The 72089-nt window shown below is 41.4% G+C and overlaps 1 protein-coding gene across 1 annotated transcript; it reads right to left on the bottom strand.

Moving 5' to 3' along the window:
• Positions 1-20532: 20532 nt before the first annotated feature.
• On the bottom strand, positions 20533-68746 carry PLCXD2 (phosphatidylinositol specific phospholipase C X domain containing 2). The gene is made up of 4 exons (XM_033133544.1): positions 68021-68746; positions 38036-38496; positions 32500-32741; positions 20533-25748 (listed from the first exon to the last, which is right to left on the bottom strand). The coding sequence occupies exons 1-4, from the start codon at positions 68181-68183 to the stop codon at positions 25589-25591; spliced, it is 1026 nt and encodes a 341-aa protein (XP_032989435.1). The 5' UTR covers positions 68184-68746; the 3' UTR covers positions 20533-25588.
• Between the last annotated feature and the right edge of the window lie 3343 nt (positions 68747-72089).

Here is a 72089-nt window from a genome sequence, read left to right as displayed (position 1 = left end):
ACTCTGGTTTTCCTCTGGGCAGATCTGTGAGCCACTCATCTCTGTATCTGTAGCACTTAGCACGGTGTCAAGCATATATTAGGCACTCCATAAATGTCTTTTTTATTGGATCTATGTTAGAACAATGGAAAAAATTGCATTCCAACATGCTGTTATGACCTTGGCTTGGGGCAAGTTAGAATTAATAGCGTCTAATACAAATGCAAGTGAAAATCAGTAGTACTCCTGTTGGAGGCTGTCATGCGGGAGACCCTGCTTGGTGCGCCATGTGTCGTGCGGGGCGGCCTGCAGGGTCTCTGGTCCCGTTCCCCACATAAGAACGCAGGACATGGTGAGGTCAAAAAGGAACACCCACAGAGCCATAGATACGGGAGTCATGCCACTATATTCTCGCTGGCAGTGGGGTTGGAGTCACAGGAAGCAGAAGCCACACTATCTGCAACCTGCTGTCCACTTCTCTGCAATCTGCAACCCGCACTCCGCCGTGCTAACTGTAGTCCACTCTGTCAGCCACCATCTCCTTGCTAGCCCCCATTTTTTTTGTTAGCGTAGCCACAGAAGTTATATTAGTGGCCAATGGCTCACTGGTTACAGCTGACGGCCAACTAACCACAGCTGATGGCCATCCAATCACAGTTGATGGCCATTTACTACCTGAGCCAGCACCTTTCTATGTGAGGATGAGAGCCTGGAAACTGCACTCCTGGCTCTGTCCCCACAGAGGCATATGACGTAGTGGTTCAAAGAGGAAAATGGTGACTCTCAGATAATCCCCTTAGTAGGACAGCCAAAGATTAAGCACAACCATACATGATCAGAGAGTGTGTCTGTAGAATAGGACAGAAAGGTGTGTTTGGAAAGTGGGCTAAACTTGCAATATAACCAAATAATACTCATGCCACTGTATCCATTGATCAGTTTACTGGAATTTCATTGGTTAATCTTACATATAAATCATGTAAAATAAGATGATAATCGGATATAAAATTTAGCATCCCAAGAGTTACCTGAAAACATCTGAAGTTTAATATAATTAACTGACCCTGAGATTTATTTTAGACATGTCAAAATAATTTTTACATGCCAAAGGTTCTTGTAGCTTGCCTTCTCTAAAAATGATAAAAATGTCTTGTAGCAAATTTAGAGAACGGGGTATGCTATCAACAGAAGTCTTTAAGGTCCATGATTTGGACAGACATCTGCTAAATTAATTCCAAGTATTAAACAAGTGTCCTGATTTTGTGTAACCCACACTCAGAAATAATCCAGACAAAAGATTTCTTTTTACAAAATTGATCTACTGCCTTACTCATGTTAAAATTCTTTCCATGTGTGGCACACACACACACACACACACACACACACACACCCCTTATAAATTATTTTAGTTCCACCGTAATTACAGCAAAACACTTGGTGCCTGAAGATTTAGGGCATGAAAGCTCCTCTGTTCAAAATGCTGTCTATCTCCCTTTTGGCTTGGTGGGCAGTGAAAAATGGGATCATCAGGAACAGTCCTACATCTTCTAGAATGCTCCTTCTGGATAGGCCTCTCCTTACCTTCACCGTCTGGCAGACTCTTGGACACAGATGGGATATCTATGGGCTCCAACGCCCTCGACTATCAAGGGGCAGAGGGAAGACTATGGTTAGGTGTATATATGGCCAGGTCGCTTTTTGAAAGTAGAAAAATAGAGCCCGTATTGCCTATGGTCTGAAATGTTGTTTTTCCTGCTAGAAAAAATGGTAGGCTAGAGAATCCAGCCCAATATTTGAAATTCAGTTTAATTCAAGAAGTGATGGTATGCTCTTTGGCCCTGTAGAAAAAGTTGTGAAGGTGCCAACTGGTGTTTAGTCATTTGGTCATTAGCATTAGAGTATGTTTGAGGTTGTCCCATATTTCAGCACCTTACCTATTCTTGTTTTTTTGGACTTGATGAGAGTACATTGAGGTCTGTATTTGAATTAAATTTGACATTGATAATGATTGTTGGAATTATTGTTGGAACGGGCGATTTTGGTTCTCTGGCCTCATTAAAAGGTACTACGTGGTGGAATCATAAGCCTTTTCCTGTCCTGCCTTAATTGAATACATATGGTAGGCAACCCAAGGATTTTTGGTGGTTGTTTGTTTTGTGGCTTCTGTAAAGTGAGTGTACCCAACATGGCTGTGGACAGTATCAACAAAATATTATTTACTGGGTTGCCCATCCCTCTCTGAAGAGACTACCTAAGAAGAAATTGAGCAGATATTAAGAATAGAGTCAACAGTGAGGAGTGCAAAAACTCAGTAACATTTTTAAATGTTGAGGACAACAGAAAGTTACTTGAGGAGCTTGCCAGGAAACCAGCCTGTTCTTACTGAATTTATGGCATTCCTGTGACTTGGAAAATTACCAGGTATCCCTTGGTGATAATAATCAATATTGTCTTTTCCTCTCTCATTTTTAAAAAGGGACAAAAATGGGCAGTAAGGTGATGTAGCCTCTGAATGCTACTGAGAACATAAGACCATTGATGCCCAATTTTCTTTCAGTGCTTTTCTTGTTGGACCAGAGGTTCTTTGCGGTTACTGTGGGAGTGATTCTTCAGGGCCTTAGAGATCCTTGGGCATGGGTATGGAGTGATAAAGTAAACTAGTGTGGGCTATGATATTATACATTCTTTACGTGAACTTCCAGTCATGCCTTGGTGCTTGGTGCAATTCCCGTGTTTCCCTGAAAATGAGACCTAACTGGAAAATAAACCCTTGCATGATTTTTCAGGATGCTCGTAATATAAAATAAGCCCTACTGTATTTCCCTGAAAATAAGACTGGGTCTTATATTAACTTTTGCTCCAAAAGACGTACTAGGGCTTATTTTATATTACGAGCATCCTGAAAAATCATGTTTATGGCATATTTTCCAGTTAGGTCTTATTTTTTAGGGTAACATGTTAGTAGTTGCCTTTGAACAGTATTGCTCTGAGCTGCTTTCTCTCATACCACAGTGAACAGGCATTATTCTTTCCTTTGTTTGGGAGAAGTAGAGCAGAGAGGAGTAAAATAACCCAGAGGTGAAAAATAAAAAATTTCAGTGCTTGAAATGGAACGTCACAATTCTGTCAGTCATCCTGATGACCATTCATTTCTGCAGAATGTAAGAGGGAAGTCAGGGGAATCAAAGACAATTGCCCTTTCAGTTTAGGGCCTCAGGGAAGATCCTTGGTGCATTCTTGTTCCTTGTTGTGCCTCCTCTTCATTACAAATAGCCTTTTATGAAGCTTACAAGACAGGACAGGAGAGGCACTCAATTAGCAACAACATGGGTGAGTAACCCTGGGCAGGGCACCTGAGGGGGCTTAGGGAGGAGCAGAAAGACAGAGATCCTCTCGGGATAGAAAGGAAACCTAACGCTCCTGCAGTCTTTGACCACTGTTTTGTGAACTTCAGAGGAAGTGTGGTTCTGTCTCTCACTCTTGCGCCTTTTGCTTATGTCACTGCCCCCACCCCCAACACCATCAAACACACACAGTTCCATCTGACTCACTGCCCTGTTTCTGTAACCTTGGGCAAGTTACCTCACCTCTAAGGGCCTCTGTTTATTTATAAGGGAGGATAATATTCATGACTGCCTGCTGGCTGGAACTCGCATTAGTGACAGGTGGGGCAAAGCTGAGTGTCCTGCCAGACTTGCAGCTGGACAAGATAACTCTGATGTGGTTCCCAGCATGTTCCCAGCTGAGTGGGATCCTTCTCTAGAAGGTTGGTCCCAGAAACTCCAGTTTATAACAACTTCAAAGTTAGTCCTGAGGTCTTTAGCTGTTTTTTATTCCCCCTAGTTCATTTACCTAGGAGACAGAGATACCCAGAGAGATAAAAACCATTTCTGTGTTTAATTTTTAAAAGAGCTTTCTGATCTTAACTTTTCAAAGTTTTTCATAGAAAACAGAATATTAAAACTAGAGGGTACCTTAAAAAACAACAAAACTGCCCCTTGTCTCCATTTCGAAAAAGAGAAAATTGAGACCAAAAGACCTGAAGTGACTTGTTCAGTGGTATGTGGTTAGCATGTAACAGTAGCAGACTCAACAAAACCATGACTTCCTATCTGCTGTGCCATTCTGTTACCGATGGCAGAAGAACAAATAATCCTCAATGCACCATTCCCTCTGAACCACAGGTTAAGACTTCTTTCTTTAGTCATCTCTGGCAATTTTTAAAATCACTTTTTATACAAATTTACAGTCAATTACCAATTTGTTACCACCCACGAATATTTACTGAGAACCCGTAATCTTCGGGATATTTTATAATGAAAAGTACACTCATACACTTGGGGACTCTAAGGACAGTGTGGTTTAGTTCACTTGGTAACCTTCATATCTTCAAGATTACTTAGTTCTATTTCAAAAACAGTATGTAATATGTTTCTGGGAAAGGGCAGGTGGCTATTGCAGAACTGAGGATGACCCATCAATAGATGTTTATGGTTATTCACAGTGAGGATGCATTCTTCCTTGAAACTGAGTCACCACCAATAATTTTAAAAATTGGCATCAATCACAAAGAAAATGATGAAATCATGACTAAGATGCCTGTTTTGTGTTACATTTTATATTCTATTTGTTGGACTGCAAGTTGCCAACACAACTATGTTCTATAACAATACCTCTTATCAGAGCCATTTCCATTTTGCAAAGAGAAACAAAATGAGATGAATTTTGGTAGAGAACAGTCAGGTTTTAAGAAGTGTAGCCATTGGTTCTTGTCTCTATTCAGGATTCCTATCTAAGCAGAGCTAAATTTTGCGAATTACATATATTTGAATTTGAAGGTACAACTCCTCAGAATTGGTAGAATCAGATTGAGGTACTGGTTTTCCTGGGGTCATAAAGAAGCCTGCTACCTGCTCATTCATTGCAACATCTCTGATTGGCCTCTGTTTTTTTTTTTTTTTTTCTCTTGCAACCTGCTCAAGTGCTAATCACAAGTTTTCAGCTGCTTACTTACCTTGTGAAATCTAACGAGATCACCAACATGCAGGCCTGCAGATGAAAGCCATCACTAAACAGAAATACCCAAGAGCTCCAGCTAAATGCACCATAAAAGGCTTATCATAAGAAATGAATCCTTGAAAACATCAGCCCAGTGATGACAAAAAAAGAATTCTGCCTAGTTAGAGTTCTCTTCAGGAAGTATTTTTTATATTATTTTGGCTTTAGGAAAAAAAAAATGACTGGGCTTTGTGGGGGTTACCTAAGTGCAGAGTGAAACTGCAAATTCAAACTGTTTGAATCTTGTCCTCCAGATACAGAGGTCTAATGTGGAACAATCTCATTTTCATTTTGCTTTCTGGGAACCCCTCCAAGGCAAGGTGAATTGCCAGCTTTTTGTGACCTTCAGTTCCTTAACTACTCCCAAGAGAAACTTGACCTTGGAACTATAGAGAGGAGGGGAACAATTTTCAAGTTGGGGTGGGGAAGGGGCAGAAGTTTCTTTCTCTGTTTGCTCATTGCCCAAACCTTATGAGTTCTCTTGTACCAAGATCCTTGGAGACTCTGAGATTACAGAAATGGGAAGAAAACGTGCGATAAAAGTGCATATTAACCCCAAAGCAAGGACGCAGACAAGAATATCACATGGGATAGAGATTCAGGCAGCCAGCCAGGAGCAGTTCCCTGTGAAGTATTAGGAATAGAAAAACACTTAGTCCCCTCCAGATACACAGCTGATGCAGAGCTCTCTGACTTCTCAGAGCATTCTAGGACTGAAATGGAATTCATTCATAGGGCTAGTTGGTTTCTACATGGATTAGGTTTATACTCATGATGGATTCCCAACCTGTAGGAGGATTTCCTACCACTTGGCAACTGCTTGACCCATGAGACATCCGTCTGGTTATAGAGTTAACCAAGAGAGGATTTGTGTCTATCAAGAGACACCATGGGGCTCTGTAACCCCAATCTATGTATCCTGTCCCATAGGTATGCAACAGATTATAGGACAGTGATTTCTTACCTCTCCCAGCAAGCATTCCTTTGATATGTTACTTAGCTCATGGACTTCAAAGACTTGAAACATGGTTTGAAAGAGTTTTGCCTTTAAGACAGATTTTATTAAGTAACAACTTATGTCTTCATTTTCATTCCTCAGTGAAAATCTAGTTAGAGTAACATTACCACACTGACCTAATAGAATCCTAGTCAAAAGCAAAACAATCAATATTTGAGTGGGTCTCTGTAGCCAGAGAACAGGCTGTGTAGTCATTTGGCATTTTTAATTCCTAAAAATAGCTAGTGTGTCCCATTCCTACCATGTGCAAGCCTTAGGGATCCAAAGAACTGCTTGTGTGTTAGAAAAAAAGAGCAAAGAATTTGGAGTCCTAAGACCTATGGGACTTATTAGCTGACTGATGTTGAGAAGAGCATTCCACCTTTATTGAGTCTCAGGTTTCTTACCTGAAAAGATACCATCTGAAAATGACACTCCCCTTACAGGGCTGTTATGAAGATTAAATAAAACTGTGTGGGGAAGTTTTGGCATATTTAGGTTTCTTAAAGACAGAAATTTGATGGCAGAACTTTAAAAAAAATCTTTGTATATTTCCAGTCAAAATGGCAGAGTAGATAAACATTGTGCTTACCTCCTCTCAGGACCATATCAATTACAACTAAACCACAGAACAATCATTACTGAGAATCACCTGAGGTCAAGCAGAACCAAACCCCTACAACTATGAACATACAAATGCCACCTCCACACTGGTAGGACGGGTAGACACATGGTACAGGCTGGCCACACACACTTGTGTGACCATTAAAAATTAGGAGGGATATCTTGGCAACAAATGACCCCCCCTGAGGAACAAGGAGTCCCAGCCTCTCTCCAACCAAGGGTTTCAGTGCTAGGGAGAGAAGTCCCTATAATTTCTGGTTGTAGAGAACCAGTAGAGAGACAGAGGGTGGCTGCACTCTCAGATGCTCCTCTAAAGAGAAGGTGTATGGACTTACTTGCTTTTGGACTCACTCGCTCTGAGCTCCAGCATTGGGGCAACAGCTCGACAGGCGACAGGGAGGAACTGAGTTTTGTCTAGCTTCAGAGTGAAAGCTGGAAGAGCAGCAGTTTTCTAGACGGAGCAGCTGAGGAAGCCATTGTTTTTTTGTTGAGCCCTCTCCCTCGCTGCGCACGCAGATGGCATATCTAAGTCTCCATCAAATTGGCTATCACCTATTGTCGTGCGGGGTGTCAGGCGGGGTCTCTGCTCCCGCTCCCCACATAAGAATGCAGGATATGGTGAGGCCAAAAAGGAACAGCCACGGAGCCATAAGTAGGGGAGTCATATCTCTATACTCTCGCTGGCGGCTGGGTTGGAGACACAGGAACCAGGAGCAACACAATTCTCAACCCTCATTGTGCTGCTTGCAGGCTCAGCCACCATCTTCTTGCTAGCCCCCATTTTCTGCTAGCGTAGCCACGGCAGTTATATTAGTGCCCAATGGCTCACTGGTTACAGCTGACGGCCAATTAGCCACAGCTGATGGCCATGCAATCACAGTTGATGGCCATTTATTACCTGAGCCAGCACCTTTCTATGTGAGGCTGAGAGCCTGGAAACTGCTTTTTGGGGCTCTGTCCCCACACCTTTCATCTGTCCTGCCCTACAGATTCCCTGAGACCCAGCCCCACCCAAATTTCGGGCAAACCCAAGCCGCTTCCAGTGACTTTTCTGCATAAATGGCCTGCCTTGGCTCGTGCTGTGAACTTTTCTAAACTCTCTCAAAGTTTCACAAAACCCAAAGAAGCAGCATCTGGCTTCGGCATGTTCCCTACCTCAGCTGGGCAGCCCAAAGCCTGGCACTAACAACGGCTGGCCTTGGTTCTCAGGTTGGCCTCTCAAGGCACCTCTAAGCACAGCATGGGTGGCAGCCATCTCTGGATTGCTTTGTAGCTCATGCCAGGTGGCCCCAGGAAGGGAACAGATTGCAGCCGAACTTGGCCTATAGTGAGTCCCCTCCCAGGAGGCCTCGGGGCTGGCAGGCCCAGTAGTCAGCTTCAGACTAGGCTGGAGCATCACCCAACCACCTTCAAGGATGACACACCCAAAGGGCACACTGGATAAGCACCAGAGCCCTGCTAAAGCAAATCGTACTCTATTGGGTCAGCCCCTTTACAACAGCTCCTCCACTGCAGTCACAGCCAGTCCTCACAACCAATCATTCTAAGGGTCAATCTCTCCCATTGATGTGCAAATAGCAATCAAGTCTCAACTACAACAGGAGGGCACAGACAACCCACACAAGGGACACACCTGGAGCACATGGCTGTGGTAACCAGGGAGACTGCACCCCTGGGTTCCATAGGACACCTACTACACAAGGCCACTCTACTAAGATTGGGAGACATAGCAGCCATATATAGAAACAAATAGGGAGGCAGCCAAAATGGGGAGACAAAGAAACATTTCCCAAATAAAAGAACAGAACAAAGCTCCAGATAAAGAACTAAACAAAATGGAACAAGCAATCTACCAGACACAGAGTTTCAAACACTGGTTATACGGATGCTCTGTGATGTATTGGAGAACTTCAACAAAGAGCTAGGAAACATAAAAATGAGACAGAAAACATAAAAAAAGAACCAGTGAGAAATAAAGAATATAATAACTTAAATGAAGAATACATTAGCGAGAATCAACAGATTAGCTGAAGCAGAGGACTGAATCAGCAATTTAAAAGATAAGATAGTAGAAAACACCCGATCAGAACAGCAGAAAGAATCCAAAAAAAAAAAAAACCCAAAAAACTGACGGTTTAAGTGGCTCTGGAACAACATCAAGCATACCAACATTCACATTATTGGGGTACCAGAAGGAGAAGAGAGTGTGCAAGGAATTGAAAACCCATTTGAAGAAATAATGACTGAAAACTTCCCTAATCTGGTAAAGGAAAATTTCAAATACAAGCCCAGGAAGCACAGAGTCCCAAACAAGATGAACCAAAAGAGGCCCACACCAAGACACATCATAATTAAAATGCCAAAGGTTAAAGACAAAGAGAGAATCTTTAAAAAGCAGCAAGAGAAAAGCAGTTAGTTTCCCACAGGGAAGCTCCCATAAAACTGTCAGCTGATTTCTCAACAGAAACTTTGCAGGCCAGAAGGGATTGGCACAAAATATTCAAAGTGATGAAAAGCCAGGACCTACTACCAAGATTACTCTACCCAGCAAAGCTATCAGTTAGAATCCAAGGACAGATAAAGAGCTTCCCAGACAAGAAAAAGCTAAAGGAGTTCATTGCCACCAAACCAGTATTACAAGGAATGTTAGAGGAACTTCTTTAAAACAAAAAACAAATAAAAAATATGAAAAATAAAATGGCAATAACTGCATATATATCAGCAATTACTTTCAATGTAAATGGATTAAATGCTCCATTCAAAAGAAGGGTGGCTAAATAGATAAGGAAACAAGATCCTTACATATGCTGCCTACAAGAGACACAGTTGAGATCAAAAGACACACACAGACTGAAAGTAAAGGAATGGGAAAAAGATATTTCATGAAAATGGAAACAAAAAAGCTGGGGTAGCAATATTTATACCCGACAAAATAGACTTTAAAACAAAGGTTATAACAGGGACAAAGAAAGACCCAGTAACCCCACTTCTGGGTCATTATCTGAAGAAACCCAAAATGCTACTTCGAGGGGATGTGTGTATCCATATGTTCATTGCAGCATTGTTTACAATGGCCAAGATGTGGAGGCAGACTGGGTGTCTGTTGATGGATGCATGGATAAAGAGGAGGTGGTACATATATATACAATGGACTATTGTTCAGACATGGAAGGGAATGGGTTCTTGCCATCTGTGGTGGCATGACTGGACCTGGGGGGTATTGTGCTGAGTGGAGTATGTCAGACAGAGAAAGATAGATGCAATGTGATTTCGCTTATATGTGTAACCTAAAGAACAAAACAAACAAACAAACAAAACTGAAACAACTCATAGATACAGAGAACATTTTGATGGTTGCCAGATGGGAAGGGGGGTTGGGAATGGGTGAAAAAAGGGAAGTGATTAAGAAGTACAGATTTGTTGTTACAAAGTAGTCAGGGGGATGTAGGGTATAGCATAAGGAATATACTCAATAATATTGTAATAACTATGTATGGTGTCAGACAGGTATTACATTTATTGGGGTTATAGATGGGATGGGGTGAAAAAAGTGAAAGCATTAAGAAGTGCAAATTGGTGGTTACAAAATAGTCATGGGGATGTAAAGCAGAGGGAATATAGTCAATAATATGGTAATAACTATGTATAGTGCCAGGTAGGTACTAGACTAGTTAGGGGGATCACTGCTTAAATTATACAAATGTCTAACCACTGTGCCGTGCACCTGAAATTAACATAAAATAATATTGAATGTCAACAGTAATGAAAAATTAAAAAGGGGGCAAAGGTGAAGGGGAATAAGAGGTTCAAATTTCTAGGTACAGAACAAATAAGTCATGGGGATGTAACGTATAGCATGAGGAATACAGTCAATAATATGTGATAGTATAGTATGGTGCCAGATAGTTTCTGGACTTATGGTGATCAGTTCTTTAGGTATAAATGTTGAATAACTATTGTGTACACCTGAAACTAATAAAACATCGTATGTTAGCTATATTTTATTAAAAATCTTTAAAAAATGTTCTGGTATAATATATAAAAAATTTGTTTCTATGTTACATTAAAATCAAATAAACAAACACAACGATGTTTGTGAACCAGGAGATAAGAACAATTTTCTCTCACAGCTTCAGAAAGGCATCAAAATGCTGACCTGAGGGTAACTGTTAGTGTGCGTGTGTGTGCACACTTGCATGTGTGCACATGTGTGTGTGTGCATATGTGAATATGTGTTTTGTGACTACTTTCCTGGAGGAGAGGAAAAACACAGTGATATTGAGTTTTATGCCTGTGCAGGATAAAGAATACCAGGGAGGAGGTAATAAATATATACTCTGAGGATCCAAGTAAATAATTTAGAAAGGACTTCTTCCTTTTTCACACTTAGAATGCAACCAGTATAGATACTGTTGGCTGGTAATTTTTCCCAGAAGAAAGTGTTAAAGAACATGGGCTTTGGAGTCCGACACATCCCAACTCAAATTTCATCTCATTTTGCTAGCTCTGTAATTTGGTCAAGTTGCATAAATGTGTTCTAAGAATTAAAGGGAAAAAATGTAGATAAAACATCAGTAGCTCATTTCCTGGTCATAGCAAAAACTGGATAAAGGTGAAATATTGTTATGAGTCCTTGTATTTCAGTGTCATTTTTTTCTTTTTAGCCTAATGTTTCAGGCAACAAAAAGGATAGCATGATTTAGGTAGGGTCAGTTGTATTAGAAAACGGGACTCAGTGGACTTGGTGATGTAACCCCTATTTGTGATACCTTTGCTACATACTCCTAGGTTATGGTATCAGGTGGGTCGGTGAAAAAGAGAAACTCTTTGTTCAAAGATGTTAGCCAACCACATTTCATGATGGCATTTCTTTATCTTGATTATAAATGCTCAGGAATTGTGGCTGCTTTGAAATTTCTGCCAGACAGCTAATGGAATTTTTAGGTTTCATCCAACAAAAATGAAACTGGGGGTCGGGGGACAGAAGAAGGCTTGCTTCTGTACATTATTATTCATCTCTTAAATAACACTATCCAGCCGTTTGAACTCTAAGCTAACATGTGTCTGTTTGGTACTAGAAACCTTGATATGATAGGATGTTGATGGTTCCTCTTCTGCCCAAATCCCTTGGATTTAGATGAGTAGATATTAGCTGAGGTGAAATGAAATAGTAATTAAACTCTTGAATTCCCAGATAAGGGTTGGGATGGTGTCATGTTTTTCCCCCTGGAAATAATTCTGATGCTGTACTGTAGTTGGAGCTCAAGGATTTGAGTCTCTGGAATATAAAGAGGCAGAGATCTAGCCTGAGAATTGCCTGGGTTTACTTAGGAAATACTCCAATTACTTAGGAAGACTCCAGTGACTGCCACCACTAGGAATGCTTCTCTTTGTTCCCTACCTGTTCCTCCCTTCCCGTCCTCTCATAGAAGATCAAGCCCAGTCCAATGCTGGCCTTTTGGTTATATGGCACACAATTAGCCTGGGTATGGCACAACCAAGGACCAGTGGAGAACTTGTCTTCTTAGTCAGCTTTGCTTTCTCCTGTGATACTCCCCTCACCCCCATTTTATGCTCCTGCTTGTGCTTACTCCACGACTGCATGGGAAAAGCATTGGGTTAGGAATGAGGCAGAGCCGAGTAGGATCTTGGTTCAGTTTCAGCCAAGTCTGTGTGAACTTGGGCAAATTAATTTACTTCTGGGTTCTAACTTCCTCACATGTAAAAGAAGTAATAATGTCTATTTAATCTAGTCAATGTCAAGAATAATCTCTTCCCCTGCCTCCTATTTAATATCCAATTTGCCTGCAATGGGAAGAAAAACTGGATATACTCTCAGGGGCCACCAGTGGTTTGGCCTTGAGCCAGATGCTGTACAGAAAGAACAGGTCAGACTTGAGTGTCTGCCCCTAAGGCAGCCTACAGTATTGTGGGAAAATCTGGCCAATGCATTTGAATGCCCTGACACACTTCTCCCTCTTCCAAATCACCTCCATCACTTGTATTATCTACAAACATTCTCTGGAAACTGGTCAGACAGGGCTTACTATCTTCACAGAAATCTATCAGTTTTCCATAATTCTCCACCGCATTCCTGGGAGTTAGCCACAGACATGCCACAGATTTCACAAGGGGTTTGTGCCTGAGCCACATGCTGCAATGGCCGCAACTCCCGCATCCAGTTAACTGCCTGAGCCACCTAAAAATTCCGGCCATAAACCTTACCAAAGGAGATTCACTTCAGTTCCATAAATGATTGACAAAAATGGTGTCAAACATTACCTAGTTTAATACACGGCCAACCCTTCCCTAAAGGGAGTTCAGAAAAACACGGCCTCCTTATCACCAGGCTTCTAATGATTACAAGAGCCAGGAACCATTGCATACACCTGACAAATGTATGTGGTGACAATATGACAACATTTCTAAAGGAGTTATATTCACACCTAAAGAAGAATCGACTGTGTTCATTAAAAATAACGTATTTACAGAATGTGTAGACTTTAAGGGGAAAGATCATGGCTTTCAATGAATCCTTAATAATCTTATTCCTTCTCAAAAATCACTTAAGAACTTGTTCTATAGTTAGTCTAGTTCTTCCCTATAAACCTCCAGCAGTAGAGGAAGCTTCTCCAAAGCCACAAGCTGTATGCCTGAAGTGATATCAGGTGTCCAGTTTGTGCATGAATCTTGTTCATGTGTGTTTATTATGGCAGTGGCAAGGACCCTGTGGCATTTACTACTCCAGGTAAAATAAAAACTACTCTGGTCAGAAGAGTGTATGGACTATAGCTTCATAGATGGGTATCTTCTATGTTGCCTTGTATCTATTCTATAGAGACCCAGGCAAGGGCTTTAGTGGTCTTCCATCAAAGGTAGGAAACAGCCCTGTCAGTAAATGATTGACCTGTCTACCCGGGGTGATAAGCTTAGGTAAACAGGCTTGATTCTGCTCCAGCAATTTCAGGAATTTTAACTCCCTAGGTCCCAAAGCCGAAAAATGCACATGGCTTCCTGGGAGATCCTGTCATTTGAGGTTGACAGCCATCTGTAGGGACAGCATGTTCCTCAGAATTATATGTAAACTGTCCTTTCTGCTTTATCTTGAAAGTGGAAAGAATTCACAGAAGCAAAATTCTGGAACAAAGCCATTTTTGCAGAACCACGACTGATGCAAGAATGTTAATAAATCACAAACAGGATTTTTTATAATAAGCGATGAAAAACTCCAAACTTTTGAAATATGTAGAGAAACAACAACATTTTTTCAAAGGAGAGAGAAAATGGAGGAAAACTACAGCCTGCTTTCAGAACATGTTGGTGGACAAATGATTGAATTCTCCCAACATACACACACCCACATCTACCATGTCTCCTTCAGTAGACCATCATCAGATGCTCTAGTTACAAGGCGAGGTGACATGCTTGTCCTGTGATCTCGAGAGAACGGCCTGTGAGCAGACAGATCACTTACCTTGATGGCTGAATTCAATTTAGAGTCTTCCTCAGCTTCCTTCCTGACTCAGCAATGATAGCCCACGACTGTTCCAATCCTTAATGAAGAGTTTCAGATGGTGGGAAGAAGCATCCAACACAGGCTTTTACATTTTTCCAAGCAGGCAGTTGAGGTGTTCCCCTCTGTTTCCTTTCCTGCTCTCTCTCTGGCCCTTGCAGATAGTGGTCACGAGCAGTAACTTGCTTGCAGCCAGGTATGTTGACAGATGTGAAGGAGGGAGCCTGTGCTGGTCTCAGCTGCCTGGTCTGGCCAATCATTACACACCGGGCCAGGCTCCTAGTCCTGCTCAAACCTGACCAGAGATCGTGGTGACAAAAATAGACAGCAAAAAAAAAAAAAAAAACAAAACAGGAAAAAAAAAGTTACTGTAGGGGGAAAAAGCAGGGTCTGTTAGCTACCGACAATCCAGGAAAGCAATTGCCTTGCAATTGGATCTGTGAAGTAGACAAGTATATACAAGAGGAAAATCCCTTTTATTTCACTCCTTTTTATTTTAGCAATCTCCGGAGGGAATTTGGAGGTCACTTTATCCGATAACCCTTTTAATAATGGATTTTTTTCTGTTGAATTCTTGTCTAGTGAGAATCATCTAGAAATTCCCTAAACAAATACGATTGCCATTTATTGAGAGCACAGTATATGTTAGGCATTTTATATATATTACCACAAATCTTCATAATAACCTGGAGATTTTATGTCCACTGCGTGGATGAGGGAAGAGACGCTCAAAGGGATAATGTTCATGTCACGAGTAAGTGCAGAAGTCAGGACTGAACTCAGATCTGCTCTAAAACCAGTACCAGTGTCAATGCACTTTCCATGATTCATGCTGTGGTAGGCTGAATAAAAGCCCCCAAAGATGTCCATGTCCTAATCCCCAGAATCTGTGAATATGTCACCTTATATGTTAAAAGGGACTTGTAGCTGTGATCAAGTTAAGGATTTTGAGATGGAAGATTATCCTGGATTATCCAGGTGGGCCCAGTGTATCCTAAGAGTCCTCTAAAGAGGTCAGAATTGAAGTAGGAGATGTGATGACAGAAGCAGAGCCAGAGGTGACATATTGTTGGTTTTGAAGATGAAGGAAGGGGCCATGAGCCAAGGAAGGTGGCTTCTAGAAGCTGTGAAGGCAAGGAAATGGATTTTCCTCTAGAGACTCCAGAAGGAACACAGCCCTGCTGGCCCAGAGTTGATTTCTGACTCCAGACTTGAAAGGTAATTCCACATAGAAATGTGCTTTACTAAGCCACGCTCTCCCTTCCTGAAATGGCAACTCGTGGGTCCTCGCTCTTCCCTGCACTGCAGGCAATCATGGAGGCATTTGGAAATTATGGGAAAGGACATGGAGAAAAGACTCAGAGTCCAGATTCTAGTCCCAGATCTACCTTAGGCTGTCAGTCTGGCTTTCAGTTTTCTCTCCTATAATGTTAGTGCCTGGACAAATGCTCTTTGGTCCCTTCCATATCCAAAATCATAAGATTCTAAAATCTCAGACACGTAACAATTTGAAAATATTTGAAGATATTCCTGTCACTTTTCTCTCAATCTTTTCCAAGCTCAACATTCCTTGTTTCTCATGTGACATAACTCGTGGACCCTTCACTCTCCTGGATGCCCTTCTCTGGGGAGGCTCTAATGTAAGGCTCTGAAATGTGTGCTTACACCTGTGTAGACGGCTCAGCCATCCTTCCGTGTCTATCAGTGTGCCTGGTTTCTCTGGCTTTCCCACCACCCTCTCTCGAAATAGAGCCCATCTATCTATCTCTAAGTCTTTGGACTTGCTTATTTGGTTTCCTTTTATCTTGTTCTACCCAACCTTGACTCGTAAAAGAGAGCACCTATAGTCAATAAATTCATATGAGTCTTAATTTACTATTTTTTTTTTAATAGGAAAGAACAAGGCTTTCTAGCGCTAGCCTAAATCCACCACTTTTGCTCACTTACCATCATTTCATTGATCATTAATTCTCACAGTCCCTTGGAAGGCAGTGGTTTACAACTTTTTAGGATCATAGATTCCTTTAGGATTCTGATGAAAGCTATAGATTCTCTACCAGAAAAAAGGGCGTATATGTCTAAAATTTTGTGTGTCATTTCAGGGTGTCTGGCTCCACTGAAGTTATCCGCCGACTCCTCTGATGTGTGACAAATTAGTTCTATGGCCAAAACGTTGTTGGTGGGAGAAGCCTTTACAAAAGGCAATCCAACAACTTCCAGATGCCCTTCTGCTTCACTGAGGCCTACACATGAGGCCCTGAGCCTGGATTGGGCAAACACCCAGTGAGGATCAGGGCAGGAAAGTCTTTAGGCCAAAAAGCAGAGAAATACTCAGGTTAAACAAAGAACAGCTTTCAGTGGCCTCCTTTTGCAACAAGAGCTCTGTTCCTTAGAGCATTTCTCCACAGAATAAATCCTATTCTTTAGACACCAGGCCCCTTAGATTAAAGCCATCTGCTTGCCTAAGGCTTCTTTCAATCGCATGATGCTACTGGACAGAGGCTGACACTTCTGTCCCCGTTCCCCACCCATGCTATCCAAAACACTACCCAGCTGTGCAAACACCCTGGTCTAACTAGCACTTTTGTTTTACTGGCCCTTGTCCAGGCCATCCTGGGGGAGGTTTGAAGCACATGGGCTTTGGCCACTGTCCCATCCTTGTAACCTCTGACCCTCTCTGAGGAGGAAAGGTTTCAAGTCTTAAAAATAATAACACTCCTCAGGTCACAGTGAGCAGATTTGCAGAGGGGTAAAGGAAGAAACATACATTTGAGCAAGAATTCCTTTGGAAAACACACACACACACACACACACCCTAAAAATCCAGGACATTCAGGCATCGTAGTCTCAGGGATTCACAGAAAAGGAATCATTTTCCAAGCTGAAGAAATGGGGTTTGCCGTGTGCGTTCCGTACGAACCCTGCCCAGTGTCTATGGGATTGAGTGACTCCAGCACTTTCCTCCCCTTGTTTAAACTGCAGCACAGGACAACACGGAGAGAGCATGATCTGAGTGTGGACTTCTACGGGAAATACGAAGAAAGTTCCCTTCTGAAGAAAGAGGTGATTTTCTAGCTCAAAGAGTGGTTTATTTATATATTTATTTAGTTAGTTAAGGATGTTCAAAGAGCACAGCCAAACCCAATTCTTGGCAAGAGTGTGCAACGGACCCAACTGTATTTTTTTTTTTTTTCCAACCTGGAGAGGATCATACACAGGCCACTCCCATAGCTTCTTCACGGTGGACTCTTTAAAAACCTTAAATATTTTGACAGGAAATTTTATATCACTGTTGACAAACCCAGGATCACTTCAATAAAGAGAAGGTTACCACAAAATAAATACAATACAAACGAAATGATAAATGTTAGCTGGATACTATTGCTTTTTTGTCTTTGCTAGATAAACAAGGGTTAGACAGGTTTCATCACTAAGCTAAGACTTTCCTCTCAGCTAATCAGAATGATTAAGTGATTAATGATATCAATGCTGTCCAAGGATGTGGCTATCTTCCACCCACAGCAACTTGCATACCACCAGAGGCATGAACCCCACTCTCTGAGCAATGCATATTTGGTCCAGTGATTGTGCAACTTTCTCTCTCACTGTCTGAATTTCTCTGCTTTCTCTCTCATTTCTGTAATTAGCTCCTGCTAAATCATCCATTAATAAACACAATGATTAGCAGTCAATCATGTTGAGGGGATTATGTTGGGTGTTATTTGGAGGGTGTAGGTGCAAAGTTTTCACCCCTACTTCTAAGATCAATACTCTTGAGTATTAATATGTGCCAGGCTCTGTGCTAAATGCTTCCCATATGTTATCTTATTTGGACTTCTCAATAACCCCTCAGAGTGGGCACTATTAGTCCTATATCCTATATTTAGAGATGTTAGTTTGCCTAAGGTCACACAGCCAGGGGATGAGAGAGTTAGGATACAAATCCAGGTCAGTGCATCTCTGAAATGCCTGTTCTTAGCTTCTGTGCTAAATAGAACTTTTATAACCCAGTTGTGATATGTAAATTAATTTGTGATTAGATATTAAAGAGCTCATACCTAATGTAACAGCTCCATTGTCATAGAGGCAATGTCTCAACCCAAGTGTGTGTTCAGAAATTGAGGCAGGCCAGTAGTATCTTTGCAATTACACCATGCAGGTTATACCTGCTTTGCTTATGTTTGGACCTAGTGCTATCTACATCATGCTATTTTTTAAAACCAAATGGGAATGACTGAAAGTGGTGCTTATCAAAGCCAAGCAGAGGACAGCATGGTGGATTTACTAAACAATAACTAAAAGTATAGGCAGAAAATTCTGACTATGACTGTTCTTCAATTGCCATGGTAACTTGAACAGAAATATAATTATTTCCAATTACCTGTTCTATATGAAATGAATGATGACTTAGAATTAATTCAATCTGTGCTAAATTCATACATAGGACTTTCACCTTAGCCCATTACCTTTGTTGGGGATAGGACGAAAAAGAGAAATTCACTGAAATTAAGTGACCTCAGATATTCTATTACAAAGAATTAGGAATGCGGAAAATATTGGACATTTCTTTGCCAACAAAAACGGTAGACCCACTCTTATTTGTTCTTTATACACACAAACATATAATCTCTGCAGTGTTCTATTTCTGGGCATTTGGCAACCACTCAGAGTAATGTGGGATGGAGACAGCAGTCAGGTGAGAACATGGATGTCAATAGAACCTGACCTAAGCTAGTAGAAACAGATGAAGTGCTGAAGATGACGTTTGTAACAGCCTGGGTGACAAGGCTGTGTGTACATTTCATGCACAGCTCATTTTCGGGATCACAGGCATGTTCAGCTAATTCTACATGTGCTTGACGTGGCCGAAAGCGTCTTCATCCAATAAGATATAATAAGGCGCTTTGTTGATGCTGAGTCTATAACTTTTAAAACAAAATTAGAAGCAGTCCAATAATCAAATATCCTTACAAACAAAGGAGAAGTGCCTGCTAAAGTGTTATATTTATTACTAGGTTTCAGCTTATGTAGGTAGTTCAAACCAAATACAAGAAGAGACATCATATCTATTGAACTTTTTTCACAGTCAAAATGAGGTAATCTGGCTTTACAATGTTTTAGTTTGGATTAAGCAGTATAATCCAGGTTACAAGACGGAGAGAGATATATTTGAACAATTATTTCCTAGGGGGAAAAAAGCCAAGTGAAATGTGTATGAATAAGATAACTATGCCACAAAATATATTTCTGAGTATCAAGTAGCATCTATGCAAAATTTAAATTCTAACCTTAAAATTGGTATAATTTGTTATTATTTACTTAATTTAGCAAACAGCATGCACTGTAATATAAAACAAGCATAGAGGATAAAATATAATATCTAATAAAGCATTTTCAGATTCACATATCAACTGAATTGACCGAGACTTATTTTCACTATGACAGTATCTGTTGAGCAGTCCTCCCTTTTCCGAGGTTTCGCTTTTTGCGATTTTAGTTACCCACAGTCAACCACAGTCCAAAAATATTAAATGTAAAACCCAGAAATAAGAAATTCATAAGTTTTAAATTGCACACCATTCTGAGAAGAGTGATGAAATCTCTGCTGTCCTGCCCTTTGTCCAGCGTCTCCACACTGCATCTGCTCCCAGACCACCGTCACTTAGTAGCCATCTAGGTTATCAGATAGACTGCTGTGGCATCACAGTGCTTGTGTTTGAGTGACCCCTATTTTCCTTAATAATGGCCCCAAAGCGCAAGAGTAGTGATGCTTGCAATTCAGATATGCCAAAGCGAAGCCGTAAAGTACTTCTTTTAGTTGAAAATGTGTTCGTGTATAAGACAAAACGCAGTATACATAAGGTTCAGTACTATCCATGGTTTCAAACATCCAATGAGGGTCTTAGAATATATCCCCCATGGATCGGGGGGAACTACTGTTTTTTCTAATTGCTGATCAGTGAGCTTAAATATTATAGTTGGCTTACCCACAATACATATCTGCATATACAATACAATAATGCATACAATCTGTATGTAATACTTATTAATTGGGGTGCAAATTAGTAAGTATAATAGCAGCAAGGTACCACTGTCTCTAGAATATGTACTAAGATTTATTATATTGATATTATAGATTCATGACTGAAGTGTTATTAGTGGTATAAACTAATAACAACTGTAAAACTGCAAATGTACAAAGCTACCAAAGGCCTATTTGACTTTTCAAAGTACTGTGCTTCTCATTGGGCTCCAAGCTTGTGAGTAAGGCCCTGCTATCTGAATAAAGTACTGGCCCCAAATTCGGGGTTCCAATCAGGTATAGTTCTAGTGACTAGGTGGGAGTGGGGCGGGGGCAAAGGGCAAAAAAACACTGTGATAAGAGGGTGTTTGTACATTATCCAATGTATGTGCCTTTTATTGTATGTTCTGCCAGCATCCTGTGATTAACAGTAATCAGCAGATGCAAAAGCATGACCAGGAGACTAGAGAGAAACTGGTATCCTAGGAAGGAGAAGACAAAGAATGAGATGGAAAATGTCTCTCCACTATTGGTGGGGCCTCAGCAGACTATGGGATTGAATTCCCAGTGAAGAGAAGAAAAATATTTCATCCAAACTACGTGCTTTAGAAATGGATTTCAAAAGTGGTAAGAACAAGTTTTGCTGGAGAAAAGACTAGAATACTATATCCACTGCAGAATAGAGAGAGTTGCCTTATTTTCACCATGTCTAAGACTGCTGTTTCAACAATATCAAGAGCATTGTGCACTGTGTTCTGTGGGTTAGGACCAACTCATTGATATACTTAACGTGAGTGTCACTATTTCTAGTAGGAAGTTGGAGAAGCCAAAGGATAAGGAGATAGTGGATCCCTTGGGGCAGTAAAGAGCTGTTCAGTATCATTTAGAATTAAGGGTAAAGTTTCCAGCCAAATCACTTATCACCCAAGTAGTTCACTCCGGTGTGACCCAAGACAACATTTGTGGGTGACAAAGGCGTGGTGGCAAATACTAGGAAGCAGTCTGAGGCCAAGGGCCATGGTGTACTGGAAAGCTGGTGGAATGCAGAGGGACAATCATGTTGTATGCCATACAAAACAAACTTCCTGTCAGTTTGGAGTTTCATGTTATTCATTTCTATTCGTTTCTTCTGGTCATAACATGACTATTTGGCTTGTGTTTGGGAAAGCCCAGCTCTCAGGGGCTCTCAGACATGTCAGCAGGTTTCTTTCAGCCCTGCTCATCTCACTATATGTATCACTGACAGCTCCAGTGTTGGACAAGTTCTGGGATCCTACACCACACCTTTGAGACATGAACCCAAATAGCATTTCTCCACCAATGCCACATAGGGAAGAATGACCACAACTGTACGTTCCCTTAACATAAGGCATTTAACCTCAGCCTCAGGGACCTGATATTTTGGGGAGCTGGTTGACCATGGTTTGCAACACAGCAGTAAAGTGGCAGATTGCATCTTTATTCCAGACAAAAGAACCAAGGCAGAGTTAGCACACGGTCACTTCCTTGCTCAGCCAGGGAGGGGTGTTCTTGCGGCTGTGCCCCATTCACTAACATTTTCTGTTTCCCAGTAAAAATCTGCAATTAGCCCATAAAGAACATTACAAAACTTCAACTGTGGCACAGACTAATTCTGTCAGATGGTCTGAATTTGTATAGCCCTTTTGCTTCCCAGGAAATCAGGTGGTTTCATCTCAGTCTTCATCTCTTCTGTTTCTCCACCGTTAGCTTTGCGCTAAGCCTTCTGGCTGGGTTGTAATGTCTCTGTGGGGAGCACTTTCTTACGGTCAGATTCAGAAAAACAGAAATAGAAAATCCTGTCACACCACAAAACTGCATTTAATTCCAGAATGCTCCACCACATTACCTTCTTGAACAGAAACATGAACTTTGTAATGTGACTATGAGGTCACGAAAGAAGAACTAGGGTTGATCCTTACCTGGGCTCAGATCTTGTGCTTTTCTTTGAATTTATATACAATTCTTGTTTCGGACTGTGACTTAACTGCTCTCAAGAATTCAGGGGACTGGGCTGAGCACTAAGGAACATAACTGAATTTATGTTACAGGCTAACACAACAAATATATTTTTTGGCATGATCTTTTAGATCTGACATTAATCTAAAATTTAATCCTCAAGAATTTCTCATTCCATCAATTCTACCATGATCTCTCTCTCCAATCCTAAGTGTATCTTCTGTATCCATGAAACCACCGTGGTAACTCTAATAAGCTCCAAGTTTAAGCTTTTAAACACTGCTCTAATCTTTAACTGAAACCTGTGATGGTCCCCTTTGCCACAACACCATGGAAATGTGGCCAGGGAGCTCATGAAAAACTCAAGTCTACTTTTCAGAATAACTATGGCCCCAAATCCTAAAGCCTTTTATGGCTCAATCAAGTAGTGTTTTAGCTGATCTTGAAGTTAACTCTGAGCGAATATGATAGCCTTGTTTAATCTGAAAGGTCCCCAGAGCTGTGAGAATAAGCAACGTGGTTGGCTCACCGTTTTTATTGTTGGCAGTTGTGAATTGAGTCACAGAACTAAAGTCTGTTTTGCCTCTGTCCCATCACTGCGTCTCTTATTTGGCTTTAGGTCAAGGAGCAGACTGCACACATCTCTTACAATATGTTGAGCAACTCTTTCTTGAGGCAAAGGTTCTGCCAGTTCGAGGGTGTTTATAAAGGGTGAATTATAAATAGTCCTCCTTCTAACTCCCAGAACTCCAGCACAGAATTTCAAAACGTTAGCCAGACTGGCAACCCAAAGCAGCATGAAGGAGTGAGCACCGGTACTCGCCACGCAGAGCAGGACTCCATGCATCTGACCTTGGTAACGGTTTCCTGTGCTTTTTGTGTTATGCTCTATGACTTTTCTCTTATCATGCAAACACTGAGGTGCACTGAAATGGTACAGCCCAAGCGCAATTACATATTTTAAAACTAAAGGAGAAAATCAAGTAAACATTTCACTGAACAGTCAGCAGCCCTTGGGTGTCACTGGCATCCTGTGCAGGTACCTGTCACACCCCTGGCCTCATAGCACCAAGCACCTGGTCAAAGCTGAGGCTCCAATAAAACAGAGAAGAATTCTCCTCTTGCCTCCTTATCTCTTTGCCAAGTAACAACAGGTTAAAGAAGGGAACCAATCTAGTCCCCAGCAATTAACCAAGAGTTAAAAGTAAGACCAAACTGAAACAATAACAACAAATAAAACCCTGAGGGTAGGCCAGGGATTTCAGAGCTTGTCACTGGAGTTTAATATTAGAATTGAAGGAAAATCGAGAAAGTGAGGGCACTCACTTTCTTACTCTTTTCCAGAGAAGACCCTAAAGACTTGAGAATAAAATCCCAGAAACCTCTTTGGAGAGGGGTTCAAATGCAAGAGAATGAAGTTAAACCAGATTTCCCACAGGTGTTTGTGTTGTGACCTCCTCGAGCGGTGGAAGGTAAAGATCAGGCTTAAGTCACTTTACGGAGAGTAAGGGTTGGAAGACCAAGAGTTGGGGGTGTGCATGTGCTTTGACTAGCTCCCCTAGGATAACCCCCACTGCAGGCAACATGGAAATCCAGCTATGAACATTGAAGAATAGACATGGGAAGCTATTGGGAGGTCGTCCAACGAGCGTTATCCATGTTATATCCATCCAGGATTCCATGTTTATCTTTCCTCCTTAAGCTGACACTTCCTTAGGGATTTTCGGACAGTTCTGAGGAGCATCGAGACGCACACGTTCCCGTGCCCAGTTTTCTTTCTAGTTCCTTCATTTCAACCATCTTATGGAGGGTCTTCCTCAAAAACTGAGAGTTCCTTATGGCCCATTTCATCTGCCCCAGTGCGTGGCTTGGGAGTGGCTTCTCAGACCTGGACCACACCACACACGAACACTGCTCCCTACGTGAATGGAGAACCAGGACATGTATAGCAGAGTCAGAGGTCACTCACAGTCCTGAGATGCATGGTCCTGCTGAGGGAGAAGACCATGGCAGCATCCGGCCTGGTGAGAAAAGTTCAGGAAGCTCCTTTGTGAGTGCTCTTGAGGTAAGAAGCACTGAAGATACTTAATCTACAAATAAATAAATGAATAAATAAATAAAAACACAAGAGGGCTCTTTATAGATAGGCACCTCTTATCAAGAAAGAAAAAAAAATCCCCTCTTGAGTTTCAAAGCCTTCATGCAGTGGTGATTAGTGGGCTCTAAAGAGCCTGCAGAACGTAGAACGATCAAGACATAAGCTGGAAATGTTCCAACACTGCGTATTTCTCACTTGATGACACACAAGTCATCTTAAATGTCCCCGAGGTAGTCTTGTTTACAAGGAGTTACAGAATGGCTCCAAACCCACTGGGAGCCTCCTCCTTAAATCCATTGCACTTTCCCATGCATCCTGTGTCTGCCTCCACACTGTCGCGGACGAGGTACCTTCCATTAGCGATGTGTGTCACAGCAGAGACCCGAGTTCTGGGTAGACAACAGTGAAATGCAATTCTAAGATCTGGCGTGAGGATCCCACTCCAAAGAGGACTTTGCCAAAATGATGCAGGTGCTTACCTGACAGCCATTTTGGGAAAAACTGCAGAATAAAATAAAAAATAAAAAAAAAATCCAGCATGCAACAAACATGCATGTCTATGTCTTGTTGGGCCCCACATTGAAAAGATCTCCCATCATTGTTCCTTTCACTTTTAAGAAAGGAACCAAATACATAGAAAGGAATCAGGGTTTTAAAACAGGGAAACACATTTCTGACATCAAGGAGAGTACGCGCTCTTTATCTAAAGAATGAAGTTGACCAGTGTACCAAGCACAAGCTATGTAAGAGCAGCTTGTGGCTGAAATACCTTGGTGATAAATGTCTCACTCTCTCAGGGAAGAAGTGGTGGCATTCAACATATCTAGAGAGAACTGGTGTTTGACCCTTTCTCCCCTCAAGCCTCTAGGTTGATGTAGACCACAGGGTAGTCTACACCTGCGATGAGCCATTCTCTTGATCAGGAATACCTTTCAGGTTCAGTCTTCTCACTGAGCCAAACACAGCATCCTGGAAGACAACAGGGAACTACGCCACTTAGGGGACACTCAGTACCCTAATGGAACTTGGAGACCCCATTTCCATATTACATTCAACATCATAAGCCATCGGGGAGCTCCTGACCTTGATCACATGAAACACACTTTCTTCCCTCGGACTTAAGTTTTTCAAAAGTCTCATTTGGGTAAAAGGCAATTAAAAGCTCTGTAATTTTATCCAAATGGCTCTGTGAGTAGGGAAAAAAAGATGCCCTCCTCTTCTTACTTCACCATCACTTCCCAAAGGCCATCCTAACAGAAAACCCTTCAGAACTCTAGCCTGGATCAACAAATTCAACATTAAGTTAAATAAAAAATTAAATCAGCATTTAGCCAAAGCTCTATCCTCCTGTAGGAGGTCATTCAATTCAATGACAGTCGTGGCAAAGTCCACCAGGTCCACGAAGTCAGATGTGATGATGTTGACACCCATGGCTCCAGGCTTCTGTGTTTTTACCCAGTCTAGGATGGCAGGAAGATTCCTATACAGAGGAAAATTTGAGAAGAAGAGAAAACAGACAGTAGAGTTTAGAAAGACTCCTCCAGAAATGGAAATAAAACATTTCTGTCAATGTAACAAAAGTATCTCAATAAAAGCAAGAGCTCTCAGAAGTTTGTCCATTTGAGCTCCATATCTCTTTCAGGGATGAAGTGGTAGCTAGCCTATCAGAGAAGTGTACTTTCACGGTTTCTGTGCTGGAAGAGATTATTGGACCCAAGGGCCAAAGAGATCCATGTCAACAGGACCTTGAAAAACCAAGGTGAAGAGCCTACTTATTAACAGGTTCATTAATTTTTTATCATAAATGTTTTTATCATGAAAATTTTCAAACATATTGCAACACAAAAGAAATTTACAGTAAGTATCTCCACCATCTAGATTCTGCCACTAACATTTTACTATACTTGCTTATCAACATATCTATCTATCAATCCATCACTCTATCCTTCCATCAATACATCTTATATTTTTCACAAATTCCAACTGCAAATATCTACACAAATCCCCTAAATACCTCAGAATGCAAACCATTAACAAGGGTTCCATATTTGTTTTCAGTTTTTCTTTTGACATAAAGTTTATATCATTAAAGTGCACAAATCTTAAGTGTACACTAGCTGAGTTTTGACAAAGGTATACACATAAGTCATACCCTTATCAAGGTATAGAAAATTAGCAGCACCCCACAAATTCCTGCGTGCTCCTTTGCCTTTAATCCCTGACCCATCCTCCCATAGGCAACTATCTATCTATCTATCTATATCTATATCTATATCTCTCCACAGATTAAATTTGCATGCTCTAAAACATCATATAAGCCATACAATATATATTCTTGTGTGTTAGGTTCTTTCATTCAGCATTACAGTTTTGAAATTCACCCATGTTGTTGCATGCATCAGTACTTTGCTCTTTTTTTTAATCACTGAATAATATTCCATTGTATGAATATACTGGAATTTGTTTGTCTCTTTTCCTATTGATGGATAAGATAAACAGGATATTTTCAGTTTGGGGATATTATGAATAAAACTGTTATGGACGTTCTTAAAAAGTTTTTTAGTGGACATTTATTTTCATTTCTCTTGGATAAATACCAAGCAGTGAAATTGCTTTATTATGTGGTTGGTTTACATTTAGTTTCATAAGAAATTTCTAGATCTTTTCCCAAAGAAGTCATTCCATCGCACTTTCCCATCAACAGAGTATGAGAGTTCCGGCTGCTTCACATCCTCTCTAAAATTTGGTGCTATCAATCTTTTTAATTTTAGACATTCTAGTGGGTGTGTAAAAAGATCTCATAGTGTTTTAATTTGCATTTTTCTGGTGACTAATGACAATGAGCAATTTGTCAGGTACTTATTGGGCATTTGTGTACCTTATTTGGGATGTATTTCTTCGATTTTTTTTACCCATTCTTTCTTTTTTTTCTTTTCCTTTTAATTGTTGAGTTGTAGAAGTTGTTTATGTATTCTGGATACTAGTCTTTTGTCAGATATAGTTTTTGATATTATATCCCAGCCTGAACTTGCATATTAATTTTTTCACTGGTATATTTTAGTGAGTTGAATTTCTTCATTTTGATGGAGTCTAATGTATCAATATTTTCTTTCATAGTTTCTGTGACTGATCTAAGAAACTTTTCCCTGCTCCCAAGTCACAAGGTCTTTTCTTCTAAATGCTTTATGGTTTTAGCTTTTAGGTTTAGTTCTCAGATCCATCTCAAGTTAATTTTTATATATGGTGTGAAGTAGGGGTCAAGGTGCACATTTTCCATGTAGATTCCAGCAGCGTATGTGGCTTCTTAATAGACCAGTGCTTACTCCGTTGTCCCACAAACACAGTCTGCCAGTACCTTTTTATAATTTGAGGGCTTTTCTATGTGATGGCTAGAATGTTTTGTGCATAGAAGCTCACAACTTAGTAACATAAACAATGATGATGATTCTATGACCCTTTCTACATTAGTAGTAAGAGAAAAATACCAAAGGATGGGGTGGGGGGGTGTAGAGAGGAGGGAGGTATGAAGTGTCCTCACAGGTTTGCATCATGGTAAAAATAGCTCACTAAATACTCGATAAGTTGAAACTCTGTTAAGGAAGTCACAAAATAGGGCTTATGTTTTGGTCAAAGGTATTGGAGATTTTTTAGGAAAAAATTTGCTCTGGGCCAAAATTTAAAATAAGCAAAGTTTATTATCTCAATAGGCTCCTTACTCTCACGTTGGTAACTCTTTTGGGTTGTCATCGTCTTTCCTTTTCTTCTTCGAAGCTGCCCTCCTTTCTTTGAATACACATCCTGACTTCTCAGTCTTCTCCTAGACAACCCATCACGGCCTTGGTACAATTTTTCCCTCTCTTCTTTCTTCCCCTCTTATCATGACAATTATAATCAGTCCTGGGTCTCCTACCTCACTCTATAATCGGCCATGGGCTAAAATGCATCTCATAAATCAATTTGCATTTTTATATCGATAGCTGATTATGACTTAATAGACTACCATCACAGGGTACTTCCATTTTTAACTGGGACTCCTGAAGACATGATAACCTCAATTTGACCTTATTCAACTCATTCAATTTCTCTGTGCCTCAGTCTCTCCCCCTGTAAAATGGGAATAATAATATCTACTTCATAGAGATTTTTTTGGGAATTAAATAAATTCATGTAAAGTGCTTAGAACCATGCTGGGGATCCAGTAAGCACTATATAAGTGTTTGGCAGAAGAGAAGGACTCATAAATGGTAGAGTGTGAGGTAGACATTTGGGGGATGAGGGTAAAAAACTTTCCTAAAGTGGTTAGCCACACTCTGCAGCCTAGGTGACAAAATGTGGTGGTCTGAGAACGAAGGGCTGCAAAGACAGTCTCGTCTTGGAGAGAGAGACCTGGAATGCACAATGGTTCACATGAAGGCCACAGCAGTTCTGATCCACTCAAGACTAAAAAAATTGCTAGTCAGTATTTAAGTATGAAATGCAGGCGCCATCTTCTGGTCACCATGGGAAAATGAAAACTAAAGGCTTGGTGGCAACTCCAGCTGACTCCAGAAAGAGCAAACCTCTGGGGATCCCTGGAGCCTGAGCAGAGAAATGTGGGAAAGGCGTGCACCTGCGGTCTCCGGTCACAAAGAGCTCTGTGTCGGCTTCGGGTTGCATATGTCAACTTTCTCCAAGGCAAGGATCAAATAACCAGGATTACGTACAAAGAAAGGGAAATGTAGAACCCACTGTGAGGAGGAGCCACTTATTTTCTTTACTCCTGGCATTCACCAAACTGAGAGATCAGTGCAGAAGGCTGAGCCAGATACTGCTGACAGGCCAGGAAGCACCAAATCCTAAGGGCTGCAGAGCAGGTTAGGAACTTCCTTTTGCCTTGGAGGCTCACTCCTCCGTTTCTGGGTTTCCTTACAAGTAGGGATGACATGCCTATTTTGTGCCAGGTACTGTGGTAGGCTTTTTCATGTTAAGAGTCTATATTTTATGTGGTATTAGTTACCCCATTTCACTGGTGAGAAAACTTTAGCACACTTGTCAAAGGCCACTCTGTTGAGAAGAGACTGCACTGGTTTGCTATGGCTGCCATAAGAAAATGCCAGACTGGTGGCTTACACAACAGAATTTTATTTTCTCACAGTTCTGGAGTTTAGAAGTCCAAGATCAAGGTGTCGGCAGGTTTGGTTTCTTGTGAGGTCTCTTTCCTTGGCTTGCTGATGGCACCTTCTCACTGTGTCCTCACATGGTCTTTCCTCTGTGCACACGCATCCCTGTCGTCTTTCTGTGTGTCCAAATTTCCTCTTCTCATAAGGACACTGATCGGATTGGATTAGGGTCCATCCTAGCAGCCTTATTTTAACTTAATTACCTCTTTTTTGGCCCTATGCCCAAATATAGTTGCATTCTAGGTACTGGGGGTTTAGGCTTCAACACGTGAATTTTCAGGGAACACAGTTCGGTCCAAACAAGGACCGAGTTAGGCTTCAATTTCAGGCCTCTGATTTCAGTCTGGGTCCCCTTCTACAGTCCCATGGCTGCTCTGTCCTCAAGCTGAAGCGAAACTTACTTTCATTTGATTTTGGTGGGCGTGCAAGGTTTCTAAGAATCTGGGGAAAAGTCATAGAAATTCAGTCAGAACGTCTATTCATCACTACCTTTTAGGGTGATGAACCAAGGCGAATAAGATCTCAGGTATGAAATTCACTTGAGTTAGGGGGGTTAACTCTCTACTGAGAAAACCAGCTCTACATTTGTCGGAAAATATACCTTTGTTTTCTCTTGGTTAAGCTGATAAGGAGTGCCCAGGAGCAGTTTGACAGCACCCCTGTATGCCTGAGTTAGGACAGACCTTCTGGGTGTTGGCATTCAGGGGAAGGCCCTGTGACAACTGCTTCTTTCTTATGCTTGTTCAATAGCTCAGAGGAAATGACAGCCACACATTGTGCTAGTGTTCGGGAACAAACTCTTAAACAAATTTCTCTCTTCTGTTGATGTGGAAACCCGGAAATGCAGGCGGCATCCTTGTAATATTCTTGTGACCAGGAGGAGTCGAGATGCCTGTGTATCTTTCCAATCTTGGAGGCATCTGCTTGCTACCAGTGGCACAGAAAGGAAGAGGTCTCTGAACTGTGCTATATCAAGTCAGTGTTGAACACTGAAAAGCGTAATAGTCTGGCAATCAGAAGCCCAGAGTTGAGACATATTATTGAATTTTACCAGCTATGTGGGTCTCGGTCACTGAACCTTATCTGAATTGGGGACGATAATGTACTCTAGACAGTGTGCCCTCCTAGAGGCTGGCTTAATTTAAGAATCAAATGAAATCATCTGCAGGAGGGGACTGCATATTCAGAATGCAGTATACAGATATAACTTATCCTTATTTTTAAATAATACCATCTTCCTTATTAGTGCAGTTCTCTGCACAGACTTTTATAAGTGTCATGCAGGGTGACATGCGGGGTCTCTGGTCCCGCTAACCGCACAAGAATGCAGGATATGGTGAGGCCAAAAAGGAACACCCACAGAGCCACAGATAGGGGAGTCATACTACTATATTTTCGCTGGAGGCTGGGCCGGAGACACAGGAAACAGGATCTACATGATCTGCAATCTGCGGTCCACTTCTCTGCCAACCAACCAACCCCACTTGCTAGCTGCAATCCGCCATGCTAACTGCAATTCGCACTTGCTAGCTCAGCCACCATCCGCTGCCAGCATAGCCACTGCAATTATATTAGTGGCCAATGGCTCACTGGTTACAGCTGACAGGCAACTAGCCACAGCTGATGGCCATCTGATCACAGTTGATGGCCATTTACTACCTGAGCCAGCACCTTTCCACGTGAGGCCGAGAGCCTGGAAACTGCACTCCTGGCTCTGTCCCCACAAATAGTGATTTTTCACTTTTTTTTTCTTTCTAGAAATTTATGTTTATTTTTTCTGATAGACTGTAAGTTCCATGAGGGCAGAGACTACATTAGTTACCTGGTATCTTTGGACTTAGCTCGTCCTAGGTATTCAATATTTGTTAAATAAATACATAAATACATAAATAAATAATGTTAAGCTACGAATTTACCAAAGGCATGAGGAAAATAGCATGGATACAGGAACATGTATTATAAAACAAGAAAGTTTATAATTCTGGATGATCTTTCAGAGATCTATGACTGGTTTATGAAATGCTCCTTTCCAAGGTCAGTACAAGTAATTCAGTGAAGACTTAGTGGAGCCACACAAAAAGGGGTTTCTGGTTTTGTTCATGGCAACATCACCAGGAGCTCTCCCTGAGAAAGAGAAGTTCAGGTTTGTTATCTAAACTCCTGCCAGCTGAACTCCTGCTATCTGAAGTCATGCTATCCAAATTTAGAGCCAAACAGACAGGGACATGCTTTTGAATGAAACTTTCACTCTCTGAACTCTGGTGCTCACCACCTGGAACTCAGGAACCAAAGTGATTCTTGTAAATACTCCGTCTTACCCAAGCATATTATCTTCCTCAGTGTGGATTGCAAGGAAGGCCCTATCATCCAACTGTATTTATAACAGTCCCTTTACACATAGACAGACATAAACATGTACGTGTGCATGTACACAGACACAGGCATGCACATATATACAAGGCATTTTTTTTCTTGACAACACCTATCGTCTACTGGTGTCCAGGATAAAGGATATCACCTAATCCAAAATCCCGATGCTTCTCCTACATGACTGTGCAGTCAGGTTTGAGTCGACTCTGAGAAAGTATTTGAAGCTATGGCATGGTGGATGGCATCCTAAGCTGTTTCTTAGGACTCGTTGCTACTATGGGAGGGAGAAGAACACCCCAAATCCTTGCAGGCCATCTCTGAATCCCTAGTACCTTGCACAACAGTCTCACTTAACGCTTCTTAGGGGAGTACTTGGGCCAGCGGCAAGGGCAAGAACACAGTGGGAACACGCGCTGGAATTGGCTTAAAATGCTTTGCTTTAGTATCAAAATTTAGAGTGCACTTAGGGTATAATATGTACATTTTAATAAAGTATTTAGAGATCCTCTGGCCACAGTTAATGCAAGCCACCTCAAACGAATGTTTTTAAAATATAAGGTATTTTGTTTTGCTGTTATTTTAAATCTCCAAACTATATGGTTTTACCGCTGTTTGTTCAGAAGAGAACTCAGGTAAATTTTTTTTCTAATTTTTTTTATTTTTTAAAAACACCTTACTTGTGAGATGGAAGCAAATTCTTACCTGTGAACCAGAGTGTTCTTGAGGCCTCCAACCAGGCCTCGGGCAATGGTCTTCACTCTGGGGGTGAGAATCGCCTGGGAGACGTGGAAGGTGCCACTCGGGTCTCGCTCACTCAGAGTGGTCTCCAGGAAGAGGATTAGTTTGTGCACACTTGTGGTATTGGCCCAGGGCGCTGGGATCTTCTTTCCCGGCCACAGGAAGGGGTATTGCTTGTAGAAGGGACAGTGATAGAAAATAAGGACCTGAAACATTCAAAACAGAAAAGGGAGAGCAATTCAGGAAGGAGCTGCATATTAATTCCTTGGCTTTATGCTGATTGAGAGGACAAAAGGCAAACAAATATAAACATGTGGAAATTCAAGAATAGTTATATATACTTTTAGAAACATCAATAAGCAAAGATTTAAGTACTTGTATATGTCTAGCTTGAAGATTCTTTATTTTTGTCATGAACACCTTTGGAAGGATGGCAAAATCCTAAATCCCTTCTCGGACTATGATTTAAATAAATGCATAAAATAAAATAGACAGGATTACACAGGAAATCAATGAGATGGAAATAGACCTATCAATATGTTCATTGAATTTGCAATAAATTAATGTTTGTGCTCGTAAGTACATTAAATAAAAATATTTTGTGGCAAGTCGAACAAGTTCCATAATTTTGAATTAATGATGCGTGTACAAATGATATTTCAAGTTATCTGCAGTCACTGAAATGTGCTATGGAAATATCTGTGATTTCTATAGGGACCAAGTTACAGGTAGGGCCAATACTGCTAAGTGTGCCTGCCTGCACTTGTCATCTATGAGTATATTAATTTTCAGTTAAAGTCTAGTGAGAATAAATATGCAGTTTTTCCCATCCAAATTCACAGACTTCTGAAATTCTTTGGACCCCAAGTGGAGAACCCCTGCAGCTACAAGTTATGACTCAGATGCTCACAAAATTGACACTTAGCTCTTGGAGTTGAGATCAACACATTGAACTAATTTGGGAGTACATAGATTTTCAATTGAGCGTGCTGACTCTGAATGAAATAACCTTTCCCAGAAGAGAGCAGGAGCAAGCTACTTAAGGAAGGGGAGATTTCCAGGAGGTGATGGGTCTCCACAGGGATCTCTCAGGATGGTGATGATTTTGAAAATAATTAGCGAGCTACATCTCCAGCATTAATTAGTTTCTGAGAGGCAGCTGAGGGATGGGGAATTGCTATTTTGATTGTCCCAATTCAGAACTCTGCTGCTTAGGTTTCCAGAAGTAATATATTTTTCCCCCCTCCAGGCACCAGTGATCTCTATCTGAATGTCCAACGGGTGTGTTTACACTCCCTGGACTGCAATCCTCAAATAGCTGGCCCAGAGCATAATCCTCCAGACACCCAAGAAGGAAGGCTCTAAATGTGTCTTGTTTCCAGTGTGCTTTTAGCTCTTAACTAAAGTGCCTGACCAACTGCTCCAGGAGGCCTAGAGGTAGGGAGTTCCAGGCTTGAAGCACTGAACAAGCTACTAATAGTTGTTCTTGTTTTTAATGGTTTTGCGTAACGTCTGACCTACTGCTAATGATGTGTGTGGTAAACACGTGTGTTAATGAGGTTAATGACAGGCTCACTCTAAGCAGATTGTCTGGGAGATTGGGGAGGATTTCCTGCTGGCGGTGTAATTGGCTGGTTTGGAAGGCTGGGGTTTCTAGCATACATAAGTGAGGAAAGCTGGCCTGTGAAATGGAGCTTGGGGGTGGGGGGGGGATGTGTGATCCCCCGACAGGGCCTGTCTGACCATCTCCCGTGCTGCCTGGCCCCTGGGCAGAGTGTCAGGGGATGAGAGGATGGTGCCGTTCTTTCCTCTGCCTTGGAAAAGATGCAAAAAGTACAAATTATACAAAAGGAGTTTGTTTTATGCCTTTCCTCAAGAGCCTTCTTGAGCAATCTGATCCTATAGGTTACATGGAGAATTTCTGTTTACAGTAGGCTAGCAAACCAACTCTTATTCTACTCAATTCCAGGGGCAGAAACTCTTGTCCAGGGCCTGTGTTCTGTATCTGCTGCCCCATCTCACTCTGCTGTATTTTTCTCTGAAATACTCTCCCCTCCTGGCTCAGCAATTTACATCCATTCAGTTCTTTTCCTTGAGACTCAGATTTAAAATCTCATTTCCTTTGAGAATTATTGACCTCTTATTTTGATCGTTCCTTTCCTGGAGGCCCCTGGGATATAGATTTATACTATGTACTATTTTTTTAATTAATTGATTACAAAATGCCTTTCATTGTATAGTACAGTTGAGGCAGTTTTATCTTGCAATTGTGTATCAATTGTTCTGTATTTTATCAGTATTATGTATTTTTACCTTCTCAGTAAGATTCTAAATACTGCCAATCTGTAGATTAAGTTTTCTAACTCATTGTGCCTTGAAAATCCATAATTACCAATGTACAAATATGTACCTGTCACCTATGATGTGATTGCATGCTGAGCAAATGAAATGTGGCTGAATGGTGGTATACTTCTTGCTCTTAAATTGTAGTCATAAAACACTCAGGGTTACATGTAACTGAACAAGGCAGCTCATTACATAATGAATATTTAAAGTTTAACCACCAGTATGGTACTGCCCCAGCAGGGGGGAGATGACTGTTGGCTCTGTTTGAGATCCCTCTGTTCCACTTTTAAGAAGAGATTTGGCACGAAAAACTTTGGGAAAAGAAGGAGAATGAGGAGATACTAGAATTCAAGTTGATGACATGCTCTCTTTTTCTGATATGTCATCACATTCTCTTTCCTTATCACTTTAAGAATACTTGAGTCGCATGACACAGATTAGCGCGTACTTAAAAGCTATGATAGATGGGCCCTGTGCTACTAGAAAGTCACTGCCGACACCATTCATTATTCTTGAAGATACCTGTTATTCCTGCAGATTTCTAAACAATTTAGTACGCAATCGGGCAACCCATCCACAATACTATCTGTGTACAAAATTATAAAACTGTACAACACATATCTGTTTATAAACGTTGCTATACTCAAATTTAACCTTACCTGAATACCAGGACTCCAAAGCCCTACTACATACCTCCTTCCCTTTCTCCCATTCTGCTAACCCTCTAGACCAGGGGTGTCCAAACTGCGGCCCGCGGGCCAACTGCAGCCCGCAATCCACTTTTTATTGTCCCACAGCAAATTCCAAAAATATATTTAGTTTACTTAAATAAACCAGGTGAGGCAATACGTACTTCACCTTGCGTGAGTGGCCCGGCTGTTTGTGTATTTTACCGAATATGGCCCTTGGTGAAACACGTTGAAAAAAGTTTGGACACCCCTGCTCTAGACCCTCTGATAATAGGGGCTCAGGAATGAAGAGACATTGCTTTTATTAACATAATCTATGAGGCTAGTTGTGAAAACCACCAAGATGTGTGAACAGCCCTGCGAACATCACAAGCTGTGGGAATTCTGGAGAGCCAAATGGCCTGGGATGGAATCCTGGCTCTTGTCACCCCCTAACCTAGTCTCCTGGGCAACTTGCCTAATCACTGTATGCCTCAGTTTTCTCCTCTGTAAAAGAAGGAAAAAAACAGAATACCTAACTCACGGTGTAGTTGAGAGGATTAAGTAAATTAATCCACGTACTTAGCACATTGTAAAGACTCAATAAATGTTAGCTATTATTGTTGTTGTTATTACTATTTAACATTGTGAGAGAGACTCCACTGGGGAAAGAAAAAAAAAATCTCCAAATGAGACCTGTGAGTTTGAATGGATATAAATTCAGGTTTAGAGGGAGAGGTGTGATAAATGTTTGGCAAAATATCATTTACAAATTTTTAGTGAGGAAAAATAACTTAGGCAAATTTTAAGATACTGAGAGAGTTCACTCATTAGCCTCTGTGGAGTCAAAGACCTTAACCTGCTGTTTGCAGATACTCAGGCCAAACCTGGGAGTCATCCTGGAATCCTCACTTTCTTTCCCACCCTGACTCCCAACCATTAGGAAACCCTGTTGGCTCCCTTCTGCTAGCTTCAAAATCTGGCCACTTCCCACCCACAGTCTCCTCTCTTGTTTCCCTCATTTCCCCACTCTCCCTACTCCAGGTCTCTTCCTAGCAGCCAGAGGGATACCATTCAAAAGCTAGGTCAGGTCCCAGCACCCTGTGCTCAGAGCCCTCCTGGCTCAGTGTAAAAGCCACGTCCTTACAGCGCTTCAAGGCCCACGGAAGCATCCCTTCTCTCTCCGACCTCTTCCACGGCTCTGCTCTCCAGCCCCAACGCCCCTTGCTTTTCCTTAAAGATTTCAGGCACAGTCCTGCTATGGGCCCTGCACTGGCTTGTTCCTCTGCTGGGAAAGCTCTTTCACCAATATCCATGTGATTAACTCTCTCAAATGTCATCTTTCAATGAAGGCTGCCTTGATCCATCTATTTAAAATTATGAGCAAGCGCCCACCCCACAGAATCCTTGGCTCCCCATTACCATGCTTGACTTTCTTTTTCCAAGGCTGTTACCACTTTCTGGCATTATGTATTATGTATTTGGTATGGTTATTTCCGATGCTGTATCTCCTTCCACCCGAATGAAAGCCCTAGGGCAAGGGTCTTTGTTTTACAAATGAACTTATGCCAAGTACTTAGGATGGTGCTTAGCACATTCTTGGTGTTCAATGCATATTTCCAAGTGAATAGTCTTTGATTTTTAATCAAAATCTCTAAGTTCAAAAACAACTGCCTCTCTAAGATGCTTTGGTTAATGTACTTACCAATAAGTGATCAAACATGAAAGAAAGGTAATTGTTTTTTTTTTCTGTTTTTGAATCTAAGTCAGAGGCTGACCTTTCGTGGAGCTCTCCTCTCCCACAATCTACCATCCTTTGGCATTCAGAGCAGAGTATATCTGAGGCTCAAATTCCTTTCCTTGAGTACGTCCCTCATGGATCTAAGTTTAGGGGCTCTTCTTAGCATAAGCAACCTGGGGAATAATCTCCCGGCCTGCACCCCTCCCATGGGCTCTTCCTTCCTTAACTCTCTTCTGCTATGACCCAAATTCTGTGAAGATGGTCTTTTAAAATGTTAACACACCCAAGAAGATCATTTCAGATGCCTTTATCAGCTAAAGCTTTCACCTACCAATATTTCGGCAGGAATTCTCTGACATTGAGTTGAAGGCAGGATGGAATGGACTATACCTGAGGGGAGCTAAGAGGGTGAAGACGAGGAGGCCTCTATGGGAGAAAGAAAAATGGTATACCAACTTGTCCAGTTTTACAACTGCCTTGGGCTGGTTCTGGCCAGGACATTCAAAGTCGATTTAGATGTCAAACAGGTTTTCAATATTTGGCAGGGGTTAATCCCAGTTCAAGGGCACCCAGGAGAGTGCTTAAAGCTATCCTAGAACCTGGGAACCTGTGTATGCTTAATATTCCAAACAATCTATGCCTTCTAGCCTAGGAGCCCTGGAGTGAGCTGTCTTGTAGCTGGAGATATAGAAAAGGCAGAAAGAGTCCCTTTCTTGTCCTTGGAAGCTCATCCTGTTTCTCCTACCTGGCACTTCTTCTCCCACAGGATCTGTAGCGTCAGACTCTCCACACTGCAGGCTGAGCATAGCTTGTTTGCAAAGGCCTCCTGGATCTGGAGAACCAGGCGTTTGTGATGGGCCTCATCCATGGCGTAGAAGTGGTTGAAATCCAGGAAGACAATCTCTTGGGGATGCTGTGTGAGAAAAGAGTCCATCTCCATCAATCCATCCCAGACCTTGATGCCAAAAAGCCCATGAATGAAGTAGATTTCCTGATCAGCATCCCCTGGCTTGGAGGACACACGCAAGTCAAAGTAGCGGATCCCAGCTTCGAGCTGTTCTCGGAATGTCAGGTTCTGAGTCACAGACCATTTCTTCATCAGCTTCTTCACCAAGGAGATTCTGGCGAGGCGTTTGATAGCAGGAGTTTGGTCAGGCCCCACTGGGGACTTTTCATCTACCCAGTAGCTGAATGAATCATGGGATCCTGTACAAAGCAATAAGGTGAAGAAAGTGGTTGAGACTGGGGCTGGAAAAAATAAGCCCGTTGATAAGAAAACTAACAAAAATTAAGAACCAAATAAACACACAAAAAATGTAAATGAGTTCTGCACTTGTAAAAATGTTCAAGCTTGCTGGGAATAAAATAAGCACAAATAAAAGTAATGTAGTCTTACTAGCAGCTTGTTCAGCCTGGAGTAAAATTATAATTCTCATATATTCCCAGTGTAAGGTAAACTAATAAATACCCTTTGGAAAGCTATTTAGAAATATGTTTGGAAAGAGGAGCTTTAAAATAGTCAATATCATTTCATCTATAATTTCATTTCAGGAAAGCTATTCTGAGGAAATAAACTAACTTTGGAATAACAAAGATGCTTGCTGAAGAATATTTATAATAAAGACAAACTAGAGGTTGCTTGAGTGTCTCTCACAGAAGAATGCTTAACGGTGGCATGTCCACTTTATTCAAAGGGCACGGCAACACTGCCATTTCAATAATGCTGGGATAGGCATCTAAATTCTAGAAAAGGCAGAATTTAAAAACAAAACAAAAGCTGACTTCTTTTTATGTTTTTGTAAACACCATTTTACTATTGTGAAAATGTAACTCATTACTTGATGGATCAGAAAAACATTTTGAAGAGCTCAACGCAGGTCAGTTATATGGTCACTTTTTCAACTCATCTCTTAATGCATCGAATCTGCTATTAAATGATCAAATGCATATTCTGTTCCTCTGCATGAACGGGAGGGTAGGCATCCTCCTAGACACTGAGATGATCTATTGTTAGAAAGTATAGGTGACCATGACAGGCACATAAAACAGTGAAAAAGTATTTCTAAGGTGAAAATTCTCTTTAACAAATACCTTTTATTTTGCCATTGGTTTCTATTTAGCGTCAGTCATTATCTGGTTAGCTCAGTGACTGGCTCGGACACTGCGGACTCCACACAGGTGGCTGTACCTCACAAGCAACATCAAGAAGGAAAACACCCTCGTTCTGACACCACTAACCTTGTTCTTCACCACTACCACCCATATTAGAATTAAACTTCTTAATTTCTACTAAGTGATCGTCACCCGTTTATCTGTTTTAGTAAATTTTAGAGGAGGCATTTCATACATAATACGAAACTTAACAAAACTCTACCGTTCTACTGTTTTGTTATTTCCATTTTCTTGAAAATAGATCGTTCTGAGATGGCTTTACTATCCTATCTTTTCAGAAATAAAGGGAAAAAGGGTAAAAAAAGATGATAAGCAATGCCTTATTTTTATGTCGTTTCTAGAACATGGAGAATATTCAGCAACTATTAAGAAAAAATAGATTTACTAATCATTACGTAAAGTCAATTTTGTAAGTGAGAGAATTGCTAGCACATTTCAGGTAAAAAAAAATGCTGCTACTAAATAGAAATGTGGGGCAAGTACCCCTGGATTTTCCATATTGGTTGTCTGCGACTGAAATTCTTGCCTAACGCTCTGGATACTTGCCTAACGCTCTGCTTCCCTGTCTGTACGGAAACAGGAACTCCTTACACCTCCTCACTGAGAGCTTTATTATAAATACATTATATATAGATGGTGGAAAGTCAGTTCTCTCTGCTCTTTAGATTATATTAGCAGCCCGGCTGTTCAGGGTTGAGTGTGCAATACGGTGGGAGGCAAACATTAAACTTCCTTCTTCCCTGGGTATCAGGGAACAGCCATTATCCCATCATGGAGGGGAGACAAGTCCCCTCTGGAATTCTCTTGTTGCTGCTGAGCCCAGTTTTGTCTCCAGAGGGAGACGCATTAACAACCTCCATCGCTTTTCTCTGTGTCTGAGGGCTGTGCAGCAATGTGGCAGCGATGGAGCCCCAGGGACCATTTCTGAATGGTCACACAGGGACACACATGGTACCCAGCCCTTCCCACAGAAGAGGGAGGGTGTGCCCATTCCCTAGGAACAGTCTCTCTTTATCTCTTTGCTCCCTTTTCCATTTCCCCCTTTCCTTTCTGACATCCTGTATCCAGTACCGCCCCCTCCCTCCCCTTGACAGGAAAGAAATGGACAATGGAGCAGATTGTTCGATGAATGTTTCATAGCAGTTGTCCTACTTAGGCCCGCAGCACTCAAAACCAGCCATCACTCTTTCACCACTATCAATATTTCCACTGTCAATATTTTTGCCTTTCTCTTTATTCCCCCCTTCCCCCAGGAAGCTTTTGCCTCATGTAGAGGGAGTGAAATAACATTGGTACTTTACTGTCTTTATTTCTGTTTTGAAAAACGGGATAAAAATGCCCTCCCCTTTCCTGCACATAGAGTATTTACAAGTTATGCAACCTGTAAATAATACTTATAAAAAGAAAATCCTACTATTTCACACCCCAAATTCATTATCAAAGTTTTCTCTTCTCTACTTCTGATGGAAGTTATTTTGCTCTTTAAAGAACGTCTGCAGTGAGGGCCCCTTCCCCCCTGCCATTCCGCCATGGGATGTATGGATTAAACTCATGCATTCCCCCAGAAGAGGAAAACAACTTGGCTCCATTGGTCCTTCCTTTATTCTCTTAGGAGAAAGGCTACATGGGGGTTGTTAGGCATAGCAGCCCCATGATTTCTCATTTGTTTTATGATAAGGTTAGAAATCAGTTTTGGACCACTTCCTGCTGTGATTTCTGCCACGGAAAGTGTTTTCGTTGCCACTGCCTGGCAGTACCTATGCATCTTTACTCATCCCTCTCTATGGCTCCTTTATCTCTGTGTAAAACAGATTTAAGTGGTACCCTTTCTCTTAAGAACAAAACAAAGCACTTTCCTCTACATGTCTTACCTTTCAAGTAACTAACTGTTTTCTCTTTCTTCCTCGCTGTCAAATTCTTAAAAGCATAGGCTGCTCCTGCTGCCTCATCTCCTGTATCTCTAATACTCCCTCCTTCCCATCTGAGGCCACCCCCTATCCTTCTGTTGCTACTCTTGATCCTTCTAACCTTCAAACCAACAACTCCAAATGGCTTTCCTCTTCCTGGCTTCTCTGAGGGTTTGCTAAGTCACCTCTTCCTGGAAGCTCCCATTCTTCTGTGTTCTGTCATGCACACTCTGAGATGTTCCTATCCTTCTGTCTCCTTTGCGGGCTCCTCTTCTTCATTCACCCAAAGTTAGATGTTTTCTAAGGGTCTCCATTCCCTGTCTTTTCCCACCGTCAGAGTTTCATCGACTCCCCATGTTGACCCCAGCATCATTATGCAGACACCACCGAAAGCTTCTTCTCTAGCCCAGACTCAATTCCAAATTTGTTTTCAACTTCCTGCTGTGGTCGTCCACCTGATGGCCTCCTCACACCACAAACCACCCATCTGAAAGTCCAGCTATTCATGATGACCCTCTTGTCTCCACAAAGTGCCTTTCCTGGATTTCCACTGATAGTTCACTCAGTCACTTGGATTGAAACCTTGGATTCAATCTAAATTCTTCCCTCTCCCTCACCCTCTGCATCCAACCAGTTACCAAAACTTTGCATTTGACTTTTGCAACATATATCAAAGTCGTCTCTTCCTTTAACTTTCAACTGCCACACCCCTCATTCATACATTCATTACCTGTCATACAATCAGGGCCAAAAGAACCCTGACTTTTGTCCTTTCATGACAGCCTCTCTCCAATTTCTTCATATCTAAGTTAATCATTTCAAGATCTGATTATGTCATTTTCTTCCTCCCTCCCAAACCAGGTTCAGACTCTGAACACTGGTGTTCAGGACTCTTCCATATGGCTCCAGTGCATTATTTCAGACTCATTTCTCACAAGGCTCCTGTTGCTGTGCAATATACATTGATAGGCAGGCCTCTCCCTGGACTCTGTTCACTTTCTTTTGTTGATACCTTCCATAAGATATTCTCTAACCCCAACTTTGTCCATATCTTCTCCCCAGCATATATAAACTCTATCAGACAAGTTGCTTAACCCATTTTTCAGTTTTATCATCTGTAAAATGGGCACAATAATGTTAATGTCATAATAATTGTGAATATTAGAACATATGAAAAGTGTTTGGAACAATGCTGACACACAGTAAGTGCTGAACTGTCGTTATTGTTATTATTAGTCATCTCTGTTAGTTAGAAACTAGAGGGAAGAAGGGTGATTAGCTGAATCTCCTTATCTTAAGGAAACACTTAGGGTCTGGAAGATTTTCTTTTCTGAATCTGAAATACTCTTTCTCTCCATCTTATTGGTTGACATGACATGAAGATGACAGCTTAGCCTCTTCTTTGTTGACAGTAGCCACTCACTCTCTTGATCATGGCCTAAGCTTTGTCATCACCCACTTCTAAAATCTTAAATTCGACATTCTATTTTCTGATTACAACTTACTTTTCTTCTGCTTTATCGTGACTTCTATTTCCCTCTGATCTGACAGACTAGAGTTGGCTGTACTTTATCCTTCAGCTAGAACCAAGGTTGTTACTTGCCACTTAACCTACAGAATTATTAATCATGACTATATGAAAGCTGTTAGGATCACTGTAGAGACCCGTTGTCTGTCTACACATGTAGACATGTGTGCAGTCCCAAAATGCACATGGAAAATATTCAACATATTTTCTAACAGACTTTTTCAATAACAATAAATGTCTTTACCTCTTCTTCAATATTTCTCATTTATAGAGTGGGCTCAATAAGGTTTTATGAAATAATAGGCACCAAATATTAGATGATTGCTTTCAGTCTTCTCTGGGTAGGGAATTTTGTTGTCATCTTAAGAATATTTCCTATAGAGCAGGAAATATGGCATACAACCTCCTCCTTAATGTTCTACACACCATGGATTGATATCATCCCTCATTTTAGCCCTGCAAAGGTGAGGTTTTTTTCCTTCAATTTTTGGAAACTTATTCTTTTGTAATCCTTTCATTTTCACAATTACTCCTGTCTCTTCCTATTTCCTTAAACAATTAACAGGCATTAAAAAATGTTTCCTTTTTTCCTCTTTTTAAGTATACAAAACTCTGGATAATGTATGTGCAGGCTCTTTGTAGTCTAAAGCAGTAATTCTCAACCTTGGACACATATCAGAATCCTTTGGGGGAGCTTCTAAAAACCACCAGTGCCGAAGACCCCACTCCAGACCTGCTGAGTCAGAATCTCTCTAGGATGGGAGTTGAGAATGGAAAACTTGAAAAGCTCCCAAGTGATTTGGGCATCCAGGCTTGCCACCTGCTGCCACAAATGTAAGAGTATCCTTTCCCAAACGTTCTCTGACTTCTGGGGATCACCTTTTCTGGTTGGTCTTCTAGAACTTTCAAATCTTCAAATAACAATCTGGTGGACTGCCTTTCCCATATCCTGGTAGAAGATTTCTTCACCATTCCTTTGGTTCCAGGAATGTCTCCCGCCTTTTGACCAGTTAAATAACCATTGCTTTTATGTACAGAAAAATATATACATTGGGAGACCTTGCTATCCTTATCATACTTTCTAGTAAGTGATCAGGTGAGGTTATTTCAGTTACTTAGGGCCTTTGAGACATGTGCTGGGTTACAGAGTTCAGAATAAAGTGTCTGTGGCAGCAAAATCACGAGGAAAGAGATTTGAATGGGAAAAGGTTAGCAAGGTATTTGTTCAACATTATAGTTATTTTCCCCCTACAGCATTTAAGTGACAAGAAAGTCTAAGAGACCAGCTAGAAGAAACTGAGCTGGCCTTGTGAGGACCAGGAACAACCAGTTTGCTCTTTATCTGGAACAGCAATTGCTACTTGGTTCTTTCTAAAGTTTTCTATTTGAGGGTAAGGAGATCACAAGTGAGCACACAACAGTGATTAGTTAAAGCACTTTCATTACCCATTTCTTGAAAACTGGAGTAGTAGCCACTTTTCTGAACTCATTTAATTAACAAGAATTTAAAGCAAGCTTCTTGGGAACCTGGTCTCTAAGTAAAACAAAAAGAATTCACACCACACACATTTCCTTACATCACAATAGCATTTCAGATGACATGAGACACGAATTAAATGAAAAATATGAGACAGAGAAAGAACCGTCTGTATCACACCTCTGAGTGCCACCTAGGGAGGTTGGCATGGTGACCTCAGGTCAAAGAACCCCTGACCTCACATACCTTTGGGGAACCCTTCTAACTCTGAAGCTCATGAGCCCCCTCCAAGTACTTTCCCTTAAGTCTACCCTTCCACCCTGTGTTTACTCAACCACTCAGCCTTTCAACTATCAGTGCTTCTAGGCTATGTGTTCTCAACAGGGTGACAAAAATTGGTTCTGGGGGGGATGAAAAAAATCTTACTCTTTTTATGTATAAAGCACAGATCTCTATCTCTCTTTCTTTGTCTCTATCCCTGTCTCTGTCTCTACCTCTATCTCTATCTGTCTATACATATAGTTAGAGGTATAGAAATAGATCTACATACACACAAACACACAGTACCTAAACAGCAATACAGTATACCTGTGGCATTAAAATTTCATTGTTGGGGGTGGTGGTGGTGAGCCAGATAAAAATGGCTAAAAACACTCCTTAGTGAGGTGACAAAGAACCAAAGCCTAAGACATATCATTCTAGATTGAGCTCCCCAGTAGCCAAATGGACATCTGACTTGTATGGGCTTGACCTCGGACCTGCACCTTTTTAATTCTGAATTGACATGTCTCTCAATGCCTCCAACAACTATTTCCCACTGGACATCCATCCATAAGGTGACCCATCTCCTGTCCCCAGAACACTAATGGGTTGGAAACCAACTCAATTCCCTCTTTCAGTTATCTTTTAAATATCCCACTAGGCCATCTCCAGGCCCAACAAGCCATTTCTCTGCCGGCTTAGCCCCAAAGGACCCAGACTTGCAGTTTACAAGAAGCCAGTTTAGCAAGAAGAAATTGACAAATGCTGAATCCTGAGACCTAACTTGGTGAATTACCATAGGTCTGAATAAGCTAAAAGGAGAGTTCCCACAGTGGTTAAGAGCATGGGGTTTGGTGCCAGGCTGCTAAATTCATAATCCTGGCTCTAGTGCTTACTAGCTTTCTGATTAAAACACTGTGCCTCAGTTTCCTCATTGGTAAAATGGGGATAACGACAGCACAACATCAATGGTTTGCAATGAAAGTTAAATGATTAACTCAGGTTAGCACTTAGAAGAGTCTCTGGCCAACAAAATGAGCTCAAACATATTATTATTATTATTATTATTAGTAGTAGTAGTAGTAGTAGTAATAGTAGTAGTATTTCATTATTAAGAAATTTTTATGTCATCTACTTGGATACTATCTGAGAAACAAATAATTCTGGTTTTTAAATAATGTTGTGAAACCTCAAATACCTCTTTCAGGTATTTGTTGTGGAAAAAATAAAGTTTGTAATGAAAGTGACTCATTTTAGGTTATATCCAGAATCAACATCAAAAGGAGTAAATTCAGACCATAGTATTATACAGTTTAAGTATAAATTGGCACTAAAAGTAAAGTTATAGATTATCTCTAGTCTGCTCCTGTATCAACAAATAAATACAATGACTACACAATTTGAAAGTATAGGAGAGGAAGTTCCAAGGAGATTCTTAACATTTTTATTTTTTATTTTTAACATCATAAAATTAGACATCTTCAAGTGATTTCTAAGAAAATCAAATGCAGCAAAACAAATCCAATCCATTGCTAAAAGCAAGTTTGATAGCAGATTTTTGGAGAGTGAAAAACCTATAATCCATTATTTAAGAAGGAAAAGATAGTAATGCTTTCTCAATCTATCAAAAACAAACAAACAAACAAACAAACAAAAAAACCCCAAAAAACTCTATCGGCTTTCTAAAACATTTAAACACATAACCACTCACAAAGAAACTTTCCATAATATAAAATATTTTAAACATGAAAAACCAGAACAACAATACTTTCAGAAGTTTTTCTGTGTTTTCTCACATATTAAACATATGAACACACAGTTCTTAGGCCAAGTTTATGTTAGCTCACCTCTCTCAACATGCTTTATTACTTCCTATATTTCTTCACATGTACGAGCTGTTCAGGCTTTTCACATTTTTTAGAAGACATTTCTACTCAATAACGTGGTAAATTGAGAGCACTGATGCACAACACAAACCTATTGGGAGAGCAGTTCAGCTATGGATGCGATACATTCCCCACTTTCTTGCTTGGCTGTACTGGCAACCCACCATGTGAATTTGCTATAATGCAATTTTTGATTCAGGTAGTCAATTCCAGGTAACAAGAATCTTATAAGTTTTGTTTAGACAGCAAAATTTCGAAGTAGGGATATCTGTAGAGGTGTGTGGATCTAGTCTCTCTCTCAGTTAACAAAGCATTTATGCGCATGTCTTATGTGTATACATTGACACTAAAACTGACTCATTTGAAATGAAACCCAGATAAAACTCTTAAGAGGAAAAAAAAACACCCACTTTATTTATTTAGAAAAGCATGTTTAAATGAATTTTAAAACTCCACAATGTGACACAAGTACATCAATAGAGAGCTTCTAATAGATACAATAATCATTCTACAAAAATGCTTTTAAACAATCAATATTTTGAGCTTGTTTTTTGAAGAGCCATCTAAACTCCATGTAAAGTCCAGATTTTTATCAGGTCTTCATCATATTATTTCCATCGAAATTAAAATGGTCTGGTTCACACAGACAACAGTTTAGTGGCTACTAGAGAGTAAGGGGGAGGCGGGGTGAGAGAAGAGAGAAAAGGGGATCAAATATATGGTGATGGAAGGAGGATTACTGGGTGGTGAACACACAATGTGATATATAGATGATGTTCTATATAAATGTACTCGTGAAACCTATGTAATTTTACTAACCAATGTCACCCAATAAATTTAATACAAATAAAAAAAAAGATGGCCTGGTTCATTGCAAGCTTCCTCTTAAAACATATGCATAATGTCCATGCATTTTCTATTAGGAATAATCAGAATTTTCAATTAGGCTTGTCTAGTTTATCTCAGTGTGAACTTTAGGTCATATGATTTGTAATTTACATATTCTTTACCCACGTGTTAGCCTCAACCCTGTCAAAGCCACAGCTTGCAAGAAAACAGGTACAGCCATCTTACCAGTTACCCACTGGAGCTAATGCTTCATAAAATAGCACTGAATGTCAATTTAGTTTTCTAAGTCAAGGTAAAACACACATACCAAAAAATGTCCTGGGCACATTAAGAAGTTCTTAGCTGCAAAGACCCCATTCAAAACCAACAACAAAAAGATATTAAAGGTGCCCAAACACAAAAGACAAAAATCTTGGTTACACTCTATTTTAATAAAGCTAGGTCATTCAGATGATGCTAGCTACCAGCAGGTATCTGGGCAGGAAGAAAGGCTCAACTAGGTCAAAAGCCCGTCACTGCAAACAGCAGAAGGAAGAGCATACTCATACTTTATAAAAAGAGAAAAAAAAAGACATGAGTGTTTAAGCCAAAGAAAGAAAGCAATTATCTCCCATCTCCTAAGGAGAAAAAGAAAAGAGACAGATCCCAGATGGAATTGGGATCAGACATTGAGAGGCCCAGCTGAACAATAGCTCTTACTGATACTGTCACATCTTTGAGAGTTTCAGAGGTGACAGCCTGCTGACTGGTTAAGCCATTTTAAAGGGTTGGATTTTTCTGAGAAAATGAGAGCATTTTATGCTTTGATTTACATAGAGCCCAGAAGACTCTCTCCATAGAATTTCTATTAAGAAATTTTTCAACAATATTTCTTAGAAAATGAGCTACAAAATGAGATTTAGGCCCTCAGGCACATTACCTCCTTAAAAGTACTTGCATTTTAATGGACATGTGATTTTTAAGAAATAAAATAATATTTTAAATATACTAAAACTAAGGCAGTGGAAAACATTCCCATCATTTGATCAAAAAGTGTCGATATTTTTCTAAGCTTTGGAGAGACCACTACTTAATTTCAGAAAAGACTGCAAACATAAGTCTATGCATACGGAGCTCATCAGAAAGGCCGAGTTTCTGGTACAGCCACTTAGGAACTGCTCACTCCCTCAGCACCGGTGTCCACTCTGACTCAGATGGATGGTGGCAAGGAGCATTCAGAGACACCTTTCTGGCCCTTCAGAGAGCAATGGCCCTGCTGGACTCCAGATCCCTGCTGGTTGGCTCTGATTTCCCATGGAGCCTAGGCCATCACCAGCTCATCTCCCTCTCTGGCTTCCTGACTCACAACAGCGCGCTCTGGCAGGATTCTGGGCTCCCAGGGGTGGCCATGGTGAGGGGCACACCAGCAGAGCATTAGCTAAAGGGACCAGTCTACCGGGGATGTTAAAGCATTGCTGGGCTAAACTGCAAATTCGGTGCCAGGTGATGCAGGATTTCACCAGTGACTCCTTACAAAATGGGCAGGATAGGGAAAAAGCAAAACAAAACAGACAAAACTCTCTTTAATATAAATAGTGAACTCTTCATCTTGAATATGAACCACAACAAAAAAAAGTCATTTTTAGTCCACACTACCCTCTAAGCAGAGTGAATCCTGGTAACTGGTATCTTTTGTTTGCTAAGCACAACTGAAATATTCATTTTTGGCATTAATGGTTTTTGACATACTTGAAGCAGTCATAAGTAGCAGGTGGAGGTATGCACGTTTGGACGGAGAAGCTTGGAAAGATCTAAACTACTCTACTGAGGAAAGGGAGACAGGTGGAGAGGCCAGGAAAAGGCTGAGCATCAGAAGGATAAAGAATGGGAATCACGACAGGGGGCTGGGGTGGGGGTGAGGGCTGCTTCAGGGGTGAGGAGAGACCTGGGAGAGGACACAGACTGAAGGGGGATTTTTCAAAGGTGTGGTACAATTTCACTTTTATAATTCTTTCTAAATCAGAAATAAATACTTTTAAAGTGACAGCTTGAAGAGATGCCATAATATTAACCCGTCGGAAGCAAATGCGTGTCTGGGTCCAAGCCTGTTTTCAGGCTCCATCACACCAGGGGCTCACTCTCCTCGGCTGGACTCCTCTCCTTGCCTCGCCTCGCCTCGCCTCGCCTCACTGGTGCAGTGCCTGCACCAGGGTCTCCATGCAGAGGCAGACCTAGCTGGGAGTGGGGTGATGGAAGTTGGGTGCTGCCACATAAAGGAGCAGTAGGTGGATAAGGATAAGAGGATCTTTAAGTAAAAAAGATCCCTTTATGAAAAACCTTTTACTTGGCACGCTGGAATTTAAACTCTACAAGTACTAGCAATAAAAGCATCAATAAGCAAGACGCATAGATTTTCAGGGGGCATTCTAAGGAGAAAAATAACGTCTAAAGGGACAAAAGCATAAAGTAGAAAATGAGATGAACGTGTTAACCAGGAATAATGTGTCTCACAAATAGTACAGAGGTTAACTACTGCAGCCAGAAAATGTACAGTCCACTTAATCTGCACAAATAGGAGACTTCGAATTAAGAGGCAGGGAATATCTTTTCACTGGTTGACTAGAGGTTTATGACCACAAAGTCCAGCTTGAGTGTCACGTTGCCCAGAGCAGCACTGCAATGGTGTCGAAATGCAGCATCCAAGGCTGGTCTGTCACTGCTGCCCATGCGGAGCTGCACGGGACGACCCTGCTGAGGCTCAGAGGCAGCGACTCTGTTCCTCCACAACCACAGACAGGCCCGATGATGAACTTCCCATAAATAATAAATGCCTGGGTTTCATGTGCTGCATTTGCCTTATTTAAAGGTAACAAGTTCCCAGAAAGGGTAAGTGACCGACCCCAGGGGCAAGGCTTGCAAACTGAGCAGCCATTTCTCTGCCCTTGTCATGTAATAATCTACATAAACTTCCCAGTGACGGCAGCATCTAGACGAAGTAGTTAGATAACAGAGCCCAGCCCAATCTCCCCGTCCTTTTCCAGTTATGTAAAAATGAAGAGAGGCACAGCGGAGGTGCTCCTTTCAACCCTCCCGCTCCCCACTTACACAATATTGGACGATTTCCCTCAATTCTCCAGTAAGCTAGTGGAAGGTACAGACAGAATCGCCAGACTCTACACTTCCACTGACATTTAAAGGTCAAGTCTCCTTGCATTGTACATAATGATACCTCCCCGCACATGTCTGAAAAGGACGGCTGTGAGAATTACTGGGGGGAGGAGAGAACCTTTGAAAGTTCACTGGGGCAAAAGGACTTCATTTGCTGCAATTCTGCTGAACACTGAAGTTGAGAGAACTTGTTTCATAAAATAAAGAGTTAAAGAAAATTAAAATCAAAGGATGAATTCATCCAGCTATTGTGTTCCACCTCTGTTCTTTATTGATTTTGTTATGGCTATCCTCTCAATAACTATAGAGTTAAAAAAATACCTGGATTAATGCCATAAATAAGATCCAGTTTTGAAACATTTTCATTCACAGTAGGGGCTTTTTCCTTAACTGCTGGGCCTTTAGCGCCAATTACCTCTGAAAGAGATTCCATTGGTGGGAAAGCCATTTGCTCTAGCTCCATTTAAATTTCTCCATCTGAAGAAAGAATTTATTTTGGAGGAATCACATATTCAGTACATATTTCTTTAAAATTCTTCTTTTCCCTCTGCTCCCAGAGCTCATGGAAACCTCCTCATCCAAAAGCTGAAAGCATCCCAAAGACGTGCTGTTTACCTTCCCAAGGTTTACACCCCAGTTTTACATCAGGAACTCACTGGTGATAACCAGTGGGGGCTCATGTCTGAAAATAACTAACAACTCCATTTACTGAGTGTTTATTACGTACCAAATGCGAGGCTGGGCACTTTACTTACATGATCTCATTTGATCTTTGCCACAATCCTGCAAGACAGTGTGATTACTTGCATTTTACAGATGAGCAAATTGAGGTTCAGACTGGTTTTGCGACTAGTTCAGAGTTACAAAGATTGCAAGTGACTGCCTGGTACAGAAACCCAGGCCTGCCAGACCCTAATCCACACAAAGCTCCTATAAAGAATATTACTGCTTCCATATACTTATTGATTAAAGAAGTCAAATGCATTGTACATTTATTTCCAATACCATGTTGATCACAGTTTGTTTCTAGAGCTAAATGCCTGACCCTCACCCCAATGCCAGAAAATTGACGGAGAGTAAAGTGATTTTAAACTTTGTAAAGACATGAAGAATTTCTATGCAGGGACACACGAGGGCACTCTAACCTTCTTTTAGTCGAGGAAACATTTTCTTTCGCAGTTCACAGCTCAAGAGTCTTGAAGCCCAGTGTGGCTTTTGCTCTGATTACTTGTATGAGCTTATAAATTCATACTGGAGCTCAGTTTCTCCATTTGCAAATTGAGGAAGGTGAGTGAAATGAACCTTTGGATCTCTTCTATCTTAAGAATTGATGATTCCAACTTATGAACAGCTAGTTAAAGGAATTTATGACCCTATTTTAACAAGGATTATTAATCACTACAAAGAAATAAGATGTTTCTTTCATACTTACTATACCTAAGCAGGAACTATGCTTACAGATGTAAGCCATCATGTTTGCCAAATGCAAATCATTCTCCAGCTTGAGGGTATTTATTTATTTTTGGCTCATCTGAGAATTGTGTCAAACTGCTGGAGAAATGTTTCCCCCTCATGCAGATTTAGGTTCTCCCTTTCATAACGACTTTCCAGTTGGCAAGCCTTGGATGTGCACGTTGATTGAATGAATGGGCCGGTAGCTCACTTCTTGTTTAATGTTTCTGTGACAGATCCTTCACTCCAAAGGTTAGTGTTTCAGTGCTTTGTGGGACATTTTTATGAAATTGATTGTGGAGACTTTGGAACAAAGCAAAACAAAACAAAACCAGAAAACACCTTCATAGTCACCTGCTTGGCTGTAATTTTTCACAGAGTAGGGTTATTTTAAGATTCATTTGACAAACTGTAGAACGGCAGAGATCCAGGGGAGATCCTCAGCTAGATCCCTTCAAGGACAAGAAGGGTTTTTCCTCCTTTCTGCAAGTGAGGGACTAAGCCAGGTGCTCCAACAGAGGAAAGGGAAAAAGGAGGAGGGCAAACCCAACAAGTAGCAATCTAAATTACACGAAATGATGGGTTGAAAGGAAATTTGTACATTACACGCAGCAGGGAAGTGAACGAAAACACACCCCATCCTGGAAGACGAGTGTTCTGACAAGCTTACACACCTGCTAGAGGCTTCTGCTGCTCTTTCCCTTTAGAGGCAGAAAGGTTTTTTCTGTCGGAGCCTTGCTGGGTGATTACTACACAGACCACTTACACCACTGGGCTGCTTCTGTTCTGAGTCAATAAAAAGCCTCATAGATGGCTGGTCTTGGAAAAAAAAGTGACTTGTTCAGTCAGAACAGGTTAGCAGGCAGTCCTTCAAACATAGCCATCTTCGTAGGCGCCCAGCATTAGCGTCCTGGCATGGAAGCAAATGCCTCGGATGAAAAGAAAACCACTCTTTAGTACAACCACCAACAAAGGGAATTGAAGTTACAGCCCAACACTGGGTCAATTTTCAATTCTAGAAATATCTTTTATTTAAATGCAATTAAGTGGTTTTGGCTAGACCTAGTTTTTACGATTCTAGCATTGTTATCAGGATTTTTGTTGCAATTTGCTTCATCTGTAAAATGGAGATAATAATACATCATTGAGTTGTAAAGATTAACTGGGTCAAGTACAACAATATCAAAGCACCTAGTAAGTGCTTTATAAGTGTAATATAAATACGCTCTTCTTCTTCTGCCATCATTATCATTATCATTATTATTACCATTACCATTCCTATTCCTATTATTTTAAAGCCTTGGGACACCTTGAGAAGTCTTTGCAAAGCAATTGTAAGAGCCTGTCTCACCCTAGGCACTATTACTTTCTGCATCTAGTTTCTCCTTAAAATAACTAGAAATACCAGGTCTTTATCCTTAAATTCTTTGTCGACATTTCAAGATTCCACGTTTCTCTCTTTTGCTCCCTCTCTTTTTTCCATGAGGTATTTATTCTGAACCAGTATGCAGGCACCGAGTATAGAGATGACAAACACCATTGCGCATAGCAGAAAGACAGGTGAACAGTCCAATGGCGCATAATGTGTCCCACAATGGAGGTATGCACAGAAGTCGTATCTGAGCTCTTTCTTGCGTGATCAATTGCAATCGGCCAAGTGAAGCGTGGGGCATCGGAAGGGAGGGTGCTATGGTAGAGGAGAAAGCATGTTCAAAGACTGGAGTCATGCAAAGAGACAACATACTTGCTTTCAGGGTTCTCTTTGGGCCCTAAATTGTCACTGGCTCCTTAGAGCCTACCAGACAAAGCATGGAGTGTTCAGCACCACATTGGAAAACTCTCTCAACCTGGCTGAAGTCTGTCTTTCCAGGCCTTTTCCGTTTCTTTCTCCTGTTACTTCTAGAGTGAGCCATAGCAGCCCTGTTCTGTTCCCTGAAGGTGCCCTTGCTTTCCCATCTCTAATTTATTCATTTGGTTCTCTTTGTCTGAAATGCCCTTCCTCCCCAAATGGAAACCCTACCCATGCCTCGCAATCCTGCTCTCAGCTGCCGTCCCGAGGCAGCTGGTCTTTAACCCTATCTGGAAGGAACCTCTCCCTTTTCCAGGACCCTAGCACAGTTTGCTTGCTTCTTTTCTGTGACGTTCACCACATTCTACTCTTACTGGCTTTATTTGAACCTCAGTATCTCTCCTACGAGATGACAAACTATACCTTATTAATTTTTAAAGATTTCCTACAGTATCTAGTGTGATGCTAGGTACATAGGAGGCAATCAAAAAGAATGGTTAATAATAATAGCTATATATCCAAAATTTATGCTTGTTCTGTGCTAGGCAACATTCTCAGCATGTTAAATGTATTATCTCATTTTATCCTTAAACAACTGTATTATGTAGTGAAGAATTTAACCTTGTCTCCCAAAAGGTCAGGTCTTTGTCCTTAGCCCCTGAAGGGAGGTAGTTTCTTAAGCCCTTGGAATATCCTGCCTGATAAGAGAATCTTTGTTTACCTGGGGGACTTTGGGGCCACATCAAAAAGTCTTAGGATGCGATTTATGGTGTTTGCGTTGAGATCGATTTATGGTATTTGCTTTGAGTCACGTGGGTATAGGCTTGACCTACAGAGGGGCTGGATACTGAGGGCAGCCATGTGGAGCCTCTGTAAAGACTCTGGACACTAAGGCTCGGTGAGGTCCCCTGGTGAGGGTACTTTGTGCGTATTGTTACACATCAATACCAGGAAAGTAGCTCTGTCCACGACTCCAGAAGAGAGGACAACTGGAAGCTCTATGTTTAGAACTTTGCTGGACACTGCCCTATATACCTCTTCACTTGACTGCTTTAGCTCTCATAAACAGTAACTGAGAGTATAACAGTTTTCAGTCAGTTCTGTCAGTCCTTCTAGCAAATTATCAAAGCTAAAGGTGATCCTGAGGACCCCCAAACTGGCAACTGGAGTCAGAGTGAGGGTGGTCTTGTCGGCTGTGATTCCTCTAACCTTGTACTTGTGAAGTAGGTACTATAATTACCTCCATTTTGCAGATGGCAAAACAAAGAAACAGGAGAGGTTCAATATTTTATTCAAGGTCACGTAACTAGTAACTAGGATTTGATCTTAGGTATGTTAACACAGAGCTCACACGTTGGAACTACTTCTCTATACTGTCTCCCATGTGAATAAAAATTAAAGATAGATGTAAGATAAAAAATATTAAGAACAGACATAGAAATGAGCATGTGTCCTTAAATGCTAAAGATGTTTAAGGCAGCTTTTGTAGAAAAACATCTTGTATTATAATTCAGACATTTAATCTCTACGAATATTGCAATAAATTTGGTATGAAAAGATTGCAATTTTGCGTGTTAAAATATTTCTGTGTTGGCCTGCCCGGTGGCTCAGGCGGTTAGAGCTCCATGCTCCTAACTCCAAAGGCTGCCGGTTCGATTCCCACATGGGCTAGTGGGCTCTCAACCACAAGTTGCCAGTTCAACTCCGAGTCCCACAAGGGATGTTGGCAGTGCCCCCTGCAAGTAAGATTGAACACGGCACCTTGAGCTGAGCTGCTGCTGAGCTCCCAGATGGCTCAGTTGGTTGGAGCGCGTCCTCTCAACCACAAGGTTGCCGGTTCGACTCCCAGAAGGGATGGTAGGCTGCACCCCCTGCAACTAGCAACAGCAACTGGACTTGGAGCTGAGCTGCACCCTCCACAACTAAGACTGAAAGGACAACAACTTGACATGGGGAAAAAAAAAAGTCCTGGAAGTACACATTGTTCCCTGTTCCCCAATAAAGTCCTGTTCCCCTCCCCCAATTAAAAAAAATATTTCTGTGGCCTGAGATAATTGCACACTCATTTGCAAAGTTATGTATGAGAAGTGGGCCTTATGGTTATTGAACACAGCAAAAGATTTGTTTAGGAAATATCTCTTCCAGTCTTTGGGAACAATCTCACTGTCCCTGGCCTTTCCATTTTAATTACTTGTATGTGACCCAGGTCACAGTCATTCGTCACTGAGTTCACTTGACTCCACCAAGCAGATTTAACTGCTCTTTGCTCTGTGCTTCCATGGCATTTTGCTCACACTTGATGAAATTGGGACACTGTGGTAATTATCTCCATATCTGTCACTTATATCTGACTCCGAGTTTCTGAGGGTGGGGTCATATCTAATTCATGCCCATATCTCTACACTTCATAAGTTTCTGGCTGATGGTAGGTACTGAATAGATGTATATAGAATAAACGCAAGCATGAATATTTGAATGAACAGCTGTTTAGATCACTGCCTAGGACCAGTGAGCCTAGGTCTCCTGATTTTTTCCCAAACTTCTACGTATTTGATCCACCCCTCTTCTTTAAATAGGCAGAGTTTTCCATGAACCTCTTCATCCCCAGCACCTGTATAGCTCCATTTAGCTCTGTTTGACCTTCTAGCTTGAGTTATCTGGGTCAAAGAAGAAGAAAGTATCAGAAAACACAGTCAACAAAAATAAACCAGAAAGGATGCCTAAAGGAACAGCTATAATAAAATATAGCATTCAACAATTTAAAAGGAAAAGTCCCGGAGAGTCGATTATAACTTAAGCCTGTGTAAACTATCTTCTATTAACATTTCCTTGGGGCCTCCCATCTCACACACCTGCAATGGGTCCTTGGGAAAAATGCAGCATTTGTGGAGAACTTGACTCCATACTGACAAGTGCAGAAAGGCTGCCATATTTTGTATATCTTTAGGATATACAAAATATAGGATATACAAAATATAGCCAACATGAGGCCAAAGTTCAAGATCAGGGGACCATTTAGCAGTTTCCCAAAGCAAAGAATCACATTTAAACCTTGCCAACTCAAATGGATAAACTTCACCTATCAGAGTTGATTATTTTCCATGGGGCACATGGGAGAGTGCTAATAATAGCCGTCAGACTGTCAGCAAAATCTGAGAGGGCCATGTGGCCAATTTAATTTTAATCGGGTGCATACTGAATTCATAAGTATTCACAATGCAACAAAGTAATTGTGTAAGGCAGAACTCTTGGAAGCACAGGATGTTGACCAAGTTATTTTTCATGTCCTGACAAGCCACGGGGCATCCCACTGTCTGAGAACAGACATCAGTCTGGGAATCCAGAGAGCCAGTCCTGGTCTACCCCCAACTGGGTGCATGAGCTAGACAGGTGGAGTAAATCAGGGGTTTTCAGGGAACTTTCAGACCTGGAGTGTTGTCAAATGAAGTACAGTAGTACCTTGGTTTTCGAATGTCTCCGTTGATGAACATTTTGGTTTATGAACGCCGTAAACCCAGAAATAAATGCTTCGGTTTTCGAACACCACTCAGAAGTCGAACATGTCTGTCATGCAGGGCGGCCTGCGGGGTCTCAGCTCCCGCACCCCACATAAGAACGCAGGACATGGTGAGGCCAAAAAGGAACACCCACGGAGCCACAGGTAGGGGAGTCATACCACTATAGTCTCACTGGAGGCTGGATTCCCACGACGTGCGACCTGCTGTCCGCTTTTCTGCCAACCGACCGACTCTCCTCGACTCGACTCCCCAACGTAGCCACGGCAGTCATATTAGTGGCCAATGGCTCAATGGTTACAGCTGATGGCCAACTAGCCACAGCTGACGGCCATCTACTACCCAAGCCAGCACCTTTCCACGTGAGGCCGAGAGCCTGGAAACTGCACTCCTGGCTCTGTCCCCACAATGTCACACAGCTTACGCTGAGTGCAAGATCCTGAGGCCTAACTCTCGGCTGTTTTTGAATGTTTCAGAACTCGTGGATTACGTTCGAAAACCGAGATACCACTGTATTTATATGTAAAAACAAATACAAGCAGAGCTTCTCTGGTTAAAGGCCTGTCCTGACAGTGCCTACTCTTGACCTTGATGTGTCCTGGGGAACAATAAGCCTTTCGAGGACTCTGCAGGGCATCATGGGAATTCCATTGCCCTAGATAATGAAATCAGCCCAACCTCTTATGATTTATGTGAGTCACAGGGTTTTCAATTTCATGTATGGGAGGCATTTTAAAGGCCTGTACGTATGGATGGGTATCTATTTTCCTTTGAAAGATTTTCTCTTCCTCAAATGTCCAAGAGACCCCAATCCACACCCCAAAATAAGGTACTGTATAGGTAATTCATTAATACGAAATTTACCCTCTCTTTTTCCAAGTAGCTTCCTGCTCTGAACAGATGGTATCATCTTTGGTAAAGTAACGCCTCACAAACGGCACTTGGTCATACCCTGAGGAGACTTCTCAATTCTGAGATAATCATATTTTCTTTAACAACATTTCAGTTTTTAACACAAAAGAAAGAATAATATGAAGGTTTAGGGGAAAAGAAGAAAATGTTCAGGGTAGGTAGGAGAAAAAAGTTATATTAAATGTTCTACTAGAAAATTCTCTTGGATGCCAGTGTGTGAAATAGATGGTATTTGATGAGGTGGTGAAGTAACTAAAAGTTTCCATTTCACATGTAGGTTGTGGTATAGTGCACAAAGCTAACCCCACTCCACCCCAAGCTGCCAATATGGAAAGGGAACTAGTTAAACAAAAAATGATAGAATTCATGCAGAACGAGCAGAACACTAGATGAGCTTGGGAGGGACTAAAAGTTCAGTTTAGATTTCCTGAAAGAAGTAAAATTTTAGTTAAAATCTAAAAACAACAACAGTAGCAACAAACAAAGACATTAATTTCAAAGTCACTTATTTTATGTTGGCTATGATAGTAGCTGTGGGTTCAGCAAATTGTGAAACGTAAGATTTAGCTCTGAAATCATTTCTATTGGGTGCTATCTACGTCCTTCTCCCAATTTTGAAATGTCCCACTGGGGCCTCAGACTCAGCATGCCCCAAACTCAGCACATCTGCTTCCCTCCATGACCCCTAAACATAATCCTTCTCCTGTATCCCCGTTTCTGGGAATGTCACCACCATCCTCCCCGTTACCCAAGACAATTAGTCGTGCCTTCCCTTTTACCCTCCAAATAATCATCAAGTCCTGTTGATACTTCTTCCTTTCTATCTCCTGTGTCTGTCTCTTTTCCTTCACCCACTCTGTCACTGTCCACGGGTCAGCATCACCTTCCACTTGGATGACCTCATCAGCAACCTAAGTGGTTTCCCTGGACACAGTACTTCCCGATTCCAGTACGTTTTGTGGACTGCCACCTGAGTGATTTTTCCAAAACACAAAGCTGACCTTGTCATTCATCTGCTTAACACCCTTGCCACACGTGTTAAGGTAAGACTAAGTCACTTTGACATGGCTTATTAGACCTTAGTGTCTTGGCACTCTTCTCCCTAAAACCTACCATATACTATGATAAAGTATTTTCAGTTTGTTACATGGGCCTTTTTCTTTCTTCAAGGTCTTCACCCATATTGTTTCTTCTCCTAGAATAAATACTCACCCTTGTTCTGCTTATCCTGCAGCTAATTCCTATGTATTCCTTCAGACTGCAGTTATTCAACACTTCCTCCAGGAGGCCTCCCTGACCTCCCAAGTTTTGTTAAGATGCCCCTGCTACATGCTTCTTCCAGCAGTAGTCTCTGCCTCTCCACGGCATATTGTGTTATAATTGCTTGATTAAATTTCCATTTCTCCAACTAGAATGTAAGCTCTTTGAGGGCAGTACTGATCATCACTGAATCACCAGTGCCTACGAGAGGGCCTGGCATATGGAAGATAAATAGAAAGGAATTATGAATTTCTCATATCACCCCTCAATATGCCTAATAACTGATAAGTCATTTTGTTTCTCTTCACCTTTATGCAGTTATTTTAGGGCTTTTATCCATTCCTGAACGAGTCTTTCAATGGCTGCTTTTTGCCTTTGGGATAACGTTTAACATTTAACCTTGGTATGGCACATAAGGCTCATTAACCTACTTTTCCAACCTCATCTCCATTCCTTTCTCTAAATGAAATCTATGCTTTGGTGTCCTCAAGGTCACTCCAATCTCTTGCTCCTTGGTACCTCTGCATTATGACACTCTGCTTTCTACCTGTGACACCTAGATATTTACCACTTGCTTAACCCAAGGGCCCTCCCTCTCCTATGGGAAGCCCAATCTACCAAGCTTCCCTCGTCCTCCCAGTAATGGAATTGGGTCTTGGTTTTCTGAGTGTTATAGTTGCCTATGCATTCTTCACCATAGTGTTTGAATTTTGGCTTTGTTCTTTTATAAGATCATAACTTCATGAAGAGCAGGGAGAAGAATCTTATTCATCTCCATATTCACCTCGTCTAATGTAGTACTTGGCACAAAGGGCACTCAATAAATATCCTTTGAATAAATGATTTTCCTTTAAATGAATACATTTAAAAAATATTGACAATGAGAACCATAAGAAGCAAAAGGAATAAGCAAGCACTGCTAATTTTTTTTTTTTAGCTCATATAATTCTTATGAGCATCCATATGGGCACCTCCTGCCGGGAACATGACCTAAACTCAAACCCAGGGAAGAGGGAGCCATGCTGTCTTCATCTTTATCTGTTTGGCTTTTTTTTTTTCCCATCTGGTTTCAACTGTACTTTAAGAATATTGCTTTCAGTATATAAGCCTTCAAATCATACATGTTCATAAAATATTCATCTCAGTCTGACAGTCTAGAAATTGTTTAGTTCCACCATTACTGCAGACTGCTGCTGCATGGTAACACGTGCACGACAGGCTACAAATGCTTCCGATTTTTTTTCTTTAGTTTGATTCTGTCAGGTACGTACAGAGGAAGAAATATTGATAGAATATTCTCTTAGATAATACCTTACAGCCAATAGTTCTAGAATAATTAGAAATTAAAAAAAAAACCCTATTATTCTCTTAGAAAATGTCAGCTTCTTAGTAGACAATGAATCTAAGAAAGACTGTGGATGCTTCATAGATCACACAACTAGACACCTCGCTTAGAGCAGTGTAAGCCTCTGTGGCCAAACCTGTTTTATCTTGGAGCTACTGGAGATCTACTAAGGGAATCCTCCCAGCTACTGGTTGATCCTCACAGGTGTTTGAGAATATAATCCAATTTTCTGCAGACATAAAAAAGAGGAAGGAATCCTGCTCATATTTACAAACAAGCAAATACTCAAACAGATTTAATCATAGTTCTCCTCCACCTTCACACACACAAACACACCCACCTATTATGATGGCTATAAATAATCTCTCTTCTGCAGCAAGGCTTGAAACTCTAATTAGGCAAAGTTACAGGACAGGATGCTAAAGCATGCCACTAACATTACCTCCAGTGTGCCTATATGTATAAACTCTTAGAGGCGAGGGAGGATTTGGAGCCAGCCTGTCCCATGGAGTGGGGGTCTGGTCAGATCGCATGTTAGAAACCCAAACCTCAGCTTCAGAAGCACATCTGAAACAGAAGCACGTAGGTGAAAGCAGCAGGCTCCTAGGATCTGAAATGTCAGTGGGCATGTTTCGCAGCATCTTTATAAAGGGTAAACAATAGCAGTCACTGGAACTTGGGTACTCGTGAGGGTGAGGCGAAGGTCATGGCTCAGTGCGCATGCACGGGCATGTGTCGGGTAGTACATGGGTTTGTGTGTGTGTGGGTGACGCATGTTAGAGGGATCATGAAGCGATTCCAATGCCTGGGGACGGAGTTATAAAATCTGCATAAAGATTTGTTGAAAGGAGAAATTCTGTCATGCTCCTACTCTTGAGACGGTAACCAAATGACTCGGTGAGGAGGGCAAATAATGGGGAAACGGGGACAGCAGGAGAAAAGTTAACGACACGATCCTGTGACAGACAGCTGAATTTTGCCCAAAGGCTTTGGATAGCTAGAGATGACAAAGTTGGACAGCTGAACTTAGCCTGGGGGGACAGAGTAAGTAGCTGAAAAGGATATTCTGGCTGTCTTGATCAGCTGCCCTCATACTGCATTTAAGATGCCCTTGGTCCCCATACCCTGGGCAACCCTCCACGTATCCTTTCCTTAACTCTAAGTTCCCCTGAGGGCAGGGCATGCAACCTGTCCTGATCTGATCAGAAAACTCGGAGCCACTTGGTTTAATTGGAAGGTCAGCTCCTTAACTCAACTATAAATTACCTCAGGGTATGGACCACATCTTACACCGCTTTTTTGTTGTCCATTCGAGGGGCAGCCTTTTGATAAATGCATGTCATGATTAACGTAAAAAAAGACAGATTATAATAATAACAAGTATTATTATATAATGCTCCTTTTATGAGAAACTCTTCTAACGCTATAGCCCTCTTCTAGTGCTATATGAATTTACTTAATTTTCATATTGACTAAATGATGTAGTTCCATTATTATCTCGGTTTTACAGAGAACACTGGCACACAGAGAGGTTAAGTAACTTGCCCAAGGTCACAGAGTCATGAAGGGCAGGGTTAGCAGTCAAATCCAGACACTGTGGTTCTGTCATGAATACTTTTAACCAATCCATGATTCTGCTTCTTACAGACACGTGGACTCCGGAATTCCTTGTAGCTTTTGTGTGACTGGGAGTGGGAATGGGGAAATCTAGGAAAGTGATAAGTCTTTTTAGAAGAGAAATCTACTAACGGGAACACCAAAGTCATAGCCTCTTTTTATTCCTCACAATCCAAATGAAAAACAACAAAAAACCCTATTCCCACGTAACAGACCATTTTGGTCCCATGTGATTTTTTTCCCTTTTTCTTGATTGGGTTAGCCCTGGTAGATTGAGACTGGTCCTTGGTTTTCCAATAGCCTCAAATTCTGTAGGAGAGTGGGTCTGTTCTAGGGCTAACTCATGGCTCATGCTATCCTCAAAGTAAAGTCAACCTAACTTGTGTTCCACAAAGTATTTTACATCCTTTTAAGTCCCTGTATCTCTTAGATGCACCAGACCTTAGCCAACTTCCACAAGCAGGATTTGAATAATGATCCCTTCATCCTACCAAGGGAGTGATTTTGTCTCCTTGTCAAGTGAGTGTGGGACCACAGGAAAACAGCTCTAGAAATTACCAGTGGCCAAAGGCATGGGAAAAAGATAGGATTCCAGAAAGGGAACTGATGAATCCATCAGCAAGATGAGAACAAAGAAGCATTTGAGATCAGTGAGAGTGTCTGAGCAAGGTTTGAAAGGGAGAGGCCAGATCAGTGGAAGGAAGGTGAAGCAAGGGACAAGAAATGAGAGCAGGCTGAGGCTGCAGCAGGACAGGAAATACGAGCAGCTCAAATTTGAGACGGGAAGAAGGAAGGCAGAAAGGATGAAGGGCGAAAGAATTGTTCCTAGGACAACAGTTACAACAGAGTTCTACTTCTGACTCTTCTGACCACTTTACTCTGCCTTAGAATTTTCATTTTTCACGGGGGCTCAGTGATGAGTCTTATCGAGAGCTACAGGAATATTATACAAAATAACAAGAAATAGATTGGAAAATGTTCAGATTGCTTCATATGGTTATTTCTACAAGGCAAACCTAACCAATCTATTTAGTTTAGCTTTGATCACAATTGAAAATGATGGTGGCTGCAAGCCACTTTCCCAACTTTCTTATTCTCCAGTTCCATGCATTAAATTACTCACTCAAGAGTGACCAATGACCAAGCTGCTAGGAGTTAGGATTATACGAGGAGTTAAGATTATAAAAGGAAATAAGTCATATTTTCTGTGTGCAAGTTGTTCATAGACAATGTGGAAGACAGATACCTAAAAATTAATGATGAGTTGAGAATTGCTATGATAAAGATATTAACAAAGCATTACTGAGGGGCAGGAGAAGGAGTCCTCTAGCCATTTCCAGAATATACCCCCATCCTTAGCTTAATTAGTTGATTTCACCTGGCAAGCCCCCTTGCATCCTTGACCTCTAAGCCACATCCCTTGAAATTTTCAACATTCTTCAAATCCCAGGTCACATGCCATTTTTTCAACAAAGTAGTTCCTCAACTCAAAATTTGGAATTAATCTTCCCATTCTGTATGCTTCTATAACACTTTATTTATATCTCTATTTACCGTAATTAGTTTTTTTTTTTTTTAAAAAAATGTATGGTGAAGGTATGCATAGAAATGTCTCTATCACTAGATTGTAAGCTTCTTTGACAGTGGGCTTGATGCCTGATTCATCTTTGGGTCTCTCACAGGCCTGAGCCTGGAGGCTTCTTAAAATGTACCCCAAGTCTGTTCATTTAGAACAACTAATCTACAGTCCCTTTAAGGATGCTAACGTAAGAGGACCCTGCTTCATGCTGGCAACTGAGTCCGTGTTTGTACACCAAAAATAATTTCTTGTTTTGAAGAGGCATAAAAGAATGGCCTTTAGACCTAAAATAACCCAATCATTCTTCCCATCTCTTTCTACGTTTGGACAAAGAACAGCCAAAAATCCAAAGAACAAACCAACATCCCTCAAATTAATCAAAGAGTTTTTAATTTGGAAAGGACTCTATATTTCATTTAATCCAACATCTTAATTACAAATGAGGAAACAAAGTTCCAAGAGATTCAGATACTTCTTTGACATCATACAGACGGAATCATCAATTTTGAGATCCTTAAGTTTAAGGCTCTTTGTAATAGACTGAATAGTTTACCTTTAATAAAAAGAAGGGGAAAAGCATGGTGAGAGAGAGAGAGAGAGAGAGAGAGAGAGAGAGAGAGAGAGAGAGAGAGAGAGAGAGAGAGGAAGAAATAGCACTAAAATATACAAAGAAAAGGAATTAATTGAAAACCTGTATACATTATAGAAAAAAATTCCTATCAGTCCATTTTTCCATAAAGAATATCATGTTTTCACTACCATCCGTGAAAATGTTTGTAGAGTTTAAAGCTTTAATTTAAAAATCTGACTTTTGCAATTTCCAGATCCTTTACCCTTAGGGTCTCTAATCATTCTATACAGTTGGCAATGAGAATTGTTCTGAGGTTCTTCTCCAAGATATTTCAGTATGTTTGGGTGACACTGGTCATTAACAGGTGTTCTTAACAGTTGTGGAAGTAAAATAATACATCAAGGCTTTGTGGAGAGGTGCACACTCACACATGTTCTCTTCCATGATGATCTAGACAAATGCTGCAGACGCACTCAGATCTGACATAGTTTACTCCATCCTGGGTCTGCTATTACTGCCAGAGCCCCTGCGTTTCCCCCGCCCTTCCCCATGTCACTCTGACCCAGCCCCACCCTGACAGATGTGACCCAATCTTACAGCCACCCTAGGTCAACACATGCCAGCACACACTCATGTGCATACACACGTGCACGTGTGCGGACACACGTGCACGTGTGCGGACACGGACACACACACACACACACACACACACAATAGGTCTAAGCACTAAATTTGAATTTAAAACTTACTAGGTTCCAATTCTAAAGTTCTATTTATAATTCCAGTTGTAAACAGGAAAATATATGTGTATACATATTACTCATATAATATGTACACACACATATACGTGTGGCTATCTATCTAGCTATCTACTTGCCTATCATCTACTATCTTTTCATAGTGACACATAATCACTCAGATAAAAACCACTTAGTTTTAAAAATTCTTTCATTTGCTGCAGAAGGTGGTCTGTGAAAACTGGTTTTTCAATTAGAGACTACCCCCTCGCCCCCACAAACACACACCACTGCTCTGCACTTCCCAAGGTCCCCTAAGGCCAGAAGGACAGTGCAGAGGTTTTGAACACAGCTACCATCAAGGCTTAAAGATTAGTTCTGCTATTTATTATTTGTGTGATCTTGAGAAAATTACTTAACCTCACTGGACACTAATTTCTTTATTTCCAAAATGAGGATACTGATACTTATCTTGAAGGGGTAAGGATTTGAGGTAATGTGTGCCAGTGGGTGCGGTATGGTAGTTTCTGTAAATATTAGCTATTATGATAAAGGTGATGATGAGGGGGAAGAGGAAGAGAGGAAGGGGTAGGAAGATGGAGGCCTCCACTTCCGGAATGTGCTGTATTTCTTCGCTTGGCAGACCTTGACTGCTGGCCTTTAGCTGGGGAACATTAAGCTTGAGGTTGAGGAAAGAGAACGGGTGGTGGGGCAGGGGTACAGGAGCGGTGGCTAGCACTTACTACGTGCTTTTCCTGCCTTGAGCTTATAATACATACACTCATGTCCCTTCCACTGCTAGGAAAAGTGTATTCACAGTAGTGAATTCATCATCTTTTGAGAAGTCAAGGCCCCCCCTTTTTTTTCCTCAGAAGTACCCAGTTTTTCCGAAAATAAGACCTGGTCTTATATTGTATTATACAAGACCCAGTCTTATATTATAGTAAAATAAGACTGGGTCTTATATTAATTTTTGCTCCAAAAAACGCATTAGAACTGATTGTCCAGCTAGGTCTTCTTTTCGGGGAAACACGGTACCAGACTTCACAAAGCAGGGTGAACAAATTCCTGTGTCCTCCATGGTGGCTGATCATAGAATTTCCGGTTACAGCAGCAGGCCCTGGCTGTTTACAAACCCTGGCAATTGTAGTCACTGTGAGATACCCTACAGATTGCAGAACAAATGCCCAGCTTCTTTCCCTTTCATGGAGCCAGAGTGCATTGTCAAGCCATGGGCGGAGCCGTGCTATGGTTTGAACCTTCCAAAGCACAACAGGAAGGAGGAAGCCCCAACCTACCCTGGATGTGCCCTGATAGAGCCATGGAGGGCCTGCCTAGGATGCCTTTCTGTTTGCAAACACACAGTACCTGCCGTACCACTTGGCAAAACAATTCATCAGAAAGCCTGATGACAAATGACTAATGTTAGAAGAGGCATGTGCATCATTCCAGTGATGATTCTACAGGCGTCAATTAAACATGGAGAAGACCTGTTCTGAAGCATGACCACCTGGCATTTCCCAAGGAGCTGGTCAACGGCTGATAAAGCACAAGTGATCATAACTATAAAGAGACTTAGCAGCCCTCTCCTTCCTCAAAAGCAACAAGAGCCTGTGAGGACAATGAACCTGGAAGACCTCCAAAAGTAGAGGCGAATAAGGAAAAGGCTGCATCTGAAGCTAGCAGTGCTCTTCCTTATGCATTGAAAGCAAAGATCTGGGGTTGCAAGAGGTCATCTTTTAGCCACCAAAAAGACAGACTGTCCCCAGGAATGCTCGGGAGTTTGTCTGGTAGGCTAGGGGTGAAATCAATTGTTACGTCTCCAGGTGAGAGAAAGGATTGGCAGGAGTCCATCCCCTGCTCCTAGGAATGCTTTCCAAGTACCAGCATCCAGGACTTGGCCCAGCGCACTAGGCCAAGAGCATTGTGGTCCAAATGTTCTGCCCTAGAAACCGTGCTTTCACTAGCTTTTGAGTGGAAGAAAGAGGACCTATTTAACAAACCTAATGAGAGTGATGTCAAGGTATAAAACCCCCCGGAGAGTGACAGCAGCTGGAGCAGAAGTGCTTTTCAAGGCTGTGGTTCTACATCAGTCAGGCAGACCCCTGTATATATGTACACAGACAAAGTTTCAAACACCACCACCTCATCACACCTAATGACCACCTGTGACAAGCGCTTGCGTCCTATATTTCTGACTTCTCCAACAACAAAAATACTCAGTCCTGGTTCTGAACCTATTCTTTAATACTAATCTGTTTTTCATTTCTTTCTCCAATATGCAAGGTCAGATAAGTGAGAAAAGCAACACTTTTCAGTTTTAATTTTGACCCAGATCTAAAATTGTTATTGACTTTTTATCCATTACCCTTGATCTCTCGTTTTTTCCTGCAAATGATTCAAGTAAATGCACCCTTCACGTACCCTGGCCCTAACATTAAGAGGGTAATATTCTTAGAATAAGGCTATCAAGTAAAAACAAAACAAAAAGACACAAACAGAAAACATGCTTCCATTCTCCCGAGTCCCTTTTGCCCAGGATGCAGTGTACTTAAACCTATTTACAGCAGTTGTTTCAGTGTTAAGTTTTTGGTGTGGAAATAAAAAGAGGTTTAGTTAAGGTCACTGACAATTGCTTTCTCAGCACAATAGAAAATCAACCCAACCCATTAACAACACTAAAATGGCAGAAGCAAACACAGTGGGAACAAGTAGGAAAAGAATACCTGGGATTGCCAGATGGGAAAGGGGGACGTTCTGGAGGTGACGGGGCAGCGAGGCCATCCAGTCGGCATTGCAGGCCTCCGACGATGTCTTTGTCCCGCTGGGGTTGGGGGAGCAGATGGTCCCCATCCTGAGTTTCCTCCTTACCTTCCTAACTGCTAGCATCCCTCTCTGTCAGTCAACAAACGGCCCAGGCTCAGTCAAGTGCCACTCACTCAGTGATCATCATTGCCAGGGCTCTCTAGACATTTCAGGGCCACGATTGTCACGCCAGTCTTTCCAAAAGGCCTTTCTGCCTGGGAAACGGGGCAGATAGGTGGTTCCCTACCTCACCGGCACCCGCAGTCCCCACCCTCTCCGGCACTGCCTCTGTTAATCTGCTCAGCCCGGGCTCCGTTAAACTCCTTACGTTCCCCTCTGGAGCTCAGGAAAGGTAGGCCCCTAGAGATAAATCTTACAGAAACTGCACGTCCAGGGGCAGCCACGCCCAGAGCCACTCACAGGACAGGTGCCCACACAGCATATAGACAAGCCGGTGGGGCTATACACACGTGAGCGCCCAAAAGCACCATCATCAGCCTGACTTAGGCTTCTATGTATGTCACTGGGCTGGCACATAAGCTGGGCCTGCCTGCTATCCCTCCTCCGGCTTCTCGGTACACACTCCCCCTGACCTGTGCTTCCTGAAGGCGCCCAGAAGTGTAACCGGCGGCACCCGGACTCTTAGCAGCCCCGCCCCGCACTGCGGGGCAGATTTGCCGGGCTAGGCGGCTCGTGATTGGCCGCCGACGGAGCGTGCTCCGATTGGCCCGCGCCCTCCCGGGCTGCTCCTCCGAGTGGCTCCCACCCCTCCGATGCTCCAGTCTCCTCCCTCCATCACTCCAGCCTTGCTGTAGGCAGACAGACGCCCTGCAGGGACTGCAGGCAGGGAAACTTGCAGGCTGGGATCGGTCGGACCTCAGACAGGTCCTGTCCTTGGGCCTTCCACGCAGCCAGCACTCAGATGTTAAACGCGACCATAAATGTTTCGTTCCTTCTTTTTTTTCCCTTCAAAACTCGCGCACGTGTGCACACACACACTCAATGACAGTCACACAGAAGCTATTACATTTTCAATAAACCATAGTGGCAGCAGAAAAATGAGAAGTAAAGAGGCTGGGAACGGTCTCATTCGCATGACAACATCAAGGAATTGTTTGTGTTTCAACCATCACATAATTAAGATTTACATACACACCACTTATTCCCATTTTACAGAGGAAGAAATAATGAGACTTTACATTCTATTGCCCTGTTATTTGAACCCTTCTTCCAAATTCTTTGTCTCATTTGCTTTTCACAGTATCCCTTTAATGGGGAGGAGGGCAGGGAGGGTTGCTGGTATGATCCCCTTTTCACAGATGAAATGGAAGTTTGGGGACATTCAGGTAGCAGTTAATGGTGGTGGCACTATTTGGAAATCCCACTTTGGAATGAGGAATGTCGGCACACAAACCCATTTCTCTGCTTTCTGCAATGTTCTCTCCTTCATGTGGTACTTTTTCATGGTGATAAACTATAGGGTCTCTAATGATATGAGAACTTTGCATACTGATAATCATAGGAACATCTTGGCAAACTGGCAAATCAAGAAAAACACCATGGCCTTGATGGTGGGGCCCTGGAGGGCTTCAGGCCAGGCTGCTCCTCATTGACTCAGGAGGGGCTTGTGGGAAAAGGGAACAGCAGCCTTTGCTAAGAGAAGGCTGAAGGCTCATGTAGATATCTGTAGGTCAGCCCACATGTAATCACCAAGTGGCCCCTCGTTATCTCCAAGGTAACTCCACAGCACCAGGCCTGGACCCCAGCCACCTTTCAATTCTCATAACTACTGCTACATATTGCTCCCTTTTGACATCTTATTAAAATTTCCTCTTCCAGGCTATTCTTAACATTCATGTAAGCCTGCTTTTCAGCCTTTTGAGCTGCAATAATATTACCAAAAGTTTTTTTTCTTTTTTTTCTTTTCTGGAGGAGTATCCCTTGGCTAAGAAAAAGCATACACTATTCATCATGTATCTTCTGATGCTTAAAGAGCATCACAGGGTATTGAGAACATGTCAGCTAGCTGTTTAAGTCAACAAAAATTTTTTCCCCTTGAAAAATCACTCTGAAGGAATAGCCCAAGATTTACTTTTGAAATATCACCTTTCTGGGCTTCCCCTGAACTTAAAAACAAACAAAAAAATTAATTCCGAAACACAAAACTTTATGGAAGCTGCGGCAAATACAATGTTTTCTTTAAGTTCTACTGTGGAATGTTAATTTCAATGCCTTTTTTTCCCTATTTTTTTTCAGCTCTTAATGGAAGGAGTGAGAAAAAAAGTGTTAAACTTAGACTCAGTGTTAAACTTAGACTTAGAAGATATCACTGTGTGAGAACTTGAAAACAAGAGAAGTGGAGCTATTTCAGAATGAGATGTTTTGTATCTCTGGCAGCTTTTTCAATCAAAGCTACTTCATTTACCTTAGAAAATGGTTCCAAAGAAGATAATATTGTCTCCATATATTCTTGAGTCAGTCCTGGAAGAAATCTTGCAGATTGAAACACAGCATTTAGTACAGTAGTTGGCATATAGCTGGTGCTCAATAAATATTTGTTAGAATGAAAGAGATGCTTGGTAAACATGCTTTGCTGTGTTCTAGGTAGTACCTTAGGGCAGTGCTTTTCAAATTGAAAGTACAAATCAATCATATTCTGATGGAGTTGGTCTGAGATGGACATGAGATTCTACATTTCTAACAAGCTTCTAGCCTTGCTAGATGCTGCTGCTGCTGGTTCAGACCACACTTTGAGTAGCAAGGCCTTAGAAAACAGGCTCATGTTTGATAAATGGAAATATGTATTGCGTTTTCTCTCCCTTTTCCAAGGTTTTATAATATTTTGTATTATCTTTTTAAATTAAAAAGGTTGCATTAAAAATCCTAAGAATCTCTAAGTATTAGAGAATAATTTTTCTGTCATAAAATGTACTAGAAACCAAATTATCAGTGGGTTTTTTTATACTATGCCACAGATGGTTAGGGAAAAATAATTTTAAAATAAAATTAATATTTAGAATTTGGATAGTTACTATTTTCTTATATACTGTATTATGAAATTTATCAAAGGCAGAGGATTTTAAATTGATAGGAGGACTGAAATTTTAAAGCAAATCAATTTTCATTAATAATTATAATGAAATGGTGTGCTTATTATTTACAAATCATTCTGCTAGGTTCTAGGAATGGAAGAAAAGTTAAATAAAAGTTGATATCTGATGAACCTCAGATAATATGTAATCCAGAAGACAAAAAGAGTTAATTATGTGAATTACAAATTGTAATGTGAGGCTGAATGAAGGGATAATAGAGGTACATGTGGAGGAGAATGAAGTATTGATGGGATGATTATTAGAGATGCATTATTAGAGGAGGTGGCATTCAAGCCAGGTCTGGAATTCTGACAAGTGGAAAATGGGTGCAGGGTTCTGGAGTGGGGAAGGGACATGTAACTGAGAAAGCATAAGCAAAGCTATGACAATGAACGAGAGATGTGCAAAACAAAAAATACACTAGAGTGGCAGCACATCGAGTAAGTAGGAAATACTACTCATGACTCTCACTGAACCTTCATAAGAACCCAGTGCATTGGGTACTATTCCTATCCGTGTTTTACAGGGACACTGAAGCTTAGAGTCTATGTAACTCTGCTCAAGATTTTATAGCTAGTTAGTGGCAGAACTGTGACTACAAGTGTCTTCATCGCTGTGCCAGTGGCTTCCCATTATATGTTACCTACTATTATTATTGTAAGCCTGGTAAGGCTTTTTATGACTGTAGTATATAAAAGGAGTTTGGACATTTTTTCCCTTGTAGACAAAAGGGGCCATTGTAAAATGATTCACATTGTACATTGAGAAGATATAGCTGACGTACTGAGGAATGGCAAGAGATATACAGTCTTTCAGATAAATCATTGAAATCAGTTATCTAAGCAACAGAAAAGTGAGAAAGCATGCGGAAGTCCTGACACACAGAGACTAAATTCAT

Source organism: Rhinolophus ferrumequinum, chromosome 2 (assembly GCF_004115265.2).
Source record: "Rhinolophus ferrumequinum isolate MPI-CBG mRhiFer1 chromosome 2, mRhiFer1_v1.p, whole genome shotgun sequence".
Taxonomy (NCBI): Eukaryota; Metazoa; Chordata; class Mammalia; order Chiroptera; family Rhinolophidae; genus Rhinolophus; species Rhinolophus ferrumequinum.
This window is presented reverse-complemented; position numbering and strand designations above follow the sequence as displayed.

What these genes read in the sequence shown, in the direction of transcription:
- PLCXD2 (XM_033133544.1), bottom strand. Translation starts at nt 68,183, where the DNA reads ATGCTAGCAGTTAGGAAGGTAAGGAGGAAACTCAGGATGGGGACCATC. An exon ending in TTCCCATCTGGCAATCCCAG is followed by an intron (nt 38,497 to 68,020) that starts GTATTCTTTTCC and finishes TGCTTTGTACAG; the next exon opens with GATCCCATGATTCATTCAGC. An exon ending in TGTGGGAGAAGAAGTGCCAG is followed by an intron (nt 32,742 to 38,035) that starts GTAGGAGAAACA and finishes TGAATGTTTCAG; the next exon opens with GTCCTTATTTTCTATCACTG.